Source organism: Quercus lobata, chromosome 9 (assembly GCF_001633185.2).
Source record: "Quercus lobata isolate SW786 chromosome 9, ValleyOak3.0 Primary Assembly, whole genome shotgun sequence".
Taxonomy (NCBI): Eukaryota; Viridiplantae; Streptophyta; class Magnoliopsida; order Fagales; family Fagaceae; genus Quercus; species Quercus lobata.
Window position 1 is genome coordinate 32,454,380 of NC_044912.1, and position 72,089 is coordinate 32,526,468.

The 72,089-nt window shown below is 35.1% G+C and overlaps 4 protein-coding genes across 7 annotated transcripts in view; 1 reads left to right on the forward strand and 3 right to left on the reverse strand.

Annotated features, from left to right (window-relative positions):
- Nucleotides 1–456, reverse strand: part of LOC115959335 (agamous-like MADS-box protein MADS9) — a 3,309-nt gene extending 2,853 nt beyond the window's left edge. The window contains exon 1 of the mRNA XM_031077687.1: nt 154–456. Coding sequence (XP_030933547.1) covers nt 154–341 — 188 coding nt within the window. The 5' untranslated portion in view covers nt 342–456. The remainder of the gene's footprint in view (nt 1–153) is intronic.
- Nucleotides 457–16,312: 15,856 nt separating this feature from the next.
- On the reverse strand, nt 16,313–19,555 carry LOC115959324 (agamous-like MADS-box protein MADS9). Its single transcript, XM_031077679.1, has 7 exons — nt 19,262–19,555; nt 19,042–19,108; nt 18,372–18,433; nt 18,172–18,271; nt 18,012–18,041; nt 17,595–17,639; nt 16,313–16,647 (listed from the first exon to the last, which is right to left on the reverse strand). The coding sequence occupies exons 1-7, from the start codon at nt 19,447–19,449 to the stop codon at nt 16,510–16,512; spliced, it is 630 nt and encodes a 209-aa protein (XP_030933539.1). The 5' UTR covers nt 19,450–19,555; the 3' UTR covers nt 16,313–16,509.
- An 8,836-nt stretch (nt 19,556–28,391) lies between these two features.
- On the reverse strand, nt 28,392–32,328 carry LOC115962270. 2 transcript variants are annotated; one of them, XM_031081175.1, is made up of 6 exons: nt 31,743–32,328; nt 31,589–31,657; nt 31,372–31,476; nt 29,505–29,624; nt 28,925–29,014; nt 28,392–28,832 (listed from the first exon to the last, which is right to left on the reverse strand). In XM_031081175.1, the coding sequence occupies exons 1-6, from the start codon at nt 32,229–32,231 to the stop codon at nt 28,716–28,718; spliced, it is 990 nt and encodes a 329-aa protein (XP_030937035.1). In that variant the 5' UTR covers nt 32,232–32,328; the 3' UTR covers nt 28,392–28,715. The 2 variants fall into 2 exon arrangements, with proteins under 2 accessions (XP_030937035.1, XP_030937036.1); XM_031081176.1 differs by lacking the exon at nt 29,505–29,624.
- A 14,653-nt stretch (nt 32,329–46,981) lies between these two features.
- Nucleotides 46,982–59,267, forward strand: LOC115959784 (ubinuclein-1-like). 3 transcript variants are annotated; one of them, XM_031078361.1, is made up of 13 exons: nt 46,982–47,515; nt 48,615–48,701; nt 48,855–48,947; nt 49,079–49,155; nt 51,222–51,825; nt 53,192–53,282; nt 53,383–53,492; nt 53,634–53,717; nt 54,387–54,512; nt 55,706–55,843; nt 55,929–55,976; nt 56,565–56,666; nt 58,578–59,267. In XM_031078361.1, the coding sequence occupies exons 1-13, from the start codon at nt 47,246–47,248 to the stop codon at nt 59,049–59,051; spliced, it is 2,304 nt and encodes a 767-aa protein (XP_030934221.1). In that variant the 5' UTR covers nt 46,982–47,245; the 3' UTR covers nt 59,052–59,267. The 3 variants fall into 3 exon arrangements, with proteins under 3 accessions (XP_030934221.1, XP_030934222.1, XP_030934220.1); XM_031078360.1 differs by having other exon boundaries at nt 46,984–47,515; nt 53,631–53,717; XM_031078362.1 differs by lacking the exon at nt 55,706–55,843 and having other exon boundaries at nt 46,983–47,515; nt 53,631–53,717.
- Nucleotides 59,268–72,089: the final 12,822 nt, after the last annotated feature.

Sequence of the window (72,089 nt, forward strand, 5' to 3'; positions counted from 1 at the left end):
CTTCACCGTCAAAAATAAAAATTTCCCACATATTAGAAAAAAAAGAGAATCACAGATCAATTACTAGCCAAGAACCCTACTGAGACTATATATAATAATATGTATGAAGAAGAAAAGGTTATTAACAAAGAGAAGTATATATTATATACATACGTAGTTGAAGGGCTACAGTATTCATGCATCTTTCCATTGGTACCAAAGATAACAAGGGAAACTTCAGCATCACATAGAACAGTGATCTCCTTAGCCTTCTTTATGATCCCACTTCTTCTCTTTGAATAGGTCACGTGCCTGTTGTTTGGGTTCTCAATCCTCTTGATCTCAATCTTGCCTCTCCCCATCTCTCACAAACTTTCTTCTCCTACTTTTCTTCTTCTTCTTCTTCTTCTTCTTCTTCTCTTCTTGTTGTTCTTTGTTTGTTGAAATGAAATGGAGGAAAGAGGAAGAGGTAGTGGGATTTAATAAAGAGATAGGAAAGCATTGGAAGAGCAATATTTCTAATTTGGGTAAGAGGGTAAAAGACTTTCTAAGTGGCACAGAAAGGAAGGATTTGTTTATGGGTTGGTGACAAAGCCAAGCCAACTGCTTTTACTGATGTCTAATTTGGCTTTGTAGTTTTTGTTGCAACCTCTTATTAACCATTGGTTTCTTTCTCTATCTTTCCCTCTCTCTCTCTTTGTGACTGATATTAATTTGATGGTTTATTAGGGTTTCACTTGAACTTAAAAACTCTATGACTATGACTGATAATTAGCTTGGTGAACTTTTTATGGGCTTTAATTCAAGCTCAAGTCTGTCAAAATTGAAACTAAGACTAGGACTAGGTTATGTTTGATACGTAAAGTGGGGATGGTGCATGAGTACTAGACACGTTTTAACGTTGTTCTATGAGGCCTTGTAGTTTGAGATGGTCTTGTCTGGGGTTTGAGTGATGGAACCAAATATGGTATAATAATCAGATCAAAACCATCAAATCAAATTCAATGAATTTTTTTTTTCTTTGCAAATAATAATAGTGGGTGTGGTAATTAAAAGAAGGGTCAAAAAGGAAAAGGAAACGATGCGTTCTTTATATGCGAACCCCTACAGCAAAGGAGAGAATATAATTTTCTGAAGTGTCGAGGTCATCGAAGATCGAAATACTGTAGGAAGCGCTGATTGGGTCTTTGATACGGTTTTGACAAGCCATTTGATTGGTGACTCCCCTGAGCAAGGCTTTGACATGTGAAGACTGAAGACAATGGATTTTGTTTATCCAAAAATAAAAAATGAAGACAATGGATTTGAACAATGACTCAAAAAAAATTAAAAATTAAAGGATTTGAACAATGTGTGAAACCCTAGGTAATACTTGTAAATTGATTAAAACAACACCTCTTGTTTTTCCCAATCACACCAATAACCAAAAAAAAATTTATTGTGTAAGATCAAAGTTTACTTCCAAATCATTTTAAAGAAAAAATTATTTGAACTTATTATATGAAGATTCAAATAATTATCTACTTGTATTTTTAGTCACATAACTTATTTAATAAGTCATTACTTTATAACTTTATGATTTGTCATAAATTAGTGTGCTCGAAATACTATAAAATTTACAATAGAAACTTTACAAGTTAATGTATTATCAATCATAAAAGGTGATTTCAATTATATTTATTATTATATTAATTTGCAAGATTTTTTTTTTTTTTGGATAAATAATTACAACATGCTGCTAACCTTGCAGCTCGAACTCTTTCCCCATGGACCCCCAAGCACTTTGTACATGGGGAGGTGCCAATTCAGTTACAAGGCCTTTGACATTAATTTGCAATATTTTTGTAGTAAATAAATATATAGTGGTTTTAACATTTCTTTTGCAATATAGGTTGAAGGAGATTCTTCCAAATCTTTTGATGGAAAACATAGTTCAATCCCTACATAATTATTATCATCATTATTCTTATAGATGTAATAGTAATAGTAATGTCATCATAAGCATATATATAACTTGTATCAAGCCACATCATCACAAGCATATATAAATATATATATATATATATATATATAACTTTGAATACAAGTTAAAGAATCCAACCTAAAGATCAAGGATGGACCCAGGAGGTGCCTAGACCCTCTTGGCCCTTTGAAAAAAAAATGGACAAAGTTTCTCTTCAAACTAGTTTGCAGAGAAACCCTTCAAACTCCCACTAATATATATATATATATATATATATAGAAAATCTAACTATTGAATAATTAAAATAAGCATGGGATTGCTCCGACCCTAAGAGGGTAAGGCAAATAGGCAATTGGGAGGTCACACTTCACAGTGGAATTCCATCAATAAACATACCAAACTAATCATGCCTCATGCCTCATGCCTTGAGATATCTATAAGCTTGGTATTGTGAACCCCATACCTTAAGAATTGAAACCCCTTTTTGTTTAATTCCCTCCAACAAAAGGCTGAAAATTATATAGAGAAATAACTTATATAACTACTCCTGTAGTGCTTCTACAATAACCTCGGTCCATTTTGTAACTTGGATTTAATATTGGTTGAAGTTTTAAATTTGTTACTTTTTGAAACGTTAGGACTTACTTTGATAATTTTAAAACTGTAGGATTTAATTTATTACTTTTTAAAATTTCATGATTGAATTTATTATTTTTGAAACAACATAGTTTAATTTGTTACAAACCACCCCTAATGATGATTATAGTGTTAAATTGTTAATATCTAAAGTGGTATAGCTTCCTGATAATCATTTTTCATTATTTGAGGTAAAAAACCACATATTTCTTACAATTTGTTTGAATTGAGGAATGATAAAATTTAGCTACAAAATTCATTGTAACTTAGGATGCGTTTGTTTTGGTGGTAAATGATTTCAGGAAATAATTTTCCCCCTGACCCGCGTGTTTGGCAGCTACGGAAAATTCTATTTTCCGGAAAATCATTTCCTTTGACCAGAAATTTACTCCTTTGACCTGGAAATGATTTTACATTTTCATTTTCACTTCAAATCATTTTCGGGAGTTAAAGATATATTTTTATCAAATTGGCCTTTAGTTTTGTCTCTATTTAAAATTAGGGTGTAGGGGTATTTTTGAAAAAAAATGTCATTCCCAAATAAGGGAAGCCCCTTAAATAGTAGTATAGATAATATCTATATATCTATACTTACTATCTATAAAAGGATTCTCCTCTTTGGACTTTACTTTTATGTGGTTCAAAAATATCCATAAACTTTAGGTTTAATAGGAAAAAAACTTGAGGACAACTCGGTAAAAATTTATCTCAACTCTACTTAAAATGCCTATAAAATAGGATACTCTCCTACTAATTTAAGCCTTCAAAATAAAATTATCCAAAATTAAAAATATATATATATATATATATTATAACATTAAACCAAAAATAATAATAAAAGCCTCATCCCACGTGCAAAGCTTATGTTATGAGGCTAATAGTTTTTAATTCTTTTATTTTTTTTTATGGTAAAGATAAGAAATTCTTTTATTTTATTATTAAGGTAGACAGTAGACACATGACACATATATATATTATTAGTGGTTAAGCTTTAATATTCTTTTTTTTTTTTTTTTATTAAAAAAGAGCCTTAACATTTGTAAGGACTCAATTTGTAATGATCCCAAAGTCATATTGGGTTCGAACGTTAAAGGCCAAAACAATAAATTTGTAGAACGTGGATGTCAAAGAACTAGATTAACTCCAAAAGAAAAACGATTAACTTAACGTTTATAGATGGATTAACACTAGTATAATGACCAATTTCTCCTTGAAACAAGTTCAGTTCTTTATTTCATAAGGTTTTCTTCTAAGTACTACTCGTTTAGAAGTTCCGATCCTTTATCTCAATGCATTCTTCCATGTTGTATACTGCCATCTTGGTGTCATCTTCACCACACACGTGTAAGTTAGGTTCGGGGGATCCCTTCCTGTCCCATCCAACACCTTTTGGAACCTCCAACTAGCAGCTGTAAGGCTGCCTCATCACTGTTCAGGCATCACCTCCACATTAATGCAGCCAGAAAGTTGGTTGAGAGGTAATTAATCCGGAGGCAGCTGTTGTTAAAGATATTTGTTTACCTTTTCTTTCTTACCTTTGGTCCCATGTCCCACCTTCAGTGGTAATGTAGCTCTGAAGTGTGTTTACAACAATGTGGCGTTCAGGTCGTCCTTAGACTCTTACTGCCGAGAAGGATTTTGTTCTCGGACGAATACTGAACTCACCTCACGTGATATCTACTCTCCTTTCCATTTGGTTACCCTTATAACCTGGTATGTGCCTCCTTAGACAGTTTTACGTCCTCGGATGGGCCACAGGCCCAGTTAACACTATTTTAATACTTTATTGATTAACCGGCCCCCACAATAGCCCCTCAAAATCTTGCTTTTCGACTCCTTGGGAGAAAAGATTGATTTTGATGTCACAAGCCCATACCCTTTTATGTTTTGGGCATGCTCCTGACGCTTCAGCATCCCGAGCGTGGCAGCATTAAATTTTGGCGATGCCCCTGTCTCCCACGTTCAACGGTAAGATGTAAATCGAATGGTAGGGGGTCTATCTCGTTTCGCGAGCGGGAACTTTCCTGCTCATAACTTCTACACGACTATAAAGGAATTCTCAAATCAATTCTCTTTCTTACCTTCAGCGATCACATAATTCTAGAGCTCATACACTGAACCTGTCTTTCTCCTTTTTCGTCGTTTTCCTAGCATCTACAAATACTTAAATCTTGTCCGAGGACCTTTTTTCAAACCTGTAAGTTTTCTCAAAACCTTTACCGCATTCATCTTAAACTTGTTAATTTCTCTACTAAATCCTTTAGGAAAATGGGGAAAAATGAAGGTAAGTTTCGATGTCTAGTTGAGTCCGAGGAAAGTATGAGAAATTTTCATTCTAAGTATAGGATTCTTTCAACGGTGGGTATGAGGTACGCAGCCCAAGGGGAATGGGCCGATGCTAGACAAACAGGGAAAGTGGTTATTCCCATGATTGCCTTCATAGAAGGCGGGATGACCATCCCCAGGGGTAAGATTACTAGGAGCTACCTTAGATTCTTTAGATTATCCCCAACTCAATGTGCCCCAAATATGTTTAGGGTCCTGGGAAGTATAGAGGCTTTGAACGAGAGAATGGACCTAAACTTGACCCATCATGACGTGAATTGGGTGTACAACCTCCATCATTTGAAGGGGCAGGGGTATTATCTCAAGTCGAGATATCTTGAGGTGAGGCTAATTTAGTGCCTTCCCACTTCAAACAAGAACTTAAAGGAGGACTTCCTTATCTTTTCTGGGGAATGGCATGATGGTTTGCCATGCCCCACGGAGGAAGGAACACCAGGTGGGAATGCAGTCATAGATCCCTAATATCCAGTTCATACATTTTTTTTTTCTTCCTTTTTTTTTTTTTTCCTTGTTTTGTTTTGATTCTTAGTATTTTTATCCCTAATGACGTTTTATTTCAATTCAATGGTTTTGCAGATAGACGTTTCATGAAACCCAACCTTAAGTTAGTCAACAAAGCAAGCTTGGATAGGGTATTGAAAGCCGAGATATACGTGAACGAAGCTGATGGCCAACTCCGGGCAGCCCATTTAATCCTCGGCTACACCCCCCTCTCGTTTGCTTTCCAGGCGCTGAAGTGCATGATCAGAGCCCGTGATCCTCGGCTTCACCGTATTAGTGTTGCTTACAGGGGGTTCATCGTTCCAGAAGGTATTCCACTTCCCCAAGATACATCCTGCACTGAGCCCCTTTTTGTGGCCGCCGTCTCAACAGGAGCCTCTTCATCCCAGCCTGTCCTCAGAAAAGAGGAAGTAGAAGAGAAAGAGGAAGAGGAAGAAGAAGAGGAAGAAGTTGTAGAACTCTCTGACTCTTCAGAAGACTTTGGGGTTTTTGATCAACCTATACGCTCCGATGCAGAATGGGGATACAAAGGAAGCCACAAAGAAGTTTAATGGAGTTGATCGAGAATCAGCCTAGGGGGAAGAATGCGCCAGGGAAATCAACGCAATCCCAGATTCCTTCTCTTCCCACCAGATTTCCACCTCCTGCTCCTCATCCACCTTCACATCAACCTCCCTAGCTAGTCAGAGCTGATGCGGCTGAATTAAAAAGGCACAGGGAACAGAAAGGGAAGGACGTGATGGATACTGGCAAGTCCCGTCCGACTCGCGAGGAAGATGCCCAAAGAGCTACAAAGCAACAGAAGACTAGCCATTTTCCTCAGCGAGACCAAAAGAGGTTTGACACTCAATCTCCTGAGCCTCAAGCCTGGCTGCCAGCACCCATGCATGGTGGGGAGCCCCTACGAGATGATGCATTTATTAGGAACTTCAACAGTGGCATTGGGTGTCACATAGCCTCGGCTATAGAAGAGGCCTTGTTACTCCCAAAGGACATGGCCGAAATAAAGAACGCGAGGAAGAATGAACTCATCCTCAATAATAAAAGATACTTGGGCATGGTATAGTGCTAACTCTTTTCTTTTTCTTTTTATGACCATTACTCCTTGATGTGTACTTTTTACTGACTATAGTATTAATCTTTTCCTTGTAGGTTATCCAAAATACTTTTAAGCTAGATGAGATGCTCAATATCTACTACAGTCAGCTGGATGATGAAAAGAAGAAACTGGCGACGGCTGTACAGACTTTAACACAATCTGAGCAAGACTTGGCTGATGCAAGGAAAAAGTTACTTGCTGAGGAGCAAGCTTGCAAGAGCGCTAACTCGGCCTTGGAAGGCTATCAAAAGCAGATCGAGGACCAGGGAAAGCGCTTGTGTGAAGCAAATGCAGAGCTAAAAGCTACTCGAGAGCAGGTTGCAGCCTTCAAGAAGCACTTTGAGAAAACTCAAAAGCTGAGGGAGTGAGCTGAGAAGTCCAGGGAGGAAGCTGAGAGAGTAAAAGCCGAGGACGAACAGGCAACGAATGAGGCTGAGCAGAAAGGCTATGAAATCGGTGTGGCTGAGACGGAGGAGGCGTTAAGAGCAGAGGTGCCAATGGTGTGCCGTATCTACTGTGACCAAACTTGTGATGAAGCCTTTAACCGAGCTGGGGTTGAGGCTTCATCCGAGTTGAGGAAGCCAAAGAACGTGTTTTACCCTGAAGTAATCCGCACTTCAGCTCCTCCATCCATTCAAGCTGAAGACACTCCCTCAACCATTGATCCTAATTAGGTGGTTTTGCCTCCAAGTCTTCCTCCTCCTGGCCAATCAGAACCAGTTAAAGAGAATAATGCCCCTCCAGACTGCAAATGCTTCCGAGGCAGAGGTGGCCTCTCAGGGCTTTCAACAGGATTTGGCCTCTACAGTCATGCCAGTTGGGGGAGCTATTAAGGATAAAGAGGGAGTCACCACCTCGGAGGCAGATAAATCAGCCAGCCAAGCTCCAAAGCTCCAAATCAAGTTGAAAAAATAGGACTTATTTTGTAATTTGATTAGGACTTTTGTAAGGATATTTGTATTCATTTGCTTATTGTTGTTGCCGTTTTATCTTATTTTTATACTTGTTCACTGTGTTATCTTAATCTGAATGGACTCATTTTGGCTATCTTTCGTTTGCAAGAGAAAAAATAACTTATAAACATTAACAATTGGGGATTAAAAATGGATGATAATCATTAATACTATGAGGTCTCAGGGAGACATCTTGGATACATACGTATTGTTTCTAATCAATTGAAACTTTAGGGAATGTTCAAAAGTTGGATAAAGTTGGGTCTACAGTACTTCAATTATACATTAGATGATGTTCATAGGCTTAGTGGGGTTTATATCTCCAATAGGTGATTAAAAATCCTGTGATCTTAGGATGATATTTGAGAATTTGTTATCTTGAAATGCATAAGCCCAAGTGGCCCTAGCACTTTAATATCAAGAGGTTGTATTAGTTTCCAAGGAACCCACTTAGTGACCCAATAGACTTCACAGGGTGTTAATTTCCACTAAGTTTGTGGTCCGAAGACCTGACATAACTTAATTTCTATTTAATACTTCACAAGATGCTATAGGGTATTAATTTCGACTAAGTTTGTGGTTCGAGGACCTGACATAACTTAGTTTCTATTTAATACTTCACCAGATGCAATAGGGTATTAATTTCCACTAAGTTTGCGGTTCGAGGACCTGACATAACTTAGTTTCTGTTTAATACTTCACCAGATGCAATAGGGTATTAATTTCAACTAAGTTTGTGGTCCGAGGTCCTGACATAACTTAGTTTCATTTTAATACTTCAATAGATGTCATAGGGCATTAATTTCCACTAAGTTTATGGTCCGAGGACCTGACATAACTTACTTTCTGTTTAATACTTCAATAGATGTCATTAGGTGTGGAAACACAAGATGCATGATTAGCATAAATTAAAGGAAAAACCCAAACTAGACTATTTTTATTAATAATAATACCTCTTGAGATTATTTACATTCCAAGGGTGAAGTACAGCTTTTTCATCTAGATCTTCCAGATAATAGGCTCCTATTCCGGTTACTGAAGTAATCCGATAAGACCCTTCCCAATTAGGCCCCAATTTTCCCCAAGTTGGATTCTTGGTGGTTCCTAGAACTTTCCTCAGCACCAGATCTCCTACGGCTAACGGTCTCAGATTCACATTAATATCATAGCCTTGCTTGAGTTTATGCTGGTAGTAAGCCAATTGGACCATTGCATTCTCCCTTCGTTCTTCGATCAAATCTAAACTTTTTTCCAACATCCCATCGTTACTGTTCGAGGGAAATGTACTAGTCCTTAACGTTGGGAATCCAGTTTCCAGAGGGATGACGGCCTCGGCTCCATAGGTCATGGAAAAAGGAGTCTCTCCTGTTGATCGTCGAGGCGTTGTTCGATAGGTCGAAAGAATATGTGGCAATTCTCCATCCATTTTCTTTTTGCATCATCCAACCTCTTCTTAAGCCCATTGACTATTACTTTATTAACAGCTTCAGCTTGCCCATTCCCTTGAGGATAGGCCGAAGTGGAATATCTATTCTTTATACCTAAGTCTGAACAGTATTGCCTAAAGGCCTTACTATCAAATTGAAGGCCGTTATCAGAGACAAGAGTGCGCAGAGTTCCAAATCGCGTGACAATATTCCTCCAGATAAATCTCTTAACATCTACGTCTCTAATGTTAGCCAAAGGTTCAGCCTCGACCCATTTAGTGAAGTAATCCGTGCCGACCAGCAGATACTTTTTATTTCCTAAGGCTTTAGGAAAAGGGCCGACAATATCCAGCCCCCATTGAGCAAAAGGCCAAGGGCTGGACAGAGGGTTAAGAATTCTCCAGGTTGATGGATGTTTGGAGCGAACTTTTGACACTGGTCATATTTTCTAACATACTCCTGCGCTTCCTTCTGCATATTTGGCCACCAATATCTTTGAGTAATGGCCCGGTGTGATAGGCACCTTCACCCTGTATGACTTCTACAAATGCCTTTATGTAGCTCTTCTAGAAGTGACTCTGATATCTTGGAATGTACACAAAGTAGGTACGGCCCAAAGAAGCACCGTTTGTATAACTTTTTGTCTTCAGATAACCAAAACCGAGGAGCTTTCCTCCGTATTTTCTCAGCTTCTATTTTCTCTTCGGGCAAGATGTTACTTTTGAGAAATTCCAATATGGGATCCATCCAGTTCGGTGCTAGATTGACTTGATGAACCTGATGTACGTCCTTTTCTGGTGAGGTGGGGGTATACAAATCTTCGACGATTATCACTCGGGGAAAACTCCGTGTTGAAGAGGTGGCAAGAGTTGCCAGGGAGTCGGCATGAGTATTTTCACCTTGGGGGATATGCGACAAGTCGAAAGACTTAAATTTCGTTTGCATAAGCTAACTTGACTCAAATACCCCTGCATTCTTGGATCTCGGGCTTCCAGTTCTCCCTTCACTTGGCCGACTACCAATCTTGAATCCGAGAATAATTCTGCTATCTTTCCACCCATTTTCTAGACCATACTCATTCCCATCAATAAAGTTTCGTATTCTGCTTCGTTGTTAGTAGCCGAGAATCCCAACCTCAAGGACTTCTCAATGATGATCTCTTTAGGGGATATCAAAACTAGCCCCAATCCTGCCCCCCATTGGTTTGCTGCTCCATCCACATATACCCTCCAGGAGGAACCGCCTTGTGTGGATACCAGACCAACCAATTTTTCATCCATGTTATTTTGCTTCATGTTAGCTTCTTCTGGGCACTCAGCGAACTTGGCTACCAGATCGGCAAGGACTTGGCATTTCATAGAGGTGCGAGGCATATACTTGATATTGAAAGCACCTAGGATTGTGCCTCACTTAATAATTCTTCTAGTGTAATCTGCACTTCTAAGTATGGACTTGAAAGGTAGCTGAGTTAAAACAACCACAGTATGGGTCTAAAAGTAATGTGGAAGTTTGCGAGTTGCATGGACCACCGCCAAGATAGCCTTTTCTAATGATAAGTATCTCACCTCGGCTTCATGAAGGGACTTAGTTACGTGATAAACTGGTCTTTGTACGCCACTGTCCTCTTGTATTAAGACAAAACTAACTACATGAGGGGCAACTGCCAGATAGGCAAACAACACCTCATCCACCTTAAGACTAGACATGATAGGTGGCCTGGATAGGTACTCCTTCAACTGCTGAAACGCCGCAGCACACTCCTCGGTCCATTCAAATCATTTCCACTTATGTAGTAGAAGGAAAAAGGGACAACACCTTTCGGCCGATCTGGAGATAAATCGGTTCAAAGTGGCAGTCATTCCAGTCAGTTTCTGTACCTTTTTTGGATTCCGAGGTACTTGTAAATCGTTGATGGCCTTAATCTGATCTGGATTCACTTCAATTCCTCTATGAGTCACCATGTATCCTAAGAACCTTTCGGAGCCTACACCAAAGGAACACTTTGAAGCATTCAGACGTAGCTTATGCTTTCTCAATATTCCGAAGATGTTCATAAGATCTTCCACATGCTCGGACACCACTTTACTCTTCACTACCATGTCATCGATATAGACTTCAATGCTTCTACCCAATTGTGGTTCGAACATTTTAGTCATCATCCATTGGTAGGTAGATCTGGCATTTTTCAAACCAAAGGACATCACTTTGTAGTGATAGTTTCCAATAAGGGTGACAAAAGCAGTCTTCTCTTGATCGTCCAATGCTAGCGGTATTTGGTGATATCCTTGGAAGGCATCCAAAAAACTCATCATAGAATGGCTAACGGTTGCATCCACCAACTGGTCTATCTTCAGCATGGAAAATAGATCCTTAGGACAAGCCTTATTGAGGTCCGTGAAGTCCACACACACTCGCCACTTTCCTGTCTTCTTCTTTATCACCACCGTATTGGCCAACCATTGAGGATAAAAAACTTCTTTGATGGCCCCAGCCTGCTTGAGCTTGGCCACCTCACTTCTGACAGCTTCGGCATGCTCTTTTGATGGTCGCCGAGGTAGCTGTCTTTTGGGAACAACGGAAGGATTCACGTTGAGTGGATGACAAATGAAATTCGGATCTATACTTGGGGCTTCATATGGGCTCCATGCGAACACATCTATATTTGCTCTGAGGAATTCCAGCAATCTCTCATTCTCTTGCAAAGGCAGTTTAGCCCCAACCTGGAAGAATCTTTCCAGATCATCAGCAACAATTACCCTCTCTAAATCTTCACACTTTACCTCGTCGGCTGGTACATCCAAGGGTAATGCTGGGGGTTTTAATTGCTATAATCCATTATCGGCGGTAGCCGAGGTCTTTGCCTCTGGCCGATGTTATATAGCCGCTACAAGACATTGCCGAGCTGCAACCTGGCTTCCTACTATCTCCAGTACTTGGCCTCCAGATAGATACTTCACTTTCTGATGTAGAGTAGATGAGACTGCTCCTAGAATATGAAGCCAAAGTCTGCCCATAATAGTCGTGTATGGAGAGAAAACGTCTAAAACAATGAAGTCCACCTCCACCACATCCATACCGGTTTGAACGGGTAGTTGGATCTGTCCTTTTAAAGCGATCATCCTTCCCTCAAAACTCACCAGAGGGGAACTGTAGGCTGCTAAGTCCTCTGGTTTCAGACCTAACCCCTTATACAAATCTGGGTAAATTATATCAACAACACTATCTTGATCAATTATCACCATTTTTACATCGTACCCACCAATTCTCAGCGTGACCACCAGTGCATCATCATGGTGCTGTATGGTTCCAACCTTGTCCTCATCGGAAAAGCCCAAAATCAAGGGGACGTCCACTCTAGCTCTCTTCGACGCTTGGCAATGATCCTCGGCCGGAGGTCGGAACACCGACAGTACCCTGGAAGGACAAGATCCAGTCCTCTTTGAGGCGACAAAAATAACGTTTATCGTACTAAGGGGGAGTCTTGAAGAAGCGTCCCCATGCATTTCTGAGCCTACCTGGCCTACCCTACCACTGGAATGATGCAAGAGTTGCTTCAATTTCCCCTCTCGGACTAACTGCTCCAAATGTTCCCATAAGTTCCTGCAATCCTCCATCGTATGCCCACGATCCTGATGATAGTGGCAATAAAGGTTCAAGTTGAGTCTCTTAGGCTCTCCTGCCATTTTGTTTGGCCACTTAAAAAATGGCTTATTCATTATCTTCTTTAATACCTGTTGCACCGGCTCCCGAAATACTGCATTAACCGCCTGGGTGTCAGCAAAACTTGATTACCCAACGAAGTCTTTCCGAGGTCGGTTACTATTGTAACGGTCCAACTTGAAATCCCTCCTCTCTTGAGGGATTACCTTAACCTTTCCTTTTCCCTGAAGTTGGTCTTCTTGTACTCTTTTGTACTTATCAATCCTATCCATCAATTGGTGTACACTGGTAACAGGTTTACCAGTTAGAGATTTCCTTAAATCATGCTCGGCTGGAAGGCCAGCCTTGAAAGTACTTATGGCCACATCATCATGCTCTCCCTCTATTTCATTAAACATTTCCTAGTATCTATCTGAATAAGCCTTGAGAGTCTCGCCCTCTCGCATGGACATAGACAGTAAGGATCCCAAAGGCTAAGGAACCCTACTACAAGTGATAAAGAGAGCGCTAAAAGTCCGGGTAAGCTTTTTGAAGGACTCAATAGAGTTGGCCCTTAAACCGTTGAACCATCTCATCGCCACCGGACCTAAACTTGATGGAAAGACCTTGCACATCAAGGCCTCGTCCCTGGAGTAGATAGCCATCTTCTGGCTGAAATAGCTAACGTGTTTTACTGGGTCTGACCGATCATCATATAGGGTGAATGTAGGCTGGTGGAATCACCGAGGAAGGATCGCATCTTCTATATTCCTTGTGAAGGGTGATTTGGAGACTTGGCTTAACGCTTTGTTCATAGCGTTGTTCCCCAAGCCCCTACTAGGCGGGCTTTTGTACCTATGTCGATGGCCATACTCCTCTTCATAGGAGAAAGTCTAACTAGGCGAAGTTCTGGATCTCCGCCTATAACTAGCTCCATCCGTTTCCTCGGATGATGGTTCGGAGCAAGGTGGGGAACGTTCTTGCTGGGCATGGCGCAACTCCCTTTTCAACTCGTCAATCTCACGTTGCAGGTTCCTGTCATTTTTTGCATGGGAAATATGACTCTTCCCATGAGAGCGACTTTTGGTGGTATGAGTTGTGCGCACACTCCCGTCACGGCCTTCTCTCTGTTCGAGACTCCAATCCGGATCACCATGTTGGGAGCCCCTTGACTCTGCTTGGTGTGGGTTGGCATCTACCTGATGTGGTCCTGCTGCGTAGTGATGTGGACCCGTTTCCTCCATCATGAACGTTGCACCGGATTTCTTTTAAATTAGATCAAGCTCTTCCCATAGACGGCGCCAATTGTAAGGACTCAATTTGTAATGATCTCAAAGTCGTATTGGGTTCGAACGTTAAATGACCAAATAATAAATTTGTAAAGCGTGGATGTCAAAGAACTAGATTAACTCCAAAAGAAAAACGATTAACTTAACGTTTATAGATGGATTAACACTAGTATAACAACCAATTTCTCCTTGAAACAAGTTCAGTTCTTTATTTCATAAGGTTTTCTTCTAAGTACTACTCATTTAGAAGTTCCGATCATTTATCTCAATGCATTCTTCCACGTTATATACTGCCCTCTTGGTGTCATCTTCACCACACACGTGTAAGTTGGGTTCGGGGGATCCCTTCCTGTCCCATCCAACACCTTCTGGAACCTCCAACCAGCAGCTGTAGGGCTGTCTCATCATTGTTCAGACATCACCTCCACATTAATGCGGCCAGAGAGTTGGTTGAGAGGTAATTAATGTGGAGGCAGCTGTTGTTAAAGATATTTCTTTACCTTTTCTTTCTTACCCTTGGTCCCATGTCCCACCTTCAGTGGTAATGTAGCTTTGAAGTGTGTTTGCAATAATGTGGCGTTCAGGTCGTCCTCGGACTCTTACTGTCGAGAATGATTTTGTCCTCGGACAAATACTGAACTCACCTCACGTGATATCTACTCTGCTTTCCATTTGGTTACCCTTATAACCTGGTATGGGCCTCCTCGGACAGTTTTACGTTCTCGGATGGGCCACAGGCCCAGTTAACACTATTTTAATACTTTATTGATTAACCGGCCCCCACAACATTCTTCTAAAAGAATTTTCAATAATTATTTTAAAACAATTAATTTTGTTATAAAAGAAATTTTATAAAGTTTGAAAATATACATATAATTAATTAATTAATTAATATACATGTTTCTATTTTACTTACAAAAAGTTTTAATAATAGAAATTGCTTAACCAATTAATCTTGCATCCAGCCAAGCGTAAGGTTCATGTCCTTAGCAATATTTTTCACTGTTCGGAATATCATATATATTGATCTTCCAAGTTCCATTAAAAAAAAAAAAAAAGTAGAAAAAGAAGAAAGAAAAAAATATACCAACTTGACCTTGTTGGGCTTGTAATTGCATTTCAGAGGCTTTTTGTTTGCCGTAATGTTATATTATATCATAATATTAAATTATTTTAATATTTCATTAATGTAATCTTAATACAAAAATATAACATCACATTTTTTAAGAAGGTAATAGCTAATAGGATTAAGATTATATGATATATTTTATAATTTTAAATTATGATAATGTTAGAAAAAATAAAATAAACCAATAAAAAACTTAATGTAATGTACCCTTGATACATCATAGCTCAATAAACAAGGCTGTGATATACCCTTGATATGATTGCATCACACTTTAGGCTAAGTCAGCTAGAGTCTTATAAAAAATGTAGTGATGGGTGTAGACGGTAGAGTTCATGTCACAAACAAAACAAATTAATATGGAAATTAACAATAAAGACAATAATAAAATAAAAGATCAAGAGTAAGGAAAGAGCTCACCGAATCATGCGGTATAGAGAGTTGTCCCTGATTAATTTTGTGCCTCCGAGAGCTTTTAATTACTAACTCGGTGCAATTAGATTTCTTGACACCAACTGTTAGTGTATTACAATAAAAATTAACAAATCTCTATATTCATACATTTATTATTACAAAAGTTATTATGATATATAACACCCCATCAACTCATAATGTTCTTACAAAATATTTATATCTCAATAACCTCATAATCTTTGTAATTTATTTTTCCATTATATTGTGATTAAATTCTTATAATAACTTACATGTATTATATATATTTCTATATAAAGGAGCCTTAACACTCTTGAAAGAAGTACTTAGAGTGACTTTTGGGTGTACGCACACAAAAATGTAAAAATGATAGATGGGTAATACATGTATGGAGTGATTTATTTATTTATTTATTTTTGAAGAGGTGTGGAGTGAGTATTTTTATGTAGATTATTTTGTGGACAACGTACAAAATGTGTTTATTTGGTGGAACTTTGCTCTTTGTTGTAGTAATTTTCATTATGTTTGGCTGGGTTATTATATTTTAGGGGTGACATGCTAGTGATCGAGACATGTGATGTATATAAAGCTCAATTATTACCTAGATAACTGACATATACTGGCATATCAAAAGGGTAAAACTTAGATAGAGTTCAATTTTGATTGACAATATAAAGAGAGGGGGAGAGGAATTTCAATTTTTAAAAAGATCTATGTAAAAATTAACAAAATCAACAGGAAAATGCTTGTTAGCTAAAACTTAACAATTCAATCCGAGAAAAAGAGCAGATGATTATCTAGGTTCTATGATGGCCCATTATAAGGTAAAAACAAGGTCAAACCAACCAAATAGTATATAAAGGTACATATATATATATATATACATATCTAGGGCCTTAGACATAAATAGCCCAATATATGCTAAGGTAACACAAGCTCATCCCCACCATATATATTACACAAAGTAATCGATCAACCCAAAAGCCAAGTTCACACACTTGCAGGTTTTAATACTAGTACATGCTCAAGGAGCATGATATTAGCTAGGTCTATTACAAACCATGGAAAGCAGAAGAGCTAGCAAACTAAAGAGTTTAGATGCCAGCAACAGTAGTACTATTACATTCTCTCTTGTAGATTTGGCTGAATAGGCTGCACACGGAAGGCAAACGGCATTTGAGAGTTGTACTCTCTCACTCTCTGCTGGTACTCATCATTCATGTCCCTGTTTACTTCCATGGCCATCTCCTGTTGGTGCTGTTGTAAAGAGGGAAATGTTAGTAATTACTACTAGTAGACTTTGCCACAATTCTCTCATGACTGTCTTAATTGAGTTAATTAATTTATAATGAATAGAAATTTGACTTTGTTGGACTTGTGTTATTGATTATCAATCAACATGAAAATATAGCTCAAAAATATGAACATAAAAAACGAAACTGACTCTACTGATCTATGGCAATCACTACCTTATGATTGAAATGTATTAAAACCTTTTGGCAAGCTTTATCTAATTTGGATAATTATTGCTTCACATTCTTGGATGTGAAATATCTCACACAATATCCACACTTTTAGACAAGATATCTACATTTTATACATGATATGAAAGAATATAGATATAATGTAAAATAGTGTGAACAATCCTGAATGTGAAACAATCATAGCCCATTTGATTTATATACAATATTTTAAAGTGGTAAAATTGTATTTTTGGTAACCTTATTTTTATTAAGCCTAATAGATCAATGATAATAAGCTCACCTAAATGGATACAATGATGCATGCACATATATTAAAATACAATTTATCACCACAAATTCACAATGCTTGGAGGCACACTCACCAAACTAAATCACAACTTAGCCCTTTCATGAACATAAAAATTGAAATAACCATCTAAGCCTTTATACAATTATGCATACACATATTCAACCAAACGGCGCTACAAACTGAGATACACAGTCACAAATGCCCACAAATGAATCTCTCACAAAACCATATCATTGTGTAAAACTGCTTAAATGCACACAGAAAGTATTGAGCAAATAAATAAGCATACATTCTAACTACAACTACAGATTAACATACAACATGCACACCTGCACACATCATATACTTCATGCACTAATATTCATGTACATTCATTGGTGTCCACAGATTTGCTTATAAGTAAAGATAAATAGAAAGTTGAATGGCATTACCAGAACGAGGGTAAGGTGCTTATTCTCCTCCTCCAACATCTCGGTCTGAGCAATGTCCAGTTAACAAAGTTAATTAAGGTCACGGAAAGAAAAAATTATAATAATAAAACTCATATACTTATATATAGGAACATTGAAAAGTTCTTTTGCATTGCTCTACATTTTTTTTTTTAAAATGAAGAAGTAAAGCATAACTTAGTTCATCAATCTACCAAATTATCAAAAAAGTTCAAATCTTTAGACTTTGATATACTTCCTTACTCTTTCAAACGAAAAAAAAAAAGGTTCTTTTGCATTGCTTTAACAATTTTTAAAGATAAAATATAGGCCAATATAGTTATGATATTCATATTACATTACTCATGAGTAATAAAAGAAATCAATCAAGCAAGGCACTATGGTTCTGTCTACACGTACATTTTTTGTAGCAATATCCAAGTACTCCATCTGCAAAAAACAAAAAACGGCAAGTTAAATCTTCTCTTGGATGCCTATTAAGATCTTCAATCACATATATATAATTAATATTTGGATCCTATTTAGCAAAAAAATAAAATAATAATATTTGGATACTAACCTGCTTTCCTCGGATACTTGAGAGCCCATTATCAAGGGCTTCCTCTAAGAGAATAAGCTCTTTTGGGCCCAGAGATGTGATATCCTCTCCCTTCAAGTGCCTGCAACATATACTTCCATCTACATGAGAGAGAGAGAGAGAGAGAGAGAGAGAGAGAGAGAGAGAGAAGCAAAGAAACCAAATATCCAATTAATATATACCTGAGCTCAACCTGCATATTGTCGTTCTCTTTCTTGATTCTATCAATTTCATTGCTGAGGTTCTGAGTTTATCATAGTTGGAAACCCTAACAGTTAGTTTATCTCAAAAAAAAAAAAAAAAAAAATTAAATATACAAATCCATGATGGGTCAGACTTTAATCAGCAGATCTGTTAGTTAAACTAAATTTCTAATTGCAGATCTGTTAGTAGAGGTTGTGTATTTACCGTTTACTATGCTTTTAGTCAAGAAACTATCAGACAAAGACATAGATCTTGTCAAAGGTAAGACATTTATTATATTTATTTGCTTATAACTATCAACCATTCAGTTGTTTCAATTTTTGCAAGGAAAAGGAAGGGAGGGAATAATGTTTTGTTACCAGATCTGTTCATAGATGTTACAATTCATGTAGTTTTAGTTTTCTTTCTCTATGAAAAAAACAATAGAATATTTTGAAAGCTAGGAGAGAGAAAAAGAGGGACTATATACATCCCATTTGTAGATCTGTTCATAGAATTCATAGTTCATGTTTCTTAACATATTTTTAGCTAAAAAAAATCATGTCACAAAGCAAGAACTACCAGATGCTTTTACAGTAAAAATTTGACAGAAAAAGTTGAACAATATCAAGCACAAAAAGAGAGAGTATTCATTATTTGAAAACCCACCTCATGTTTAGCATCCCACAACCTCTTACCAGACTTGCTGTGGTACTTGTCCATGATGTCAATCAACCTTCACCGTCAAAAATAAAAATTTCCCACATATTAGAAAAAAAAGAGAATCACAGATCAATTACTAGCCAAGAACCCTACTGAGACTATATATAATAATATGTATGAAGAAGAAAAGGTTATTAACAAAGAGAAGTATATATTATATACATACGTAGTTGAAGGGCTACAGTATTCATGCATCTTTCCATTGGTACCAAAGATAACAAGGGAAACTTCAGCATCACATAGAACAGTGATCTCCTTAGCCTTCTTTATGATCCCACTTCTTCTCTTTGAATAGGTCACGTGCCTGTTGTTTGGGTTCTCAATCCTCTTGATCTCAATCTTGCCTCTCCCCATCTCTCACAAACTTTCTTCTCCTACTTTTCTTCTTCTTCTTCTTCTTCTTCTTCTTCTTCTTCTCTTCTTGTTGTTCTTTGTTTGTTGAAATGAAATGGAGGAAAGAGGAAGAGGTAGTGGGATTTAATAAAGAGATAGGAAAGCATTGGAAGAGCAATATTTCTAATTTGGGTAAGAGGGTAAAAGACTTTCTAAGTGGCACAGAAAGGAAGGATTTGTTTATGGGTTGGTGACAAAGCCAAGCCAACTGCTTTTACTGATGTCTAATTTGGCTTTGTAGTTTTTGTTGCAACCTCTTATTAACCATTGGTTTCTTTCTCTATCTTTCCCTCTCTCTCTCTTTGTGACTGATATTAATTTGATGGTTTATTAGGGTTTCACTTGAACTTAAAAACTCTATGACTATGACTGATAATTAGCTTGGTGAACTTTTTATGGGCTTTAATTCAAGCTCAAGTCTGTCAAAATTGAAACTAAGACTAGGACTAGGTTATGTTTGATACGTAAAGTGGGGATGGTGCATGAGTACTAGACACGTTTTAACGTTGTTCTATGAGGCCTTGTAGTTTGAGATGGTCTTGTCTGGGGTTTGAGTGATGGAACCAAATATGGTATAATAATCAGATCAAAACCATCAAATCAAATTCAATGAATTTTTTTTTTCTTTGCAAATAATAATAGTGGGTGTGGTAATTAAAAGAAGGGTCAAAAAGGAAAAGGAAACGATGCGTTCTTTATATGCGAACCCCTACAGCAAAGGAGAGAATATGATTTTGTGAAGTGTCAAGGTCATCGAAGATCGAAATACTGTAGGAAGCGCTGATTGGGTCTTTGATACGGTTTTGACAAGCCATTTGATTGGTGACTCCCCTGAGCAAGGCTTTTACATGTGAAGACTGAAGACAATGGATTTGGTTTATCCAAAAATAAAAAAAGAAGACAATGGATTTGAACAATGACTCAAAAAAAATTAAAAAATAAAGGATTTGAACAATGTGTGAAACCCTAGGTAATACTTGTAAATTGATTAAAACAACACCTCTTGTTTTTCCCAATCACCCCAATAACCAAAAAAAATTTTATTGTGTATGATCAAAGTTTATTTCCAAATCATTTTAAAGAAAAAATTATTCGAACTTATTATATGAAGATTCAAATGATTATCTACTTGTATTTTTAGTCACATAACTTATTTAATAAGTTATTACTTTATAACTTTATGATTTGTCATAAATTAGTGTGCTCGAAATACTATAAAATTTACAATAGAAACTTTACAAATTAATGTATCATCAATCATAAAAGGTGATTTCAATTATATTTATTATCATATTAATTTGCAAGATTTTTGTAGTAAATAAATATATAGTGGTTTTAGCATTTCTTTTGCCATATAGGTTGACGGAGATTCTTCCAAATTATCTTTTGATGGAAAACATAGTTCAATCCCTACATAATTATTATCATCATTATTCTTATAGATGTAATAGTAATAGTAATGTCATCATAAGCATATATATAACTTGTATCAAGCCACATCATCACAAGCATATATATATATATATATAACTTTGAATACAAGTTAAAGAATCCAACCTAAAGATCAAGGATGGACTCAGGAGGTGCCTAGACCCTCTTGGCCCTTTGAAAAAAAAAATGGACAAAGTTTCTCTTTAAACTAGTTTGGAGAGAAACCCTTCAAACTCCCACTAATATATATATATATATATATAGAAAATCTAACTATTGAATAATTAAAATAAGCATGGGATTGCTCCGACCCTAAGAGGGTAAGGCAAATAGGCAATTGGGAGGTCACACTTCACAGTTGAATTCCATCAATAAACATACCAAACTAATCATGCCTCATGCCTCATGCCTTGAGATATCTATAAGCTTGGTATTGTGAACCCCATACCTTAAGAATTGAAACCCCTTTTTGTTTAATTCCCTCCAACAAAAGGCTGAAAATTATATAGAGAAATAACTTATATAACTACTCCTGTATTGCTTCTACAATAACCTCGGTCCATTTTGTAACTTGGATTTAATATTGGTTGAAGTTTTAAATTTGTTACTTTTTGAAACGTTAGGACTTACTTTGATACTTTTAAAACTGTAGGATTTAATTTATTACTTTTTAAAATTTCATGATTGAATTTATTATTTTTGAAACAACATGGTTTAATTTGTTACAAACCCCTAATGATGATTATAGTGTTAAATTGTTAATATCTAAAGTGGTATAGCTTCCTGATAATCATTTTTCATTGTTTGAGGTAAAAAACCACATATTTCTTACAATTTGTTTGAATTGAGGAAGGATAAAATTTAGCTACAAAATTCATTGTAACTTAATACTACAACCTTACTTAGTATCTTTTTATTGGAGGTGAATTTTGACAAATCTACTATTAGATTACATTTTCTTTTTACATCCTCCGTGCTTGCAAAAATTTAAAAAAATTAAAGATCAATAACTTTGTTATCAATAAATTGCTTAAATTACAAATTTTTTTCATTTAAAATTATGCATAAAATATAAACTTATAGATCATATAGTAAATAATATATAATTGACAAAAAATTTGACATATGTATTAAGTGCCTAAATTAAGAACATGCAATTCAATAGTTAAATTTTCAAAATATGTATTAATATTCATTCTTTAAAAAGTTGTTGTAATCTTAGACTACAACCAAATTTGTAGATAAATTTTATCAATTAAAAAAAGCAATGGAAAAAAGTGAAACATGTTAACTAGGGAAGTAAGGGAAAGTAGTGACAAAATAATGTTGAACGAAGTGGAAGAAATTGAAGAGAAGTGAGAGAAGTACAAAACTAAACGAGGAGGAAGTTAAAAAAAAAAAAAAAACAAAAACAAAAACAAAAACAAAAAAACAAAAAAAAGTATTGTTATAACTTATTCTGTTCCATAAATTCCTCCAATTTACATTGATAAAATAAATGTAGAGTGTATCTGCCAAACCGACATATGATAATTATAGGGCTGCGTACTTGAACAAGCTAGGTTGCCACTTCTTTGTCAGTTCTGTTAACTTCTCCAAAGAGACCGGAGAATCTAGGAAGGCCCTATACTTTTTATGTTGAATCTCAACTTTGCCTTTGCTTGTGGTTTACTCAGCACAATGTGGCATGATGGTTTACTGATTTACCCTAGCTAGAGAGTTTCACATGCAACTTGCTAAAGCCCTTTAATTTCCAATAATTGCACATAATCAAGCTATTTCCATTCAAAGGCAAGGTGAATATATTTTGAGAAAGAAAAAAAAAAAAAAAAACCAAAAATAAAAGCAGTATAAAAAATCACCTTCCAAATATCTATCAATATATTCACAACTCTTTCGATTCAAGGCAATTTAATCTTGATTTATTCATTTCGATTTTCTTTCTTATTGGCAAGAAACACATGCACAAGGCGGATCTTGAACCCTAAACTACTAATCCTCCAATCTGTTCCTACTAGAGAAAGAACTTCGAGCTCATTGGCCTAATCTCTTGCTAAATTTTAATTTCAATTTTTGGTGTACAGTTCTATAACTTTACGATTTCGATTCAGTTACCATTGATCATGACACACGATTATACAGCAAGAAAGATGAAAAAAATAAAATAAAAAGATTACAACTAAAACTTTTTGTTTAAATGAATATATATATATATATATATATAGTTATAAAATTGTAAGAGCATTAGTATCAGACTATGCAAAATAGAAAGAAAAAAAAAAGGCTCAATTTTACACATTCAAGTCTCAAATTATTCATATCAGTTAAATTAAAGATGTATAAATTTGCAAAATTACTACAATAATCGTATAAATTTACACTAAAATTATTTATTCTGAATTTAGTTTTTTATTCTTTATTTACATATTTTGAAGATAAAAGAAAGAAAGTGAAAGATGGTTATTCTGTATGAAGAAATAAAAATAATTAAAAAAATTAATGAAATAAAATTTAGAATAGATAATTTGATGTGGGTTTTTTTTTTTTTTTTTTTTTTTGAGAATTTGACATGGGTATTTTGAAAAATTGTTAGGTTAAAAAAATAGAATCTTATGCTAAAATAAATATGAAATTTTAATGCAACATTAATTAATCACACACCCATACTTTAACTTATAATCGCTGACTCATGGATCAAATCATCTACTTTATCACACATTTTAAGGTGACAAACAAATTTAGGTTATAAAACTTCTTGATAAGACCTCCCTAAACAGTCATTAGCGTGTGTTCTTCTGACTTTTGAGAAGAACATCAAAAAATCAGAATGGAAAAGTGTGTTTTCCCAAACACAAACGTGTATCTTAATTTTCAGGATTGTGGAAGTGCGTATTTCATGGTTTGATTTTCTGTTTCAACCCAATAGGAAAGGAAGGCTGCACAGAGCACCGTAAAGAAAAGTGACAAGCTGTCTAATCAAACATGTTGAGTCCGCAATGCTTAAAAATTCAAATTTTGCACTATATTTAATAGAAAATTCAAGATACTACAGATAAAATAAATTTCAAAAAAAAAAATTTCTAGAATATTAGATTGACAATAACTTTTATATCAAAAAAGTAATTTATTTTAAAAAATTAATAGCTAAATTATTTGATAAAAAGTTGAGACGAATGGTTAAAAACTCAAAAACAAAACTTTGTTTGACAATTCCCAAATGTACATTGAAATTCATTACACACTTAATTGGTATTTTTTGGATGGACAATTTGAAAAAAGAGTTTTAGTTTAAGTAGATATAAGGTACTACAAAAGATGTTATTATAACTTAACTATCGCTTTAACCTTGCTACACATTTAATAAAACTAAGCATCATTTTATAGTTTATACTATGTATGCCTCTCTACTTACCTATGAATTGCAAATATGCAAAAAGAAAGTTATTCAAAGTGTGTGTGTATATATATATATATATATATTTTTGTTTATTTATTGGTTGATTTGGTCCACTTTGTTGGGGTTAAGAGAGACAGATTAAATTACACACAATATAACTTTTTATGAATGTCATACCTCTAAATAACTTTCTATTAGATTTATACTTTAAAATGTTCACCGTTTTTAGGTCAATAGATTTTAAGGTACTATTTGATCATGAGTAGAAGTTTGATTAGAGATGGTCTTAAGGTTCGTGGTGTTTGTCTTGGGCATGCTACCTAACTTTATACCGAAGGTTAGAGGGTTCAATAATACCTCAACAAATTTATAGCTCTTTATCATTAGACCAAGACATCAATCAGTTTTTGGTGTAGGCGGGGATTGAATCTCAGATCTCTTATACAACCATTAGAGACTTTACCAATTGAGCTAACTGGAACCCACAATACCTAAACAAATTAAGAGGGCTTAAACCAATGTGATGGCGTACGCGTAATTTGAAGATGACTAAGTTAACAGTGATTAAGTGCATGATCTAAAATAAGGCAAATTGAGGCTAAACTAATCCATTCAAAGCTAACCCGTGGTAATAAACTACTTAATAACACACAGAAAAGTAAATTAGATGTATGATTAACTGAATAGGATTAACTATAGAGAATTAAAGCATTGGAAGTTGACTTGCATTAATGTGACAGTAAAACTACAATCGAGGCTAAATCTACATTAAAAGGAGAAATTAAAAGGATAAACAAACAAAATTAAGGTATGATTGTAGTGAAGATGCCTTTCTTTTGAACTATCAAGTATCAACTTTATTTATATTATTGAAGGTTTGATGGTTATTAATAGTTATTGTAGGTCATGTTCATTCTTGCCTTAATCTTTTAGGACACCTATTCCCATACATTGTCGCTCATTCATTTAAATTTATGATCTTTGATTTTTGGAACAATTATCTAAGTGGATTCTAACACCCTTCATTTAAATTCATGATTTCTTATAACTGTTTGATCAACCAATATTTGGCTGCCACGTAATACACATATGTCTAAAATATGACTTTGTTAAGCTAAGTTGTACCCTTCGCAGGATACATCATCATCAGTATGAATTTATCATATTTGAACTTTGGTGGTACAAGACATAATTCTCAAGAAAATTGCATTATAACAAATTAAATAGAAGAAACAATGATAAATCTAGGAATCAACATTTAAGTTGCTTGAAATCAATTACAAAACAGGAAAAAACAAAAAACAAAAAAACAAAAAACCTAGGAATTAACGGTTAGGGTTGTTTGAAATTATTATCATACTATTGGAGACAATTCAAGTGAAATTTTATTAATCAAACATCCCATCACGATACTTTCGAGCCAAGCAAGGAATTGAAGGACATACTTTCTAGCCAAGCAAGGAGAATAAATAAATTTCTAGACTGTCTAAATCAATTACATAAAATCAATAAAATTTAGGTTAAATAACTAATTTGGTCCTATAATTATTGAGGAGTCCAATTTGGTGTGCGTTTGACAAGCCTAAACAAGGCTAGTTTTTTTGGACTTTTTGAGCTTTCTTTTGGTGAGTCCCACACCCAAAAAAATTTCCTATCATTTTCTACAATTTTCAATAAATAAGTAATTTGCAAAGCTTATCCAAACGCACTTATAGTTCCTCAATTATTAATTCTGTCAAATTAGTCTCCCAACTTTCAAAATAAAGTCAATGTTATCATTGAGTTTAATAGTTGAAATTAACTTGAATTTGACATGTTAGCACTTTCCGTAATAACCTTTTAATGTATGCTTCATTGGTCATATTCATGAATTTTGTTAAAATTTAAATGAAAAGATGAGATCTAAAGGTAAAATTGATTTTATTTTGAAAGTTAAAAGGATGACACAATTAATAATCTAATGATTAAACTGAACTCTTTTTTTTTTTTTAAATCTAAATAATTGTAACATTAACATCAAAGAGAATCCAAAATTACAGTTTAGGAGGAAGAAGCCCCCTCTCCAATGAGATAGTTATGAGGCCCACCCTCATGTGAGTGTGGGGATGCATGTATCCGAAACACCTTGTTGTTTTTCCTCTCCGACAGAAGGATTAAGCACAAAACGTGAAATGTTGGAGATGGAGTGTCTTCCTTACAAATTACAAGAAGTTGCCCATTTGGCTACTTCATGGGCAAGAGTGTTCCCTGCTCTCTTTACACGGGTAACCTTCCAAAGAGCAAGAAAGTGTAAAAGAAGTAAAAATATTTGCAGTAATGACAGCTATAGACGAGTGGGGCAACACAGTAGAGCAGTTAATGGGTTCAATTACATTACGAGCATCCCTTTCTAGAATAATTGCCGAAAACCCTTACTCTTTTGCCATTTTAATGGCTAATAATGCTGCTTGTGCTTCAACCCATAAAGCACAAAGAATCCTCCACATCCATTACTCAGTCCATGCGGAATTCAATTCCATTATCTGTTCACACAGCAGTTAGGAATACTTAGAATATCCAAGGAATTTCTCATGGACTTGACTTGAGTTCAGTGTCTCGTTGTAATGGTGACAAATAGCCAAAATTGGAGAGGTGTCATTTCAACGCACTAAAACTTTGAATACAATCTCTTTCCTTCTCACAGTTGCATCAAAGTTTATATTTTATTATACTTTCAAGAAAGTATTTGATATCAAATGATACCACGTCAACCGTATCAAAATTCAATAAACAAGATACATATGCGCAAAAAATAACTATTCACTAACACCCTTTAGACCTTGAGAGCAATGGCGAAATGTTGATATACTTATTTTGCACACATATCTCTCAATTATTAGATTTTGATACGGTTGACGTGGTATCACTTTATACTAAATATTTTTTCCTACTTCCTTGATGAGATTTCTGCTCTTTCTTGCCAACCGCGCCATCTTTAGTGAGTTGTAGACACTATTGATATCTCTTAGCCACCAAAATAGGATCAATTATGTGTGGATCCAATTGCAAACCATTATGAACCACCCAGAGCATATCACAAATATTTTCACAGTAGAGCAAAAATTATGTTCATCTTCCCTAGAGATCTTAAGGCTGTTGAATTAAGCCAATCCAACTACTCATGGAGTTTAATCCAAACTCATGGAAATTGATTGGCCAATCAGACAAAGACCACACTATTTGAGCCACATGACAAGAAATGAAAAGGTGCTCCACAGTTTCCAAGTCCCCATAACTAGCAAACAAGTAATATCTTCAATCTCAAATATGTTCCTAAGCATCTCAAGAGCTGGGATTGCATTCCATGCAATTTTCCAGAGGAAAATTTTAAGTTCATGGATTAAATTGAACTTTATATCATAGTTGAACAATCAAATATTAATAATTTAACTAGAATTAAATAAGATCCATTAATCAACCGAATCTAACTGGCACAGGGTCTTTGGTGTTTAACAATAAGCCTGCATATGGTGTCTGCATAAAGCTTTTGGATATGTGATGCTAAGCCTGACTTTCAGAATTCAGCTCAGCTGGGCTCCACTATCAATCCAGTGCACAGAAAAGTAGAGATCTAGTGATTAATGCCAGAGGGATGATTGAGATATCAGTTTTTTAAACTAAATTTCTGAAGCTCATTTGTCAAAAGTCTTATAACTCAGTAATGTAGAGACAAATATTTTTCGCAAATCCCCTCTACCTGTTGTTGTAACCCTATCGACTTATAAAGAAAAAAATAAATCTAAAACCCAAATAGACTAATTTGGGTATTAGTTTTGGTAGATTGCCATTAGGATTTTATTCATTGGTAGAGACTAGAGAACATAGTTCTTCTACAAGAGCTCTCCTAGGGTAACGTAGGGACAGATTTTTAGCAACGGCTGTCATCCCTTCTCAATGAAATATCCTTTTCTTTTATAAAAGTAAATTGTCCGAGCGATTGAAACAACATTGGCCAGCATAGGAGAGTAGGTATTAACCACAAAAATAAGTCTAGCTAAGCACCTCAGGCATGGCAAAGCAAAATAGAGGCAACATGGAAATCTAAGGGAGAGACTGGTGTTCCAGATTGATTTAGAATTACATAATGATGGTATGAATACACCTCAAATTATATTGAAATACAAGGTAAAGAAACTACCAGATACAAAAAAGGAAGTTGGTGAAGTGCCCAGAACTCATTGAATCCAACGAACTTCAATCTAATCAGCAGCAATTCCTTGCAGAAGGGGTCATCTATGCCGATATTGCTAACATATGCTGAAGTTTAAATGTCAATATATTTACAAGCGCTTACCTCCAAACAATCTCTATGTGGCTCTCATTAATCCTCATGAAGCAATCTTGAAAATCTGCAGAGTGACTAGAACCAATTTGAAACGCTGAAGTCCCGTAGCTTGCTAAGATGTTTCTCCATGTCTTCCCTGGTCTTGTCCCACTCTTGTCTCTCTATCACAGTGGAAGGATTATCTCTCTCGCTCTGGAAGCATTATAAGGGAACAATGTATCAGGACATGCTGACATGCAAAAGAAATAGACTTACAGAGAGTGATAAAGATCAGGGATAGTCACCAGAGGAATTATTTTGAAGGAGCTCCCTTTATCTCGTATTACAAGCAAGTCACTCTTTCTATCTCTATTTCTTCCTCCTGGAACTGTGACCTACAGAAGGTAATATCAACCTTTTCAAAATAAAATAAATAAATCTAATAAGTCACAACATGGTAGAACTATAAAAAGATTGACAGGCAGAGAAAAAAGGATTCCTCATGTACTTGCTAAAACTAAAACCTATGGTACAAAGAATCACATAATGAAAAGGGATTCGGTCATGATGGTCAAGTCAAACATCTCTATCACTAGAAATCTTCACTTCCTTTTCAGGGATCCCTTTTTTAGGGGAGTGGGGGACCTAAAAATTTTCACCAATAACCTTAAGCATCACCACTTTCAATTTGGAAACATGGTCCTACAACTAAACTGCTTAAACAAAGTGATTCATCAAAATCAAAAGGTAGCCAAAACAAAAAGAAAAGAAAAAAATCAAAACTCCAGAGGTAAAGAAGCAAATAGCCATTCCACGTCCACAAGAAGCATAAGAAGAATAGTCATTGCAGTTTTAAAACTAATATTCACAAACAAATATCCTCACCAAAACTTTAGCTCTGGTAATTGATTTTGTTTGGGAATCAATAACATAAATCTCCTCAAAATCAAGCACGAACTCTGGGTCATCCAACCTCCGGTTCCTATAGTGCTTTGTCAAGAAAACCTGGAACAGAAATGCAGCCCGGTGATGCTGTTGCTAACAGTAAAGAATCAGGAAAAGAAGAACTTCATCCTTTCAGTTCTTAATATTATTTAATTAGCATCTTAAGAGAAACCAACTACAATATTGAAGGCATTGTTCAAATGACCATGTTATCCTATCACGTCATGCTATCAAATAGACATCCTGAAATTTATTGGGGCAGCTAAAGGGCCAGGCCACACTAATATTTTCAATGTTCTTGAAGTATTTGAACTTTGGGATTTATCGAACATATTGCATGTCTGTCCAAACAAAAGACGGTGATTTCAGCAGCCAATGGATCTGCCAAAATTGTTCCCATGCAAATAGGAATTTTAGTTCGGACATTTCCTTATAGCTTATACCTAAAAGAAAACAAAAAAATAATTGAAAAGATATGTGCCCAATGTTTCTTCACCAATATGAAAGGTAGGTTTGCCAATGCTATGATAGAGGCTAAAGTTTTCTACTTTCTTATTAAAGAATATAAAACTGTTCCCTATTCTTTTTAGTCTTTATAGTAGAGATCAATTGTAAACCATATGTAATGTCAATGATTTTGCATCCTTGTGAAACATGTTCAGGTACTTATAGTTTTAAATACTTCTCTCCTTTTACAATAAAAAATTCCTCTTCTCCCATGTACCAGTCCCCTCCTCCACCCCATCTTTTCCCTCTCTGTTGCTTTACTATTTTTATCATCAAGTATGTTGTGAGAAGACCTGCAGTCTCTTGTTTCTCAATCTTTTCTGATTGTATTACAAATAAATGGAAGGACCAACTCTAACAAATAAATTTAAGAGTTCCTTTACTTCAAAAAATTTGTAAAAAGGGAGGGGGAGGAGGAGGTTGAAAAATACAATCAAGGGTTAATTATAAGCCTTCTTCCTATCAAATTTCTGATTCATTTCAATCTCCAGGAGAAAAGAATAATAGGGTGCCTGTCCCTTCCCAATACTCTATCTCCCATCTAAAGGGGCAACATAAAACTTGGCTACAGATGTTCATGCTGCCAACCTTACACAGTGGGCATAAGTGCAGCAAGCCCTCTGAGATTAACACTGAAACACAATCAAATCCTCTGAGATTAACACCAAAACACAATCAAATTAGTAAGTGTGTGTGTGTGTGTGTGTGTGTGTGTCTACATATATATATATATATATATATATATATATTCAAAAAGCTTCTTATGATCACACTGGGAACATCATGAAGCTAGTTCACTCAGCAAGACTACCTACTAACCAATTTGTCACACAGATTAAACACAAATAGCCATTCGCAGAAGTAGCTATGCCACATACATGCCAAACTATAGTATTGTCCACGATCACAAAGAAAGCCTACAAACAATGCCCCAACTTTTCTAGAAGAAAAAGGCAAAAGTGAAGAATATGGCAACCCACTACATTATTGAACATAAGTGAGAAAAATAAACACTGGCTACTATCTCAAATAATCTGTTAAACATGAACCTCCGGCTTGCACACCAAATGTCCAAAACGAAAATAAAAAAGCCCCATCTTGTATTGGAAAGTTGAACTCTTCTCTAACTCTAATGCCATGATCTACGAAATTCCTTAATGTCTCTTAATAATGATCTAGGATTTAGGTACCATAAATTGAAATATATCAGTAGTTCAGTAATTATGTAAATGGAAAAATCAATTTAACACTAACTAGATGACACAAAACACATAATAGAGCAATAATAGTTTACTCATACCTTAAAGATCTCCCTCTCGGTTTTATATAATGGATCTCGAGGCGCATCAATGGGCGGTTCTGTGACATTGTAGCATCCATAATCACTCATTGCACAGCGAATGTACTATAAAATTTTGACATAAAGAGGAAGAAAAAAGAAAACCCATTATTAAAAAGACACTAAAATTGAATGTGTCTATGTCATTTGCTTCACCCAAAAAAAAAAAAAGGTTTACCTTTTGAGGCATTGGAGCAAGCACTTTGGGAATGGCATAAACATCAGTATCAGGAGGAGTAACATACATCTACAAAACCCAAGAACCAAAATCAAAATAACACTACAAAAATAACCAAAACAAAAGCACAAGTATTAGAAAAAAAAAAATGAACCTCTCTGAAATCATAGACATCGTTATCTGGGTCAGGGGGTTTTCTGATAAAGAAATCGCAGTGAAGCAAGGAAATCTTATGGAACTCGTCCTCGTTGATTCTATAATCGACGACCATCTCGGAGTCCCAACCTTGTGTAGACACAAAAGTCTTGCTTTGTACCATGTCGATGTCTTCGTCGGCGGTAGCAGAGAGCGAGGTGGATTCGGAGTGGTACTCGATGTCGAAGTCTTTCTTGTTGTCGACTTCCTCGAGCTCGTCCTCGTCCATGTCGTAGTCGTCGGGGTCGGCTCCGTCGCCGTCGCCGTCGTCAGCGCGGGTGAGGAATGGGTTGTTGCGTCGGAGAGGGGTGGGAGTGGGAATGGTGCGTTTGAGAAGGAGGAGTGGTGGTGGGGAGTGGAAGAGGAGTGAGGAGTGTGGGGTGGTGAATGTGGGGAGCTTGTATGGTGGTGAGAAGAGGCAGGTGGTGGTGGTGATGGGGAGAGACATGGGTTTTGGATTAGGAGGTTTTGTAATGGTGGAGTGAGTGAGAATGAGCAGAGTGGAAGGAGATAGGGAAGAGTTGATTAGATTTTTTTTTTTTGAAAATGATATTATACTAGTTAATTTAAAATCATTTGTTTTGGAGGGAGGGAATAGCTGCATGTCTGAGTTAAAGATTAAAAATTAAAATTATTTTATTATTTAATTTATTTTTTGTATTATTTATAGACCTCACGGTATTTTTTGATATTATTTATGGTTTTACTGTACTATTTCAATTAACTTTTATATTTATCTATAATACTTTCAACAATAATTTGTCTGTTTCAGTAAAATAAGTGGTATCTAAACATACTTTAAGTAGACAATAATTTTTAAGAATATTACAAGTTTTATAACATGAAGCTTACAAATTGGTATGTTGATAATAATAAAAATAAACATTCATTAATTAAAAAGTTAAAGGCTTGAAGGCTACCAATCACATTCATTAACATACTAATTTATAAAATTTATGCACTAAAAGTTGTCGTGCCTTGCATTTTCTATGAGTCAAATGACAAATGGGTATGGTTAAGACTAAATCTAGACACATGTTTAAAATTTCCTCTTTCTTGCATTAAAGCATTAGATGGATGTTTTGCCTATAAGAAATTTTTATTTTTTTTATTTTTTTGAGAAACAGCCTATGAGAAATTAGTTATTGGTTTTGGAGTAAAATTTAAATACAATGTCTTATGTGCAATACATTATACTCTTCAATAAAATTGAAACACATAATTGTATTGAATTTGATTATTCATGTAAAAAATAAAAAAAAATTGATTGTATCTCATTGGCCAATACAACCATGTATTTGAGTTTAATTGGGAAGCCTAATGAGTGTACCGAACTTAAAGAATCATATATGAGTTTTAATTAGAGTTTGGAATAGCCTTCCATAGTAGTTTCGTAATCTTTTTTGTGAGTAATGAGTGTACTGAGATTTTAGTAGAGAAAGAGAGAGTGAGAGTGAGAGTGCCATTTCCTTTATTAATATTATTATTTTTTGTAACTTAGAACTCAAGTCTCCAAGACTTGATTTACCACTTGGAAACTTAAGTTTCAACTTTGGTTATGAAGCAAAAAAATTTTGAAACATGTCACATAACAAAAAAGTTTGGGAATTAAGGCCACAGGGCAAGAAAAAAAATGAATAGCCATATATCTCTTATAAAGTAATTGCTTTGCTAATCAATGCATGTAAACATTATGCGTAAATCAACAATAAGTAAGGGGATAAGTGGGTCTTCTTAGTGGAGTCCTCGAATTCATTTGAAGTCATTGGTAGGTTTTCCATTATGTAGGATGGAATAGGATAGTGGTAACACATTGGAGACCTTCCACAATTGCCCATTGTACAATGCTTTAAGTTGAGTCCCATACTTTTAATCATCTCTAAAGAACAAAAGCACTTTTTCTTCCATGGTCCAATCACACACATTAGTAGTCAAATTTTGAAAGATGCTTATACCTAAAGGATGCCTAATTAATGTTTCCTCCTACTAGCTTTATTTTTCTCTAACGACTTAAGGATTTGGATATGTCAATCATAACCCTAACTTGCATAAAACTTTCAACACCCATCTCTTCGTCAAACTTGCCAACCAAACAATTGTCCTAAGAATTTCATAACCTTTTTGGTCATATACCTAACCAGAAATTCATGAATTTTGACCTATAAATAGGAGTGTGAGAGAACTTGACCTCTGTAGGTCAAATATTCCACCTATTGCTTTAGTGGAGTTTGCTCGATTAAAGGTTTTGTCTCCCATTTTTTGACAATCTAAGCCAGTAGTACATCTCAATTATATCATATATATTCTCCATGGTTAGATTTAAAACACCTAATGTGAACATATAAACAAAATAAGCCAAAAGGAATAAGCAATGTACAAGAGAAAGAAACAAAAAAAGAGAGAAGAAATTGGGATAAAACAAGCCCTATTGATATATAGAGACAACAAGAGGGGACTGCAACCTTTCACTAGGACAAGTACAGGGTTTATCTAATGTCTCGGGTTTGATGTTGCCACTCGCCACACCCTAAAAACTAAGAGAGACTTTTTGTAGTCGTACATATCATTATGTACGTGTGCAAGTTATATACACAACTCTAGTAGAAAGTGTGAATTTATTATGTGCAAACACTTAAAAGAACCTATAAATAAATAAATTAAATGCCAACTATCTATATAGTCTATCATATATATAAAATAAAGAAATTTGACTTTTGGTTAATCTCATAATATATGTTTACTTTTATGTTTTGGTTTATATTGGTTTTGTTAGCAAAACAAAGTAAAAAAGTTTATACTTTACAAATAGCCAGTGAGATATTATCTAAATATTAATGATAGAGTATAATTATAACTAAATTATATTATATTTTTAATATTTAATAAAATTTGGATAGGTGCAGTGACTAGTTAATCATTTAAGTACATAATCAAAACTTAAAGAGTGTTGGTGCAACAATAATAATAATGGAAATAATACACAAAAAGAAACTGAATAGTACTTCTGAATATTATTAATATAAAGAAAGGAAATACACAACACTATTTGGACTGAGGCGCGGCACTCGCTCTCTTTAAGGAGATTCAAGCCCTTGGTTGGCTAACTCTTGTAACCGGTGCAGACCTTCTCTGACTTGTCTCCCCCAAGATACAACAGCCCAACAAGTGTCGTATGGCTAGAACAACCTCTGCACAAAGTGTTCAAGCCCAAACCTCCACTCTTCACCTCCCCCTTGCGCACGTATCTAGCCCAATATCTAAGACAATTCATGTTAGCCCATTAATCACCACAATTAAAAAGAATAAAAAAGTCTCTCTCCTTTTCAATGTGGGATTAAACATTTTCACAACTCTTCATCTTCCATACTCACTCCACATCTTTACATTTATTTTATAACATTTACTCATTTTAATTATTTAATATTAAAATGTTCCAACAATCCCCCACTCATTTTAATATTAAATTTTAGTTAAAGAGAGATTACCAGGCAAAGATGGGTCACTATGCATCATGAAGGTGTGCTCTGCATTGAACCTTCACTTAGTAAAACAGCGATCTCAACTCCAGAGTCGTAGTGGTCTCCGACTTGAACTAGAACTGCTTTAGGGAAATTAAACATCACTGCTTACACATAACAACCCAGGTGTTGACATGAGCTTTTATAGCTAGCACTTTACGGCCATGTGCTGATCCCAGTTTCATGAGTGTATTTGAGATTAAGTCCAAATCTCATAGGGAGCGGCCCCACCCCCACACTCACATAGGTGAAATTTGTCAAGGGTGCTCCTGCAATTCTGACACCCCACTCATACGAGCTACAAATTTCATTAAGAGTTTTTTACTCAACCTTTCCACATTACAGGATAAATGCACTTACATCATAGGGATGAACAATTAAAAAATTATTTACAGAATAAATAATTTAAAAAAAATAAATAGTGCATTTCTTACGACCATCATATGATTCGTTTTTCCCATTGAACCCAATTCTCAGGATCTCTGGTCCTTGGGTTGGGTATCCTCATACATGGCTCATGATTCTATGGACTTTAGTCCCATCCCCCTCGATGTATTCTAGACTCTATCTTTTGCCAAGGCCTTGGTAAATGGATCTGCAAGATTATCATTAGATTTTATATAATCCACAGTCATGATGCCACTCCTCAAATAAGATCGCACGGTACTGTGCTTTCTTCTTATAGGTCTGGATTTACCATTGTAGTAACGGTTTTTAACTCTACCAATTGCGGCAGTGCTATCACAATGAATTAATATAGGTGGAATTGGCTTTTCCCAAAGTGGAATTTCATATAACAAATCTCTAAGCCAATTTGCCTCTTCACTAGCTGAAGCTAATGCTATTAATTCAGCTTCCATTGTTGAATTAGCAATTATCGTTTGCTTTTTAGATTTCCAACAAATAGCACCACTACCTAAAGTAAAAATATAACTAGTGGTAGAGAGAGAATCACCTGACAAAGTATTCCAATCGGCATCACTAAAAGCTTCAATCACAGTAGGGTACTTTTTATAAAATAAGCCATAGTTTTTGGTACCAATTAAATATCTCATAACTCGCTCAATAGCTAGCCAATGATCTTTACTAGGTTTGCTAGTAAATCTGCTAAGCACTCCTACTGCATATGCAATGTCAGGTCTAGTATAATCAGTAGCATAACGCAAACTACCAATGATACTAGCATAATCCTTTTGATTAAAAATCTCATCATCATTATTCACAGGAAATAAATGAACACTAGAATCAAAAGGAGTAGCTACACTTTTGTGATCATGAAAATTATATTTTCTCAATATTTTCTCAACGTAATGTGATTAATCAAGATATATTCCATCACATGTTTTTGTAATTTTCATGCCCAAAATAAAATTAGCCTCACCAAGATTTTTCATATCAAAATGGCTTTTAAGCATATTTTTTATTTCATTTATAACATGCATATTTGAGCCAAAAATTAACATATCATCCACATAGAGGCTAATAATAACCAGTGGCGGCGCCACGTACAGGTCAGGGTGTTCCTGGAAAAAAAAAAAAAATTATATTTAATCTATGCTAGGAACACCCTCATCCCAAAATTAGGAACACCCTGAATAAAAAAATTAGGAATACCCTCAAATTAAATAATTAAAAAAAAATTATCTATCCTACTTTCAAGCCAAAAAAAAAAAAAAAAAACCCAAAAAAAAATTTTGAACTAAAATCTGAAAAAAAAAAAAAAAAAAAATTGTTAACAGAACCAAGCCCACTGCCCACGGCCAAGCCCACGGCAAACCCGGAAAGCCCAACATAATACGGAGGTAGCAAAACCCATGAATTCTCACCCAAAAAAAAAAAAAAAAAAAACAGAGCAAATCAGAAATCAAACCACGGTCACGTCGTTGGCAGAGATCAAGACAGACAGTCTATACTCTATACAAGGCAAAAACAAATCAAACCCCATTACCCAACACTGCAATACAGAGGCGTTTGTCAAAAAAAAAAAAGAAACCAAATACAGAGCAAAAGAGAAACAAAATACAGAGCAAAAAAGAAACCCCAAACCCAGAGCAAACCAAACCCACGGTGGCGCCGCCACTGCTCGCAGGCGCAGCTCGCTCCGTGACCTCCGCCGCTCCTCGTCTAGTCGTCGTCGCTCGTCTCCCGCCGTCGTCGCTCGTCGCTGGCCCGTCGTCGCTTGCCCGTCGTCGCAGATCAGAACGGTCTCACCGTCTCAGCTGTTCCGCCGTCGTCGCTTGCCCGTCGCCAGTCGGCCTCAAGGTATTTCGCCCCCTTTTTCTCTCTGACTCTCTCTCTCTCACACTGAAATGAAAACCATGAAATGATGAAATGCAAAAGTCTGATGCCTCTCTCTCTTTTTATTTAGTCTTTAAGTCATTAACTCTCTCTCTCTCTTTTGAAATTTGAACTGGAATAATCTGATTGGCTGGCTGTGCCGAATCTTTACTCTTTCTTTTTTCTTTTTTTTTTTTGGGAACCAATCTTTACTTTTAACTTTATTTTGTTTTTTTGTCTGTTTTTTTGGCTTTATCTTATAGCTTTATTCGTTGCTTTTGTCTGTTGGGCAGTGACTCAGTGTGTTGCTGATTAGTAATATGTATTGTGATTGTGAAATTTTCTGATTGGCAGGTTGTGATTGGGGGATGATTTGTGCTTGTCTGTTGAGTGGGGTAGGGATAAATGGGCTGATGGGCAGTGGGCACATGGGGCCGGATAGTAAATGATAATTAAAGCAGTGTAATGTGTTGCACATTACACTGCTTTTATTATGCTACACATGAGATGTATAATGTTTAGTTCTTTTAGTGTAATGTGCACAAAGAACTAAACAATATAACAAATTAAAGTAATATAATTAATAACAAATAAATTAAAGTAATATAGTTTATTGTTACGCTAAATAATAATAATTAAAATAGTATAATTAATCAATGCATTATAAAAGACAAATAAATTAAATTATGTTAGGCTAAATAAAAATTAATAATTTTATAATTAATGAAACAATAATGTAACAAATTATAGTTTATAAAAAACAAACAAATTAATAAAACAACTAAACAACAATAATTAATAATTTTATTAATATTTCAAATAAACTTATAGTTTTTTGTTTATTCTTTTGCTAGAATTATGGACAAATATTTGATAAGAAAACCACGTACCCAAGATTCAGCTCCTGCACAAGATTCTTCTTCATCTTCTAAGCGAATTCGTGTTGACTTTAACTTAGAGAATCTTCCTTCAGATCCTGGGCTACGAGAAAAAATATCATCTTATCATCCTAATGATCGTGATGAAATAAGAAGATATTATTTAACAAAAGGCCCTTGTCAACCTGTTTTACACAGTGATGATTACCCTATATCTTTTTTTTCTGGAAAGCCTCGTCGATTTTTATCCAAATGGTATAAAGATAGATGCTGGTTGGAATATAGTATAGACAAAGATGCAGTATTCTGTTTTTATTGCTATCTATTTGGACAAGATGTTGGTAAGCAAGGGGGAGGTGACACTTTTGTAACGAAGGGATTCAAACTTTGGAATCAGAAAGATAAGTTAAATTCCCATGTTGGAGGAGTTAATAGTGCTCATTACCAAGCTGTCCAGAAGGGTAATGATTTGTTGAACGAAAAGCAACACATTCAAAGTGTTTTTGTTAAGCAATCAAATCAAGATAAAATTGACTATCGGATTCAATTAAATGCAATAGTTGATTGCATAAGATTCCTTTTATGCCGGGGATTAGCTTTTCGTGGTCACGATGAATCTCAAGGTTCAAGTGATAAAGGAAATTTCCTTGAGCTTGTACAATTTTTGGGGGATCACAATGAATCTATTAATGAAGTGTTGCAAAAAGCTTCGAAAAATTGCAAGCTTACCCACCCTGACATTCAAAAAGATATTGTGAATGCAATTGCACGTGAAACATCCAAAGCCATCATCAAGGATCTTGACAATGGGTTCTTTTCAATATTAGTTGATGAGTCACGTGATATCTCAGTGAAAGAACAAATGGCTCTCGTTCTTCGTTATGTGAACAAAGAAGGAATTATTATAGAGCGATTCCTTGGTATTGTACATGTAGCAAGTACTACCGCTTTGTCACTCAAGCATGCTATTGAATGTTTACTTTGTGAACATAATTTGAGTTTATCTACGTGGGCAAGGTTATGACGGGGCTAGTAATATGCAAGGTGATATCAATGGTCAAAACTTTAATTATGAAAGAGAACAAGTCAGCATTTTATGTCCATTGTTTTGCTCATCAACTTCAATTGACACTTGTTGCTGTTGCTAAAAATCACATTAACATTGCTGAATTTTTTTATGTGGTTAGTAATTTAGTAACTGTTGTTGGAGGCTCTTGTAAGAGACGAGATGCTCTTCGAGATACACAATTTGCCAAAATTAAAGAAGATTTAGAGAATGGTGTACGTAGAAGTGGGCAAGGTTTGAATCAAGAGACAAATCTTAAACGTCCTGGTGATACACGTTGGGGATCATATTATGGGACCATTCTCAGTTTGATTTTGATGTTCTCTGTTATTGTTGATGTACTAGAGATTATTGAAGAAGATGGCCTCTCCGACCAAAAAGTTGAAGCTCGATCTATTATGAGGTCAATTCTTTCTTTTGAATTTGTCTTTGCTCTACACTTGATGAAAAATATTTTAGGGATCACAAATGAGTTGTCAATAGCATTACAAAAAAAAAATCAAGATATAGTAAATGCTATGGATCTTGTTAAAGTGTCTAAGCAACGGTTGCAAGTGATGAGAGATGATGGATGGACATCTTTATTGGCTGAAGTATCTTTATTTTGTACCTCACATGATATTCCTATCTTGGACATGGAAGCGATATTTGTAGTTAGTGGGAGGCCGCGGCGCAACACCCAACAAAATACAAATTTACATCATTATCGTGTTGAGTTATTCTACACAGTCATAGATATGCAACTTCAAAAGCTTAACAACCGTTTTTCTGAGGCGAATACTGATTTGCTACTTTGTATGGCTTGCTTGAATCCAAGTAATTCATTTGTGGCTTTCGATAAGGAAAAGTTGATACGTCTAGCTAAGTTCTATCCTTCTGATTTTCTTGGGACAGATATTTTAGCACTTGACTCTCAACTACAGAATTATATTTTTGATATGCGTAGCAATGACTTCTTTTTAGAGCTTCAAGGAGTTAGTGAACTTGCTGAAAAGTTAGTGAGCACAAGAAAACACGAGACTTATCCATTAGTCTATTTGCTAGTGAAGCTAGCTTTGACCCTTCCAGTTGCTACTGCAACAGTAGAAAGAAGTTTTTCAGCAATGAAATATGTAAAGAATGAACTGTGCAATCGAATGGGAGATCAATGGATGAATGATTGCTTGATTGTGTATATTGAAAAAGATGTAGCTTGTAGCATTGATAATGAGACTATTATGCAACGATTTCAAAATATGAAAACTCGTAGAAAGCAATTGTAAATTCTATGTATTTGTGTATTTTTTGATTGTTGTTATTGTCAATATATAAAATTTTCTTTTTATTATATTGTGTAATTTATGCTTATTGAGGAACACCCTGAAAAAATTTCCTGGAGTCGCCACTGATAATAACATGTAAATTATTCCATGATTTAGAATAAATACATTTATCACATTCATTTGATTTATAACCATTCTCAATCATGCAGGAATCAAACTTTTCATGCCACTGCTTAGGTGCTTGTTTTAAGCCATATAGGGATTTGGTTAGCTTACATACCTTGCTTTCTTGTCCAGGCTCAACAAAGCCTTCAGGTTGGTCCATATAAATCTCTTCCTCTAGGTCCCCATTTAGAAAAGCAGTTTTTACATCCATTTGATGAATTTTCAAATAAAAAATTGCAGCAATGGCAATTAACAATCTAATAGATGTAATTCTTGTTACCGGAGAAAATGTATCAAAGAAATCAAGACCAGCTTTTTGTTTAAAGCCTTTTGCAACAAGTCTAGCTTTAAACTTATCTATTGACCCATCCGGTTTCAACTTTTTTCTAAGGACCCATTTACAACCTATGGTCTTACAACCAGGTGGAAGATCTACTAATTTCCAAGTTCTATTAGAAATTAGAGATTCCATCTCATCATTTACAGCCTCTTTCCAAAATATAGCATCAGGTGATGTTAAAGCCTCTTTTAAATTTTGGGGATTTTCCTCAATGTTAAAAACATAATAATCAGGACCAAAATCCTTTTCAACTCTAGCTCTTTTACTCCTTCTAGGTTCCATTTCAAAATTTTCTTGATTTTGTAAATGTGAAGTAAAAGAACTAGGTTGTGACAAAGTATTTTCTTCACCCCCACTATTTTTCAATTTAAAAGGAAATTTTTCTTCATGAAAAATTGCATCACCAGATTCAAAAATTATTTTGTTTTCAAGATCAAAAAATCTATAGGCTGCACTATTAATCGCATAACCAAGAAAAGCACAGGTAGTAGCTCTTATACCTAATTTAGGCATTTTAGGGTCAGTAAGCCTTACATAAGCAAGACAACCCCATACTCTCAAATATCACAAATTTGGCTTATGTCCTTTCCACATCTCAAAAGGTGTGGTGTGTGACTTTTTATGTGGCACCCTATTCAAAACATGACATGCAGTTAAAATAGCTTCACCCAAAAAATGTAAAGGTGCACCAGATTCAATTAACATGGCATTTGTTAACTCAATTAAAGTTCTATTTTTTCTTTCAGCCACACCATTAGAAGCAGGTGAATATGGTGCAGTAGTTTCATGGATAATTCCCAAAGACTGAGCAAATGAGTTGAATGCACTTGATTCATACTCACGGCCTCTATCACTTCTTATTTTTTTTATTTTTCTACCGAATTGATTTTCAACTTCTTTTAAAAAATCTTGAAATTTTTCAAAAGCATCACTTTTATTTTTCAACAAATAAATAGTTGTATATTTTGAGAAATCATCAATAAAAGTGATAATATATCTATTTCCTCCACGAGTTAAAATTCCCTCAAATTCACATAAATCGGAATGAATTAACTCAAGCAATTCGGTATTTCTTACAACATTTTTATGAGGCCTTTTTGTAATCTTAGCTTGACTACAAGTTTCATATTTTTCAAAATCTTTTGACAGTCTTGGAATTAATCCTAAACTACTCATGATTCCCACATATCTACTATTTATATGACACAAACGAGCATGCCAAAAATTAATAGAAGAAAGCATATAAACTGAACTGGTAGATGCTTTATTATTCTCAATATTCAATTTAAACATTCCATCACAAGCATAACCCTTGCCCACAAATAATCCCTTTTTTGTGATTACATAATTATCAGATTCCATAGTTTGCTTGAAGCCAGCCTTATTAAGCAAAAAACTTGACATCAAATTCTTCCTCATGGACGGAGTGTAAAGTACATCTTTCAATGTTAGCACACGTCCAGAAGTGAATTTCAATTCAACCTCACCACTCCCAAGAACCTTGGTTTTACTAGAGTCACCAAGCATAACAGTTTTTTCTTCTTCAAAAGGAGTGTACAATTTGAACCAATTCTTGTCATAGCAGACGTGCCTATTAGCACCGGAATCTGCCCACCACCCTTCAACATATTGCACCATATTGATGTCTGTAATCATAGCCACTAAAGGCTCTTCGGTTACGTTAGCCTGTGGGACAGATTCACGTTTCCGAAATTTGCAAAATCGAGCAATATGCCCACTCTTGCCACAGACAAAACAGGATCTATTAAATTGATCTTGTGAAGGGGGTCCTTGGTTCTTATTGTAATTTTTATTTGGGTTTCCCCTTCCTTGAGGTCTATTATTATTTTTAAAGGCTCTTTTTTTAGGCTTCAATTAAACATTTCTAGGAAAATGATTTTTGGGCATATTATTATTAGATGAAATAAGGTTTACCTTTGTGGTGGAATTACCATTGCTCTCTTGTGTCATGAGTGCATCTTGTCCTCTAGCCTCCTCCTTCACACGGATGCGTGTGATCAAAGTCTCAAAGGATGTCTCCTTTTGTTTGTGCCGCAAAGTCTTTTGGAACTCCCTTCAAGATTGTGGTAGTTTATCAATTATGCCAGCTACCACCAAATTGTCTCCAATTTTTATGCATTCGGATCTCAATTCTGCCACAATCATTTGAAAGTCTTGTGCTTGATCCACCACCGATTTTCCATCCACCATTTGGTAACGGAAAAATCTACTAGCAGCATACTTCTTTGCACCTGCCTCCTCGGTATCATACTTGCTTTGTAAAGCTTTCCAAATTTTCTTAGCAGAATTGTAAGTTGTATCATAATAATCATAGAAATGATCGGCAAGACAATTCAATAGATAAGAGCGACAATTATATTCATCCTTTGTATACTTATCTATTTTTTCTTGATGGAGAATATATTCTTCCTCACTCATCTCATCGGTAGGAACTTTTGACGGATTCTTGTCAGTGAGGATGTAGGAGACTTTGAGAAGACTCAAGTAGAAGAGGACCTTTCCTTTCCACCTCTTGAAATGGGCTCCCTTAAAGCGAAAGGGCTTGTTGAGATCTCCAACAGGCTCATTTGGTTTCTCTTGTGTAGGCTCCATGTGTTTGAATCTCCTTAAAATTGTTGGTGCAACAATAATAATAATGGAAATAATACACAAAGAGAAACTGAATAGTACTTCTGAATATTATTAATATAAAGAAAGGAAATACACAACACTATTTGGACTGAGGCGCGACACTCACTCTCTTTAAGGAGATTCAAGCCCTTAGTTGGCTAACTCTTGTAACCGGTGCAGACCTTCTCTGACTTGTCTCCCCCAAGATACAACAGCCCAACAAGTGTCGTATGGCTAGAACAATTGTCAGTAATCTCTCTATTTTTTTAGTGTGTATTGTAAGTTGCAGTAACCTGGATTGGGTCCGAATGAGTCTATTTATAGGCTCAATGGGCCTTACGAAATTACTACCCAATTTATTCTGATTAATTAGGTCCAATTATTCGGCTCTTCATTGTCCATAATAAAAATGGAGTATTAATTCGGGCCATTTACTCACCAACGGCTCTTCATCCAAGGGGCTGATTCATTTCCATTTTTGATACCTCCACTCTTCACCTCCCCCTTGCGCACGTATCTAGCCCAATATCTGAGACAATTCATGTTAGCCCATTAATCACCACAATTAAAAAGAATAAAAAAGTCTCTCTCCTTTTCAATGTGAGATTAAACATTTTCACAACTTTTCATCTTCCATATTCACTCCACATCTTTACATTTATTTTATAACATTTACTCATTTTAATTATTTAATATTAAAATGTTCCAACAAAGAACAATTATTAAGAGTAGTCGTCATAGGTTGAAACTCTCTAAAAAAAAAAGTTTATGTTGGTCGTCAACTCATGACACACACACACACACATATATATCTAGTTGAAAGAAAAATGTGGAATCTTGAGAGCAAGTCACTTTCTACTGCAACAAGTTAAACCCTTGCACTAGATGGCTCCTCCAAGTCCAATACTAATGCATCTCGCATGACTTAAACCCAAACGCTAAAGGCGAGATGAATGAGGTGTTAACCACTAAACTCCCACCTTGAGGTCTATAGAAATATTAGACTTGCAAGGACATGAACAAAAATCATTAAAATAAAAGAGTCCATAATAATTAAATTTGGATAGGTGCAGTGAAAATCCCCTAGTCAATCACTTAAGTCCATAATCAAAACTTAAATGTATTAAAAAAGTTTATATCGGTCGTCAACTCATGACAATCACCCTCATTTGTTTTGATATAAATTATAGAACTAGTTGTGTACTGTGTGCAAATATTATATACATATTGGTTGAAAGAAAAAATATGGAATCTTGGGGGTAAGTCACTTTCCACCCTTTGCGCTAGATGGCTCCTCCAACCTCAATACTAATGCATCCTGCATGGCTTAAACCCAAACACTAAAGGCAAGATGAACAAGGTGCTTAACCACTAAACTCCCACTTTGAGGTCAATACAAATATTAGACTTGCAATGACATGAACAAAAATCATAAAAATAAAAGAGTCTATACTGCTAATTTAAAATTCCTACCGACACATGTTGGATGGTAAAAATCTTATATTAAGAAGTGATGTGATAATTTATTAGAAATTAATGGCTTAATCTAAAAAAGGTGATTAGTGGACTATTTTATAAACATTTTTTTTTTAATGTCCTCGGCTCTTTGCACTATCGCAGTACTCTGTTGGCGTATGTTTTTTTTTTTTTTTTTTTTTTTGAGAAGGCTTTGTTGGCGTATGTTGAAAGCATACATTTGAAGTAAGTTCAAAATATGTGCAGATTCTAGAGCATGACTCTGCTATATAATGCAAATGCTAACATCAAGTGTTGTTTTATAGCCATTCAATAATTCAATGCTGTCTTTGAAATGTAAAATAAAGACAAAATGAATTTGGTAACGAATCTTATTCATTTTTATTTTGGGCCCAAATATATAGCTTTTATTCTTAAAGGACTACATTGGCCCCTTCAAATTAAATCCCGTATGAGTAGCTAATAAAAGCCACAAATCAGGGCGGCAATGGTTTGTCTTAAAAAGGCTAAGAGCCAAATTCTAGATATTTCCCCCTTTCTGCTCTGAGTGTACGAAATTGTTTCTTTTAATAATATATTTTAAAAGTAAAAATAAATTTATAACTGTTTAAGAAAGCAAAATTAGATCAATTTCTATTAATTTAACTGATAAAGTTTTTTATTTTCAAATAAGAAATCCGACTAAATTACAATTAAATTTATATTATTTGAATTAATTAGATAAAATGATTTTTCTTTATGAATTTATAAAATTAGATTCATTGGCCTTATATTGTTAAAAATTATATATAATTTTATATAGAATTTTTAATTCAAACTTAAAATTATACCCTTTAGTTGGGGGTTGAATTGTCAACTTTTGTTCACAGTCCTTAAATTGTTAACATTTCTATCACCTTAGTTATTTTGTCAATTACATTAAGTCCAATAAAACTATGTCATATCACATCACATGTGTAATAATGTAAATAAATGCTATCCTATCAATTTTATAAATCACAAACTTAGGTGCAATATTTTAGATACCGTTCCTTATATTCTTCTCTTAAGATTTAGTTATGTGGCTACTTAATGAAAAAATATACTTTCATTCCATAAGAAAAAATTTACATAGTAAAATTTTAAAAGGAGAACGTAAGGAATAATATTTAAATATTGTACCTAAATCTTGTCTTTTTATAAACAACAATGAAGGTCTATTAAAAAAGTTGGATTTTTTAAACACGCCTAACAAAATAGTTTTCTAACAGTAGTTTTTAATTAACTCAACTAGTAAAATATTTTATCATTAAATAAGAGATTTAAAGTTTATCTTCGATTACAAAAAAAAAAAAAAAAAATTAATATTTTGGTCGTGTAATAAAGTACTGCCATTAAAAAAAAAAAAAAAAAAAGACCCCTAATCCCTAATTCTTATATTTTTTTAGCCCCAACTCCTCTAGTCAGACTTGGGCTTTGGACCCAGCCCATGACAAGAAATAATTTCGTGCCATCGCCGTCCCAGTTCCCTCCCTCTCACTTTCTCGGGAAAGAAACAGCAAGAAAATTTGTAGTATTTTTTTTTTTTTTTGAAATACTACTCAAATATAAAAGAAAGAAAAAACAAAGAAGCCCCCAGAATTAATTAGTAATTAAAAACCTTGCCTGCAGTTAAATAAAAAAATAAAATAAAAAATAATCCCTCCGCAGTAAAATACAATATTGTATCCCGCGCAATCTCTCAAACCCAATTTTTTTTTTTCCCCTTTCTTTCTTAGTTTCTAGGGCTCAAAAACCCTTTTCTGCCCTATTGCCTATTGCCATGTTCTCCAACCTTCGATCCCAATAATCTTCTACAATTCTCTCGGCCATGGAGGAAGAGAAGAAGAAGGCTTCTGCTTCTGCTTCTGCTTCTGCTTCTGTTGGTGGTGGCGAATCTTCGGCGTCGAGGGCTTCGTCGTCGTTCGTGAAGGCCGGTGACCGGCAAATGTTCACGGTGGAGCTCCGACCCGGCGAGACCACCATAGTCTCCTGGAAGAAGCTCCTGAAAGACGCTAACAAGGTCAATGGATCCGCCTCCACCTCCGCTCCTGAACCTCCCGCCAACGCTCACCCCGCCCTCGAGTCCCGCCTCGCTCCGGTCAGTCTCTCTCTCTCTCTCTCTACAAAAACATTGTGTGATACATAGCGTTGATTGTAAATTTTATCAATTTGATTACTTTCTGTGTATGTGAATTGGGGGAGCTTTTTGTACTGGTTACATGTGAAAGGATTTGGGTTCGAAACCATTGTTTCGAAGAAATTTGTGGATTTTTTTTTTTTTTTTTTGAATTTAAATTGGGTTTGTGGTTGTTTGTGGATGGAGTAGGTTAGGGGATAGAATGAAAATGCTTGATTAGGAAAGGTAAGAGTTGACCATTGTGTTTTTCTTTTCATTCATTCGACTGAACTCAACTCGGGTTAACTCAACTAAACCTTAATCCGAACTTTGATTGGGTTGGTGTCGTGTCCTTCTTCGAGTAATGAATGCCAGTTAAATAGTATCTATTGAGGAATTAGTATCGGCAATTTTATGGTATTGTTTGCACTGCTGTATATGGTTCCATGGAAGAATTTACGCGTGTGTATTATTATGTCTCACAGAAAGTTCAATTCTTGATATTGTGTGGTCATGTGAGCCTTTGCATGTTTGGATTCTTGTTCTTAACCCTTAAGTATTGCACGTGAATTGTGCTAACAGTATTCTCGGCTCTATGGTTTGTGAGAGGATTTTGGATATTTCTAGGATACTATTGTAGTTTTAACTTATAGCTCAAATGGTGTATGCAATTGGAATGAATAATTCTATACATATTTTTATATAATATCATAAATGCTCTCCTATGATAATTAATTTTCATATGTCTAATTTGTATATGGTATGTTGTCATAGTTATGTTTTGCTTGGAAATACTTGGATTCATGTCAAGATGGCTGTATGCATATGTAGGACGATATAGTCTTGTATCTAGGTCTTTGCGCTATGTGTTAGTGTTAAAGAGTGTGACCTTATCTCCATTTACATCAGTAGACAACATATAGGATCTTGGTTATGACAAGCATTTTTGTTCTTGTGATAATATATTTTTTGTTAGATTTCAGTCATCTGCTTTTCTGCTCAATTTCCATGTGCCATTCGTTGCACATGGAGTTGTGGTTTCTTTATGCACTATAAATTCTTACTTGCACTTCATCTTTAGGGACAACCGACTGAAAATGAAGTGACTGATGAACCTGGTCCGCATCGTTTTAGTGCTGTTATTGAGAAGATCGAACGTCTCTACATGGTATGTATCCCCCCCCCCAATCTTTTGGTTTTGTTTAGTGAGAATTTGTTGCAGAATCATTGATTCTGAGATATGTTTCTTTTATTTAATTTGCAAGAGAGTATGAGAATATTTGGAATGCATTATGCTAATATGACAATGAATAATTCTTAGGGTAAGGATAGTAGTGATGATGAAGATCAACGTGATCTTCCTGATGATGATCAGTATGATACAGAAGACTCTTTCATAGATGATGCTGAGCTGGTAAGTACAATTTTCATTTTGCATATCCACATTGAACATTGTGGAGCTCTAAGTGGCAGTGTTCTTCTCATTCTATGGGTGTCTTAAGGTGTATACTGCTTTTGTAATGTTCCTCTTTACCTTTACTGCAGGATGAATATTTCGAAGTTGATAACTCAGCAATAAAACATGATGGTTTTTTTGTTAATAGGGGGAAGTTAGAACGCATGTGAGTTTTTTTTGAACCTTTACTTGATTCTATTCCTGTCATTTGAATTGCATTCGTTAGCTGTATACTATTCTTTTTCCTGCTTCTTTATGTTAGTCTGGTCAAAGAGGTGACATTGCCAGAACCTAATTTTCTTTTTGATGGCCATTGGTATGTAGCCTTAAGTTTAAGTCCACAATTTATTCCCTGAAAATTCTGGCTTTAGTCATATTTGAGTTCTGCCCTCTTTTAATGGAATGAATCATTTATTAAAAAATTGGAAATATTATCATATTACAAAACATTTGGATTTGACCAATCCTTTTCGATGGTTTCAAAATAGTGAAATGGTAGCAAGTACTGCAAGGAATTTCACAATTTTTTATTTTTTTATTTTTAAAATGTTAATTTTACATACCTGCAGTTATTTGTAACGCATATAAAAGGTGGAGGTATACAAGATTTGATGTAGTTTCATGATTACTATTTCTAATATTTCAAGTTGACCTTTGGGGATTTACTCTTTCAAGTTGTTTTCATTGTCATAAAAATCTTGTTTGTTATGATCATGACAAAACTGTTGTTAGTGGTTTGTTTTTATTCCATTGATTTGAAATATCTTAACATTTGAACATGAAAAAGTTTCTCTTCAGGTTCATTTATTATCACGAGTTTACTTATGTGTTAGTATGTTAGTGGTGGAAGAGTGTTGCCTTGCCTAAGCCTTAGAATGTTACAGTTTGTAGCCATGAAGGGGCACTCAGTTGGGGATGCTTTTCATGAACATAACTACCAATATGAAGAGAGTATTAGACCTATTGGTTCATTGAGACTTACAGGAAGTCTTTATTGGTCATCTCTATCTCCTTTTTCTTGTGTGTGTGGATATCTGCATGCTTTTGTGTATACACTTAGACTCATATGTTAATCTAACTAACAAATGTGTGTATCTGTATCTTATCTTTGGTTTTGTCTCTTCAGCAAGGTTTTGTCACTGACATTAAAATAAGGATATGGTTTAATTGTGCCCTTTTGTCTTCCTTACGCTCAGTTTGTTACCTGATTATAAATTTGCTTAGAAAAGGTTTTCCTTCACATAATACATATAAACACAGGAGTGGGGGTTTAGCTCTCAGGTACTGAAAGAGGTAGAGTGCAAGGATGAGGCAGACCAGATTCACCACTGAATTATTAGTTTTATTCTGATTTGTTGGTAATTTTTTGTATGATCAATTGTGGTCAACTGTCAATGTCTGTTCGGGCTGAATGCTAATATTTTTAAGATGCTCTAGATCCTAGCTGTGTGGTAGTAATGGTATAGAGATGGCTTGCTACTTTACCCCCCTCCAAATAAGTGACAATGGATGTCAATAAATCACCATTATGGGAACATATTAAAGGAATCATTAAGATGGGCCCATCCATGTACATACAAGCAATACATGCCAGTTGCAATAAATCAAAAGCCTTAACCATGGGGGTTCTGGAAAGTCGAAAGGGTTGATTTAATCTTTATGCACCCTGCACAACTCTACACTTGAAGCTTTCTCTAAAAATACAACCAACACCTTGCCAAGAGCCTTGTAGTTTAAGTGGCACCTCTTGGTGTTTCCAATTGAGACATCCAAGGTTCAAATTCTCCCTCCCCCAATTATTGAATTATCAATAAAAAAAAAAAAAAAAAAAACAGCCAACACCTTATTCATCAAACATTCTCCTATATCTCCTTCCAAACCCATCAAATGAGAGCCTGTGGAACTCCTTATCAGGCATCAGTATTTCAACTGGCAGAAAACCTTTATTAGTCACCTACTATGTTATCATCATTCATCTTTTATGGTTCTTTTATTAGTAAGTGTTGGTGAACTCATTATTTTTAATTACTTTGATCTATCCCCTGGAGTTATTTGCTAGTTATGTTAAGAATGTTTTTATCTTAATGTTTTTTCTAGAACAATCTATGCCAAGATTCTAGTTGAAAATTTAGTGCATCAGGTTTTTGAATAAGTTAAATTAAAGTATGTTTTGATCTGTTGAGTTTGGCATTTTTTTTTAATCTTTTCACTGATTTTTCGCCCTTTTACTAGAAACGAACCTGCTGTATTACCTAATCAGCAACCAAAGAAAAGGCGCAGAAGAGATTTGGAAAAGGGTCATGTTGAAAATGATGATCATCATGCACCATCTAAACATGTAAAGAAGGGCAAGTCGGCAGCCACAAAGATAGCAGCAATGTTTATGAAGGACTCTACTAGTCCCTCACAAAATTTGGCTGTAACAAGTGAACAGTTTCAAGATGTGAAATTTCAGAATCAATTAAGTGCTCCTGGAATTCCTTCCAAAAAGAAATCTGTTGATACTAAAACGGCATTTGATCCTTCCTTAAAAGCATCTAATGGCGATGCTTCTGTATCCCTAGCAGAAGTCAGGGATATTGATAAGCAGAAGGCTGGAGCTGTTCATTCTAAGAACCTTGGTGACAAATTGAAAGATGCAAGTGGACCCTTTGACACTTCACACCAAAAATACATGGACAAAAGTGCTTATGCACAATCTAAATCTCTATCTGGAAAACCCTTGAACAATGTTGATCAGTTGGAATCATCAATTAGGCCAAAAGAAAAGAATGGCATTCGTGAACTGTCTGATAATAATTTCTCAGAGGACAAGTATGCAACCGTGCAAACAACAGTAAGTTATTCATTTATTTATTTACTTACAGTTATAAAAAAAATTTACTTCATCAAAAAATTATTTATTTACTTATCTATTCAAATTAAATAACCACTATATTTCTTCATTCATGAGTTGATCATTTGTCTGCCGTGAACTACATGATGTGGGCACCTGGTGCCAAAGCCAAATTAGCCAATTCCTAAAAATTTACCTATAAGGAAACATTTATACACCATGTATGTGTGTGTGTTAATATTAAACACATTAATATTTGATCTTGCTTGAGCTATATCCATTTCAAGATACAAGGTAGAGGAAGCAATAACCATCTAATTAGGGCAAATGAGTAAAAGCATATTTCAGTGTTTGCTTTTATTAAATTCTGGACTTGATGAAGGGTTTATGTAGACATAAATGTATTAGTGTTTGATAGCGAGGCCTTTGAGATATATATATCTTTTTGAATGCGATGCAATAACTTTATCTTAATCCTGATGTTGACATGTACTTATCCAAAAAAAAAAAAAAAAAAAATCTTGATGTTTACATGTGCAAATTCTCACATTATTAATCTACTTGATGTTTTTGCTGATTTGTGTGCTTTCTCAAAATCCGACATTTGTATTTTATTTTTTGTTATTATAATTCTGTTTTTAAGTCAGGTCAGTCAATGTAGTTTGGAAGCAATTTATTTTTACTTAAATCTGAAGCATTATGAAGACAGGTTTTCCAGACTAGTGCAGCCATTTGTCAAAAGAAAAAACTGATCTATGTTATTTATATCAACCTCTTTAATTTTCTGTGAGCTGTATTTACTTGTCAAAAAATTATTTCACTAGGTTTTAGAGAGAGTTACCACGTCTGAAGAAATTTGACACATAAAATGTATAATAATGCCTTAATTTTTGTAGAAGTTCAGAATTTGTGCCTGACAATGTAAAGACACTGCCAGATGCAGCTGTAAAAGTTACCCTTCTACCCTGTATTTCCTTTGTGCATTCTTAAAATTTTAGTTTGTTGCAGCTGTTGTTTTTTATTTAGTTGAGTTTGAGGAAAAATGGAAGATGCTACTAGCTGATGAGCTATAGCCTAACTAGCACTTCCTTCTCCAATAATAATGTGATGGAGGGTGAGGTTGTGGGTCCAAGACCCTTTGGGTGTGTGTGTAACTTATCAATAATACAAAAAGAAGCAGATGCTACTACCATGTTTTGGCTAAAGGGGACCTTTCTCACTAAGTGCCTCATTTCTCTCTCTCTCTCTCTCTCTTTATTTTCTTGAGATAGCTGCATTATCTTCTTATTACAGAAGTGATGGTAATTGTTTTTCCTTGTATATCATGTTTGTTTTAGTTTTGATGTTGTTTCATAAATTCATGCAGAAGGTAACACACAGAAAGGATGGTTCTAATGTTAGGCCAAAAAGCTCACTCGAAAAGGCCATTAGGGAGTTAGAGAAGATGGTTGCTGAATGTAAGGCTATAAATTTCTTGTGACAATTCTATTTTTTATACATGTTAATTTGCTGAGTTTCTTGCCAATAATCAATTGCTTTTTGTGTAACATATTACAGCAAGGCCACCAGCTGTGGATAATCAAGAGGCAGATAATTCATCCCAGGGAGTTAAAAGGAGATTACCTAGAGAAATAAAGCTGAAGCTTGCTAAAGTTGCTAGATTAGCGGTATTAGAGAAGAGCTAACATCACTTTGTGTTGTTTTGAAAATTTATATCATGACCTCAATGTATATGCGTTTGTTTATATTACACAAAGCTTTTGAGGAAGTTCTATGTAAGCCTTTTGTTTATTTTTTGGATGCAGCAAGCAAGCCAAGGGAGAATATCAAAGGAGTTACTTAACCGTCTAATGAGTATTCTTGGTCATCTAATTCAGCTCAGAACATTGAAGGTATCACCTTCTGTTTATTGTTGCTTTATTATTATTGTTTGCCAGGTAAAAACTCGCACCCAAGGGGATATGAACCTCCACCCTCATCCACCACTCCATAATTATGGGGAGTGGAAGTGCCATTTGGCCCAAAGGCCATTGGCAGGGTCATCATCTTCTATGAAAACAATGTGACTTTCTGGTACTTGTTTCTCCATATTCCAGTTGCTGCCTCAATTTTCCTTTAATTTACTTAGGGCAGGGGTGGATGAATATTGTGCTTATTAATGCCGTGGTCAGAGCTACGAGCTTTTGAATTTTGATATATAGTTGAGGCCTTCGATGCCTTCATGGCAGCTACTGGAATTTTGAATTTTACTTCATGGAAATTTACAAGCTCTTTACTTTAGCATGATAAGAATGTGATAAACTTCATGGAATTTTTATCAATGTGGTTAATAATAAAGTTTCTTTTTGTCACTATTGTTTCTATGATGGATAAATAAAATTGGGTAATAGTTGTACATTCTTGTGAAAACTTAGTCATCATATTGTTTTTAACTAGTGTTCTCTTTTGCATTTATTTCATTTTTGGTGTTAATTAATTTGAGGTAATTAATTAATTTATTTTAAACTTAATATACAACGATTAAATGATGGCAAGAACTTATCCATTGTATTTTGCTACAGAGAAACTTGAAAGTCATGATTAGTATGGGTCTTTCAGCAAAACAGGAGAAAGATGATAGGTTTCAACTGATAAAGAGGGAAGTAGTTGAGATGATTAAGACACAGCCACCCTCTTTGGAGTTGAAGGTACGTTTTTTGTTTTTTTTGTTTTGGTGGTAATGTTACTCCCTCTGTATCTCTCTCTCTTTGTGAATGTGCCTAGGAGTCTTGACCTGTGTTGTGTTTCAGTGCTATTTTTTTCATTCTCTTTTAGCTGGATAAAAGTGAAACTTAATAAATGATAGTGGACTGAGCTTCTTTGATGGGACACAACCGGACGGTTTGGTAAGATTTACAAGAGACAGGAATCTGAATTCTAAAGCATGAATTTTAATTTGGGACTACGATGATTCTACAAGCCCTACCTGGGATTTATCTAGCTAGTTTGATTGCTTGTTGATAATTGCTTTGGGCTTTTCAGGTTGACTTCAAGTGGTTAACCATCTTGAAAAAATCTATCTTCCTTTTTCTTTGTAACCAATGAAATTTATTATTTTTGACTCTTAAGTTAAATCTTTAAGTGTTTTATTTGATTTAAAACTTGGGTATTTTATGGTTTCCAGCTAAAGCATTTTGTAGCCAACCTTTGAAATAATGAAAGTTTTTGGAATTTTTCTACGGCCGTTGTCTGAGTGCTTGAAGCATTCAAACCTTAGCTGTGAATCCAGTTCTTTTTCCCTCTTGTTCCCCTTCTTCCTTTTCTATTTTCTGATTAGAATCAGTCAAATAACCTAATACTTTCAACCTTCAGGCCCTCCACCAAAAACCCCCCATTTAATTTCTTAGCCCTAACCCTAGTTCAAGATACAACCCTATCAGCCAATTTGTTCTACATCATTCTTATTTATTTTTAAATTTCACTTGATTAACAATGCTTCTTATATTACTACCAGAGTCAGCATTGTGGTCCCCTTTTTCTTTTTGCTCTATGTAGGATCATTTCTTCCAGTAAATTAAAGCTACTTGTGTCTTTCACGTTCAGAATGTTATGTTCTGGCCTTACTCTTGTCTTTTAGGAGTGCCAAGCACTGTTTAACCATGTGGCTGCAGTCAAACTCTTTGTTTCTCCTGACCAAACCATCTTAAAATAGAAAAATACTTATGTTCATTTATCACTATTGAAATCAGATTTATTTTATTTTTCACAGAAAACTGATTGTCTATTATAACAGCAATGCTTAATAACTTTTTTTCTTGTGATGCTTGGTACTGTGTCTCAGTCGCAATAGTTTCTAGTGAATTTACTGGAATTAATGTGAAATGCATGATATGTTTCCCAGGCATTTGGGCAGCAAGCAGGAGCATCGGATGATTTTCAAGAACTTTGTTCTGAAGAAAAAGGAGTCCTTAAAAAAAAATTTATTATGGATGTTGCTATGGAGGACAAGATTTGTGATCTTTATGACCTTTTTGTTGATGTATAGATTCTTGCTTTCTCTGAAAATTTTGTTTCTTCATGGTGGAGGAAATTTTCTTATTTTATCTTATTCTCAATGGGTCTAGGGGCTGGATGAAGATGCGGGTCCACAAATTAGAAAGTTATATGCTGAGGTAATTCAAGTTTTATGTGTTTGTTTAGGGTCCGTTTGGTTAGGCGTTATGGGAGCTAAAAGTGCTTTTTAAAAACCCAAAACTCTTTCAAATTTGCAACAGCTTATCCAAACACACCATTAGTTTCTTTGTCAGCATTTCCATCTTACTGCTTCTGCCATTTTAGATATTAAAGATTTAATGAAGCTGCATGAGATGGCCATAAAAGCATTGAAATCGGCTTCTCTAGTAGTTTCTCATGAGTTTGTTTAGGTTTTGTGTTTCAGTTTTGGTTGATTTTCTCAAAATATGTTTATTGCGTGAGATGGGGCAAGTGACTTCTATTTCTCTCCTCATACATGTTGAGTCTTGTATTCTGAGGTTTATGTTGACTGACAATTTTTTTGACATGCTTTCTGATTATTCTCTCTGGATTTATTTCTTTAAAGAGCCTTTCTATCACCAAATTTTTTTGAAGCTCTCTTGCTGGTTATGGTTTCTGTTCATTTAAACATGATATATTTATTAATTTATTATCGTTATGATTGTCCAAACATTCCTCAGTAATTTCCTTGCTTTTCTGACGTAAAAATCCTGTCTGTGGTTCAGCTTGCGCAATTGTGGCCAAATGGTTTCATGGACAACCATGGGATAAAACGAGCAATTTGTAGGGCAAAAGAGAGAAGGAGGGCATTGTACACCAAACATAAGGTATGTGTTAGGCATTTTGTCTTGGGTGTTGGTAAGGCTTCTTGTGCTTCTAAGCTTTTAGAGCATCCACAGCAGTGGAGCTATTTTTTTAGCTATTTGGCATCATAAAAAGCTACTTTATCTATTTTACCTACTTATTTTACAAAACATCCAGCAGCAGTGGATCTATTTTAGCTTTCAACACAATAAAATAATATATCTACTACAATAAAATAATACATCCCACTACCAAAAAAACACCACAAATTGATCAATGGCACAATCCACAACCACTGTCAACCACCCACAACCACCCAACAACAACTAGCAAGCCAAGAACAACCACCCACAACCACTGCCAAAAATCCAAATTAGCCAAAAACCACCACACAAATCACCACCAAAAAATTCAAATTCAAGCCAACTTGGCCAAATTGAAGTGATTTTGATATTTTTTTATAGTAATAAAGTTTACTTTTAATAATGATTTCCTTCATTTTGCAACATTTTCTCACCAACCAAATGCCTCAACAAAAAAAAAAAAAAAAAAGACTAGTTAAAAGAAGAGTAATGAAATCAAGCTCTAATATACACACAGATCGGGAGAGAAATATATGATCTAAACAAATCCATCTGATTCCACAATGACCAGGCTATCATGGAAAACAAATCCATCTGATTTTTATTTCAGCTTACCACTCCCACCAGGTCTGTGAAAGAGCTACTTGGAGTTACAAAGTGTTTAACCCAGTCAAAATCTGAATCCCGTACAGTTCTAATCAGTAATCACGCTACACTCCCACAAAGCATGAATTGTGGACTCTGATGCTTTTGAACAAAAATGACTTAATAAGAGCATCCACACACACAGAGAGAAGCCGCCATTTTTTCACACAACAGAGATGGGTCTTGGCGATGAGGGAGAGAAAAAAAAAAATGAGAAGGAAAAAGAAAGAAAGAAAAGAAGAAGGAGAGAGAGAAAAAGAAAGGAAAGATAAAATATTTTTTTAATGAGAGAAGAGAGAGAGTTTAATAAATTTTTTTATTTTTTTTAAGCTACTTGCTACAGTATAGCTGTGCACTGTAGCAAGTAGCTAAAAATTTTTAGCTATGACACCATTGCTGTAGCATGTATTTTAAGTATTAGTGGTGCTAAAAATAGCAATATAGGTATTTAGCACCACTATTGTTAGTGCTCTTAATTCCTATCTATACCATTCAATTTGTTGTATACGTAAGGGTTATGTGGTGTTGAATTGAATTCTTTCTTTTAAGTAAATGGCATTAGTAAAAACCTGGAAAATTGAACCTGTTTTATAATTGTAATCAATAAAAAAGATCTCCTACACTTTATGGTATGCTCATTGGCTTTGGGCTGTGACCTCACGTTATATACTTAGACATGTCTCTATACATGTATGCATGAAAATCATAGTGCTGTTTATTCATGGTAAGAATGTACCGTACCAATTCTGCATGAGATCTCTTATACCTACCCCCCAGTAGTTGTGGGACTGCTTTGAAGTTAATATAGTTTGGCTTAATGTAACTTGAGTATGAAGTCATCATAAGTTTGTATGATTTGAAATATTGAAAAAACAAGAGAAATTTTTTTCTTAATTACCCCTTATTTTGTTACCCCTGGCCTCCTCTTCGCTCTCTTAGGAGAGTAGAGTAGAGATGGCTGAAAATAGGCTAATTTTGGGCCAACTCTACTCTACTTCCCTGACTTCCCCCTCAATCCAAATGGACCATTAGTGGCAATGTTGGCTATAATATCTATACTTTTTAAGGAGACTTTAACTGGTGAGTGGTGAAAACATTTGTCATAAACTGATGGTAATAATATGGTACTTGTTACCCTGAAGGTGTTTTTCAAGTTGATTCATATCTGTTTTTATTTATTTATTTTTATCTTTAATGTTTGTGTAGGAACAGGAGAAAATCAAGAGGAAGAAGATGTTGGTACCTAAAATAGAGGAGACTGTTCGAGTTGAGACTAATTCAATAGCACAGCCGCAGCCTATGCGTGAGCGCTTATCTACTGAAACTGGCAGTCATGGGTTAACTTCAGCAAACAGGCCTCTCCCTTGTACAACTGCAGCAGTCAGGGCGCACAGTCCCTCTACGAATGGTCCTCTTAACCTGGACAAGATAAAACAAGAAAAGTTGAAGGGAACATCAAGCAATTCGCTGGATGATGCAAGGGTGTCTGATGGTGGAGTGACAAAGAAGAAGGTAAAGAGGAAGCCGGAAATCGAGTTGCATGAAACTAATTTCCGTCCAGATAAGTTACCTTCCCAACAGGGAGAAGAAAAACACAAGCCCCTCAAGCAGGCTGCAGCTCTTCCCCCAAAATCAAACATTCAGTCAACTGCGCTTCCAAGTGTTGAACAGTCCAGCTGACATGATATAGCTCAATTAGGAAGTTTACCTCGTTAAATCTTTTGCATAACACAAGTATTTGTATTTCAATCTTCTTTTCTTTTTGGTGGGCTTCATTCATTCTGACCAACTGATTGTTACCATTTTTGTAATTATATGTTCTTTAATGGTGCCTTCTGGATTAAAGATTTATTTCAATAGAGATAACAGCAGCAAGCTATGCTTTTCTTGTGCAAAGGTGTTCTTTATTGTTTTTTTACCTTTTTTTTTTCTCGAATCTTGGTTGTATGGATTATTCCACATGCGACCTAGTGCTCTAATAGAAACCAAATGTTTGAACTCAAAATGAGTACAAGAGGAGAAGGATGAAATATGCACTTTGTGGGAAAATAAGAATAATTGGAATTGCATGTTACAAATAAGAGTTACAAATTAAGCCACAAAGGAAGCCATATAATGTACTAGTATAAAAACATCGTAAAAATGCCCTGTTGGCTACTTGTTTTGTGAGGAGGAACATTTGATCTGGCCATGGGGAAAAATGTCAAGAAATACATCATGGAAATCTATCAGCCTGAGAGGTAGTAGGGTGACCCTGTGAGGCTGGGGCAAAGCAGTGCATTTCACAAGCTTGTTTAGGTTGCTGGGAAATTTCCTCTAATTGATACCCCGAATTTAATACACCAGCCTTCCCTAAACTCTATAATTGGGTCTTGGTTCATGATTTTCTCTCATTCTTTGTCAACTCTCGTTAAGTAGAAACAAAATTTGAGAATAACATGGTAAAAATACATTTCTAAAACATTGCCTATAAAATAGAACTACGCTTTTGTTGGTTTTGAAATTGAGTATTAAAAGTTTTTTATTTTAAGAAGACCATAACTCCACGTTCACACTTTTTTTTTTTTTTTTTTTAAACAGTTATCTATTTCATTTAAAAAAAAAAAAAAAAAAACCCACGTTAAAAGTAAAAGCAATGGGATCTAACCATTTTTTTGGGCAGCTACCTCAAATTTTATGATTATTTTGCCTTAAGAGTTTCAAGACTTTTGAATTTTGTTTGTTCATATCTTTTATTTATTTATTTTTTTGGGTTTGCTTCTTTCTATTTTACAATATTGATGCAATAAGAATTCATCTTCAAGTCTTTTTAGGCTTTCTTTTCTGGGGATTTTTTTTTCCTCAGTTTTTTTAGTACATTTTTTCAATTTACTTATTTGTGTATTCACTTTGTATATATGTGATTACTTTACAATTTGAAAATTATTAATCTTTAAAAGAAAAAAATAGAAGAGTCTCTGAGCATGCGCTTGAGCGCGTGCTCAGATGCTAGTTACTATAACAAAATTGTCCAACAATTATAGCATTGAGTCTGTTGAGGCTTAATTCTTCAGTGTGTGTGCGTATATATATATATATATATATATATATAATAGAAGCAATTAGAAATTGTTGATGCTCATTTTGGAAAAGCCCAATAGCAGGAAGAAGCCCAACAATTTGGGTAGAAAAGGGTTAGTAAATTGAGAGAAAAACCATTAAGCCCAAATGGCAAGAATGATGGATCAAAGGCCCATAAAATGATAAATGGGCCTCAAAGGAAGCAAGCGGGTCTAAAGGAGCCTAGAGAAAGAAGTAGTAAACCCATGGGCATTATGAAAGCAAGAATGGGCCAAGGTAGGCCCAAAGTGATGAAGTAAGTAAGTAAAGGGTTGATAGAAAGATCATGAACCCCAAAGGTAAAGGATATGGTAATTGGGCCGGGGAAACCCAAAAGAGTTAGTAGAAGCCTATGGGAATGCAAAGTTGGAATGGCCCAAGGATGCCCAAGGAAAGAAAGTGGGCTGAGGATGCTCAAGGAGGAAGAAATGGGCCAAGGAAGCTCGTAAGTAAGGGAATGGGTCAAGAAAGCCCAAGTAGCATGAATGCGGACCCAGTGACAATGCTGGGTCATTGTAATCAAGCGAAAGAAGAGCATACATCAGGCCTAAAAGAGCCCCAGCAAGCACGGATCAAATAACACCACAACGGGAATAACATGATGACATGGTAGGAATACTAGCAAGCCAACAGAAGGAGCAAAGAGTGGGCTAAAGAGAGAAAAGCCCACAATCAAGCAAGGTCAAGCCCTCAAAGGAAGCAAGCCATAAAAAATGAAGGATCAGGAAACCAATTCATACCACAAGAAGTCAAGAAGGAGCATCAGAACACACAGACGAGCCTCTAGGCCATGGCAAACGCATAAGTAGCAGATAAGCTTTGGACACACACGGAAGGGGAGTACGCACAAGGCTCAGACACTACCAACTTGTAACCAGCCAATACAGGAGTGGTAGGCCATGGGTCAGAGGTAAGAGAGCGTATGGCCTGGCAGTGGGGAGAAGGGGGGAGCCTATTTTGGGGTTTCCACTCAAACTCTTTTGGAGGAAATGTCCTGTTGGGATGACATACCACTCAAAAGAGGGAATGATGAGTTGGAACCACTAGGTGTAAGTCATGAGGGATAGTAAGAGAGAATACCCACGCTGTTGCGGATATGAATGCCATGATGAACAAACAAACAAAATAGATTTTTTTGTCTGATAATGGGGAATGGCACGTTCAGCACAGGTAAGTAGTAGTGACTGGGCAGTTTACAAACCAGTGGGTGGTTTGGAAGGACACCCACACCCAGACAAAGGTGGTTAAGGAGTAAAATGGTAAAAATTGGTTGCGACAGACAGTATATAAGGAACCTTCACCGTGCATAGTAGGGGGGATCAACACAGCAACAATCATAATGAGAGATTCACAACAACAGCAACAATCATAATGAGAGATTCACAACAACAACAACAATCATAACGAGAGATTCACAACAACAACAACAATCACCACTATAACACATGAGTAAGAACTACAAAGAAAAGAGTGGGAAAAGCAGAGTAACAAAATGGAGAAGAAAGAAAGAGAAAGTTAAGAAGAAAAACAGAGAGAGAATAAAATGACAAGTATGCACCAATACTCTAACCCCTTCTCTTCCTCTAAAAGCCTATCCTCTGTTAAGGATTAAGGATTTTTTGGTTATAAGCCATTTAAGCCCGTTCTCTCAAAGTGGGTAATTTCTACAATAGGATCTTACTGAGAGGTTATTCACATTGAGGGAGTGGTTCCCTCCTTGGTCTTAGTCCCGTACTGCAACTAAGTACGGCATACTAGCCATTCCTTCCTTGCTTTTATTAATTAAGTACCAGTATTATTTCTCTTTTGCCTTTGCCATTTCATTTATAATGTATTTCTTGGTGTTGTGTTGTTCTCTTTCTTTATTTTGATTGAGAATCCTTTACTTATTCTGTCTAATAGCAAATATATTTCTTTTATTGTTGTCATATTGTATTTGTCTGTCATAACTTTTTTGTAACAGTCTCACTTGCCATGGGCATGTGACCAAAGTTTCGACAAAGGGGTTTTAGTTTGCACACAAGCCGGTCTAAGGTGAGTTGCAATTGAACTGGTCCTGACTCTCCTACCTAGAACCTTTGGGCCGTAGTGTGGCAAGAGGCAGCCCAGCCCACAATCTCAGAAAGGCCCACCATAGAAATCAATGAAATTTAGTATACCTTTCCTATCTTAGAATTACTCTCAAATCTCTCTGACACTTTCTCACATTTTCCCTCTCTTGCTTGCCTTAATTTCTGTTTGTGTTTCTTCAAATTGTCCCTGTTTTCACAATTTAGCACCATGAGAGAAATTTATTATTAAAAGTTATATATATTTTTTCAAAAATTAATTTAACATAGACACTGGGCGTCACTTTAATGTAACACAATATCCATTTCTATCTAACCAATTAAATTTCATGCGGCACATTGCTAACTTTTTTTTTTGATAAGTCATGAAGAGCAATAATATTAAAGAGACAATTACAAACTGTTACTCAAAAGTGTACAACCACTTTCTTTCAGGTCAAATTCATACATCTCAGAAATATCTTCAAGTCCAAAAGGGAGGTCTTAAAAAAAAAAAGGACCAAGTACATGCTGAACAGCTGAGAATGTCTAGAGCCCCCAGCAAAATCATAAATTTACGTTCTGAAAATACCATCAATAATCAGATTGACCTGTGCACGTGCCTTCAACCATGTGATTATTGTTCAAAACTATACAAACTTTTAATGATAGGTCAAACCCCCATCCCAGGTGGACATATATGATTTAAAATTAGCCTCATAAGCATTTTGACACAATTGAAAGACAGTGCACTGGTGTTTGTAAGAGATGCTATGTGATGTCGGCAATATAGAAGAGTTTAGCATACATCGACTCCAAAATGCCATGATTGGTAAATTTGCCTTGAGTGGATCCTTGGTTCCCAACAAGGAGCAGTGGATGTTAAGAGCCGGTTTCATGGGTCATACATAAGGGTCATCAAACAGCCCATGACCCATGGGCTAGCCCAGTAGCCCGCTAGCCCACCAGGCTAATAGGCAGCCCAGCCCGGTAATATTGAAGCCCGTGGGCAGTCCAGTAGCACAATGAAACAGCCCATGGGTTGGTTTCTTTACCCATGGGCGCCTGGTGGGCTGGGCTAACCGTTAGCCCAGCCCAGTAGCTCGACCCGTTAGCCTGACTCATTGCCCAAAATTTATAACAAAATAATTTGGGGGTTGGGTGGGTGATGGATTGAACTTTAGACATTATAAAAACTTTAAGACCACACACCTAACCACTAAATACTTGAAATGATTGTGATACAATATGCATAATAAATATATATTTTGGTATTAGTCTAGTAGCTTTGATTTTTAAAATAAAGTTACTAAGATGATTGTTGCTCTAACTCTGTGCCTCTGGAAAGAAAGTCATTCTTTCCTTTGATAAATTCCAATTCTTTCCTTACAAGTTACAATTATAGAAGAAATTCCATAAAAAAAAAGGCTTACCATTGGTTGGAAGAAATTCTTTCCTTAATGAGTTGATATTTGATCCTTCATATATTTCCTTTAAGAATTGATATTTTATTCTTCAAATATTTCCTTTCAGAGTTGATATTTAATTCAATGTACTTATTTATTCTTATCAATAAAAGTTAATTAATCTTATTTTAGTACCTTTTTAAGAGGTATGTCTTAGTATTTTTTTTAATAGAATCTTTTTAGTAGATTTAATTGTTCAATTTGATAGTTTGTAATAATATATAATTATAATTTTTTTGGTTAAATTTTTATAACCTCATTGAAGACCTGTTAAAAATGTCCATTGGTAGTCCATTAAACCCACCTCACTAGCCTAGCCCACTAAAGTCCAAATGGGCATTACCCATGGGTAGGGCCATGGGCTAGGGTTTTTCCATCTAGCCCGGCCCAACCCAACCCATTGACTAGTCAACAACCCGTTAAACCCAGCCCATTAGACCCATGGACCAAGTAAAAACGAGTCGGTCTGGCCCGACCCAGCCCATTGACGAGGCCTACTCATACAAGGGAGAGGTCAAGATAACATAAGTTCCATCCCAAAAGAAGTCTGGCAGTTCATGAAACAGTTCGACCATAGCAAATAGAAGCAATATAAGGATTCTTTGCCCATTTCTCCTTTGCTAACTTAGAAGTATAAATATACACAAGGTTCTCTTTAATTAAGTCCATATTTACTTCAAATTAAAAAAAAAAAAAAATCATATTTACTTTGGCATAAGACTACAAAATATCAGCCTGTGTGGTAGCTAGTTTGACCCTCATTGTCATTGACCAGAATTATTCACACGCACCATAATCTTGCTTTCACATTGGCCAAAAATGCTTTGGCAGTACTTGTGGAATTTACATGTCACAAGTGTAATCACTTTTCAGATTAGAAGGGCGCTTAATGCGTGCACATGTTTTGTTAGATAATTATAAATAAATAAAAAATTTAAAAAAAAAAAAAAAAGGGGAGAAAGCAGATAATAAATGATGCAAGTGTTACATAGGTCTGTGATACAATCATACAATTGAAAAAAGAAAGAAAGAAGTGATACAATCGATCATACAAAGTTGTTCACAAATCACAATGTACAGCAGTACAGGTGAACGCAAGACATGAGCTACTCACAAACTAAACAGTGTGTGAAACATATATAGGTCCCTCAATCTTGAATAATGGGTAATGAGTAATGACTAGCAGTAGCACTGAGTTGCGCATCCTTTTTGTGGTATTTTTTGCTGGCTTCATAGTTGTTACACTTACTGATTTTTATGTCATTATTAGCTAAGTTGAACCATATTTGTTTCATTAGAAGATACACCCTGCATTGGGTATATGTTTCTTTCTCTCACAATTAGTGGGTCCTAATCTTCAGTGGAGTGAGACCCACCAACTGTGAGAGAGAGAAAACATATACCTGATGCCCTCTTCTACAATGAGTTAAAATGTACTACTTTCGAACAAAACTGCAATTAAAAGCAAACAAATGTGGCTGATCCGTAAGTTTAGTCAATTATTCATGTTCGTTTGTTTTTGCTTCTAACAACCAAAGAATACTTATCAGTTATAGGACTGCTATGAAGAAGAATTCACTAAAAAAAAAAGGTGAGACCGTAAAGAAATTATTTCTTAGATAACAATACTTTTTTTTTTTTTTTTTACTTAATGATTTTTTTTTTTTTTTTTTTAAGAAAGTAGGAAGAATACATGTCAAATTGTGATTAATGATGTATATAGTCAAATACAAAAAAGTATGACAATTTATATTTTTGGCAATGTACAGAATACCACATTATTTAAAATTTTATATAACATTACATTGGATACTCATTTAGATTTAACTTTTTATTTGCATAGTGAAATATATCCTTTTTTTTAATGACAAATATCTTAAAACTGTAAAACATTTTGATTTGACATGAAAAATGCTAGAAACTCAATTTCACCATTTTCTTTTCATCACAACTGACATTAAAATTATAATTAGAACAATATTAGTTTTGTCCATATAAATATAGATGGATAATTACCAATTTGTTTTTAACACCAAACATAATATGTATATAATTATAAAAAAGAACATATATAATAGAGGTAGTAGAAGAAAAGAAAGAAGCCAAAAGAAGAGAAGTGCAGGCAACACATGTATCATCTGTCCATCAAACTCAAAAGCAAATCCATCTATCCAATCAATGCATGTTTGATGGTATCTATATTCTATAGTGCTTTCAAAAGTTCTCCTAATCTTATTGTTATTTGACATTTTAAAACAAACTTCTTCAACAAGGAGAAAAAGAGAGAAGAGAAAAAGTCCTTGACAATATCTTTTTGCCCAGTTATTAGTAGGAGCAGAAGTGATACTATTCTTCTCAATTTATCTCTCTTACGGTCTTACCAATGTGACAGAGTATGCCTTCCCTTCCCTCGTATACCCTTTGAGACAGAAAGCACCGTAGAGTTCTCAAGAGCGACAGCACAATGCATGGAGAGAAATACATACATACATACATATATATATATATATATAAAAGTCTGTCTCAATTGCTGCCACACGCTCACACAAACAGCTTTCAGTTTCAGCTTCACCAACCCCCATAAAAAAAAAATGCACACTTTAACTTTTTACCATGCCCAGTCTCACTCACTGCATGATATTAATAAGACCCCGGCCCCCACTAAAACTATGCTCCTCCTGCGCTTTGGTTGTTTTTCTTGCATTTGTGCATTTGGGTCAAAGGGAGTGGTGAAAGGAAAAAAAAAATGTGCGTGATTGAGTTTTGCTTTGATCCAAATGTGGTGGTTCTGCGCGGGAAGAGGAAATTGAGAAGCTTGTTTTGGAGGGTTAGAGCTGAAGTTAGGAGACAAGTGAAGAGCCACCGGGCCAAGGAGCAGAAGAGGTTCAGCTTCAACTATGACCCCTTTAGTTATGCTCTCAACTTTGATAATGGCAATTTCGGGTTTTTCTGTTAATCATCAATGTCTACTAGAAATTAGTACTACTAGATGAAGGAACTAGCAGTAGCAAAATGAAATTTAAGAAGAAGAAAAAGGGATTTTGCTCTTCTTCTTCCTTTTTTTTTTTATTTATTTTTTTTTTTTTACTTTCTTCATTTTGGTTCCCCTTCTGTTGAGATCTTAGACAATGTATGCAACTAGAGCTCAACTTTGAAGTGGGAAGAATTTCATAGGTTTTTCTTTCTTTTTCAAACTAGCATGGTATCGAAATCTGTATTTCTATCCTTTGTACAAGGTGAGCTTCTAATAATCCTTAAAACTTCAGAGTTAATACTCTCAAGTCTCAATCTTTTCAAGTCTAAAGCAAAAAATTAACCATATGAAGAGTAAAGCTTTTTACTTGTTGGTTGAATTTGCACTTTCAAAAAGAAGAAGCAACATTTGTGATCGTTTTGCTCTTGTATGATGCTCCATGATTTTTAGTTTTTTCTTCCATATATTGTGATCTTTCCATCATTGTTCAATACGCATTTCATGGAAGATGTTATTTTCTCTGCTAATTATAGTCAAGGAAGACAAGGTTCAGAACTGGGTCCATAATTTTGTGGTGCTATTATTTCATAATTGCTTGAATTTTAGTGTTTCTCCATTTTCTGTTTGATTTTGTTGTCTTTCACTCTTTCTGTTGCTTAGGGCCGGAAATGAACTAATGATTATGGGGCTCCATAAAAAACTTATTTATATTTATTTATTTATAAATAAGATAAGTTTGAGCCTTAGTTTTAGACTCGTTAAACAAACTGGCCGAGCCTAAGCAAAAAATATTTGTTCACGAACAAGCTCGTGAGCTATTAGGTTTAATACAAAATAATCCAATCATAGGCTCGTTTAAAGTTTATATGTGTTAGCTAAATATACTCATTACACATATCTTAGTAATGATATGGCAAACATAGGATCACTACCTATTACCTTAATTTTTTATTTCCCTCTAAATTGACCAAGAAACACTTTAGACTATAACTACATTTAAAAATAAATAAATAAATTAAATGGGTCATATATGATCATTCCTAATCAATCATCTAAAGTAAAGTTATGAAATATGTTAGTATTTTCTCATTCATAATAGTCACAAACAAGTATTTTTCTAGTTCTTCACCATCTAACGTGAATGTAAAAATTGTATTTTGAACAATTGCTAAAACTGTAGACAAGGAATAGCAAATGAATGAATTTAATTATGTAAAATTTTAATTTGAATAATAGCTAATCATAAGTAGGACTAGATGCATGATAAAATTTAATTTGATAATTTAATTTTTTTAGATCTTAAGCTTAAAAACTTGACCTAAGCTTGATATTAAGCTTGAGTCAAGCCAAGCTTAAACTTTTTGGCTTTCCCACAATCTCAAGCTCAAACAATATTTTTAAACTTGTTGCAAGCTCAAGCCAAGTTTGAGTTTTTGACTTTTCTTGACAAGTCAAACTTGTATATGCACTACTCAATAAAACTCTGCTCGTTTACTGCCCTAAATTGCTGCTTTTTTTTTTTTTCAAGAATGGCAGTGTGATGTTGGTCCAGTCCAAACTGACTAACCTTTATATATGCTTGTGGGAATAATTTCAAGCAATCTCATAATAAAAAAAATAACGCATAAAACAATATGGAAAAATTCATTATGATAAAATAGTTTGCAACTTTCTTCTCAAGATTACGTTCAATGCTTAGACATTTATACAACATAATTTTATTTTTTTTTAATTTTAAGAATTCCACCGTAACTTTTACAGTTTTCTCACCATACTAATTGCATTTTTAATTTTTTTAAATTATGCATTTTTAGTAGTTTCATAGTCTCATGGGTTAGGCCCTACGCCCCAACATTCTGCCAAAAAAAATAAAATTTTGACCAGATTTTAGCAATTAATTTTTTTATTTTTGACCCAAATAGTTGAACACTGTTTAGCTTCCCTTCCTAGTGCCTGTGGCCGAAAGAACACCTTGAAACTGAAACCTCTGTCCACACCATATTCAAGACTCTGCCACAAGATTTTCTGGCAGATCCTATAATCGAACTATTTTAAGGCACTGTTTGGCCCGCCTCTCCCGCCCGTCTCTTTATTGAGCCCAGCCCAAAGACCCTTTTTCTTTTTGTTGACATTTTTCAATAAAATATGTAACCTTGAAAACGCAAACAAAGAATTCATTTTCTTTTATTTGGCCGAATATATAAAGGCCAAAATAGTTTCTCAATGATTTTGGATTGAGCATCACTCGTAACTCAAATTTTATAACTCATATATAATTTCCATAATTTATTTCTCTAACTTTATTTGTTCACTCACTTTAAAAATAACTTAATTTGTTTTATATCTCTTTTCTATAACTCCAATTTTTGCATAAAGTGGTGGGATCTATTTACTGTACTAGCTAAAACATACGGGCAAAATAGCCAATTACCATCAATTCTTGAAATATTTTGCCCAGAAACACTGTTTCAGAAAAATATAGTGATCTATCACTTTTTGTGGTACTCAAGCTTGGCGAGCTCGAATACCATATTTTTTTAATCCACCGTGGCACCATGACATGGAAAGCTTAATTAAAAAAATAAGCTTGGTGCCCGAGCTCGTGAAGCTCGAGTACTGTTCTAGCCCATTTCTACCGAGTTGTCTCCCTGTTACCCACACTTAAACCATTTGTTACCCATAAACCAAACCATCTGTTACCCACACTTAAACTTTCTTAATCTGCCTCTCAATCTCGCTATCTCCCTCTCAATCTCAGCTATCACTTTCTCAATCTCCCTCTCAATCTCGCTATCACTTTTTGAATCTCCCTCTCAATCTCGCTATCATCTTCCACACGCTTTCAATCTCCCTCTCAGTCTTGCGCTCGCTCTCATTCTCAGTCTCCCTCTCGCTCTCGGTCTCCCTCTCAGTCTCGGTCTCCCTCTCAGTCTCGCGCTCGCTCTCACTCTTACTGTCGGTCTGCATCTTCAGTTTGGATTCACAAGGTATGTCTCCTTATCTCAATATTTGTTTGAGCATTGGGTATTTGTGGGTCTTTGTGGGTATATGTGGGTCTTTGTGGGTATTTGTAGAGGAGATGCTGTAAATGTTATTATCTAGTTACAGAACCATTCTCTGGAGCCAGATTGGAGCATTGGGTATTTGTGGGTATTTGTGGGTATATGTGGGTCTTTGTGGGTATTTGTAGAGGAGATGCTGTGAAGGTTTGTGAAGGTTTTGGTGGGATTTTTTGTGAAGGTTTTGGTGTTTGTTGCTGTGGAAATCTTTTGTTGTTTGTTGTTTGTTTCTGTTTCTGTTTTGTTGTGGGTATTTGGATTTTTTCCCACTTCATCAGAAATGCATGGCGCCACCAACAGTATAACACTATTTCATTCCCATAGTATAACACTCAAATCAGTGATAGCCATATAATCCATGGAAATGATCCTGTTAGAGATTATTATTCTTTTCTAGGTAACACGATTTTTATAACCAAATGATACTTTTTTCATACCTAGATATTATATCACTCAAATAAGTGATAGTCATGTAATCCATGGAGATGATCTTGTCCTTTTAATTTCTTCATTAATCTAAAGGTGATGTTATGATTCTAAAATTATCTTTCATTACTTGATGGAATGAAATTATTTTAAATTACATAGCACCATACACCTTTAGATATATGAAAAACTAAAGTTTCACAAGGGAAGGAATCAAATGTAGAGTATCCTGATCTTGATTTTGAATTAAAGTCATCTGATTAAACATTAGCTATCGTAGAGTTAGATTGCATATGGGAAAATAGTATTGATCACTTTATTATACTGAATTCCTTTCTTATTTCAAATTAGATGCTAACCTATCTTCAATTAATAGTTATTAGTATTTAGACACTGATATTTTTTTTAATCATTTACTAATTACACACAAATGGAATAATTATGGACCCTTGTTTTCTAGATTTTCAGCTTTTCTTTTCTAATACTAAAAATATTCTATTTGTTATCTCTAAGAGAGAGCAACATAGTTAGAAAAAAAAATATTATAGTTTTTAACAAACTGAAAAATAACTAAAACTTCAAAACTTTGATGACATCAAGCAATGCTTTTGAAGGAAATAAGTTGGACTAGTCCAACTGACACCATGCAAGTCCTTAAATAATTAAAGCCTTTGAGGATTAGTACAATAATGTTGGCTTTTGTCTCCAATATTTTTTTCAGCATACTGGGTTAATGCAAATGTGAATATGCAAGTTTATTTGAATATTTTAGATTTATTAAAAAGAGAATTTATGCAATTTGTATTGTGAAGAATGTTATTGCACCACACAATCGCGTACTTAATTTTATTTTGTAATTCATTTTATTCAAGTCAATAAGCCATTAAAACTCTATATTTGAGAAGAAAATTGAACTACCCATGATGCGCTTACATTTTTGGCATTTTTTGGGTGTGATTGGTATTTAAATAAGTTTGTGGGTTTCCTATATTGAAAACTTATCCTCAAAGTTATTTAGGCATTTTCTTTATGATAGTACAATGTAATACAAAGACATCTTAATGTTTAATCCCAGAATTGTTTCAATCTATAATTTGATTACCGTGTGCAGTAAGGGTGAAGGACTGCATTAGGAAAAATGAGTGTTTGATTCAAGTTAGGGGCACTAGGAGTAGGGGGGCATGTCAAACCGAATGAAAACTTGTTATTCAGGTTGTGGGAAAGACATGATGGCCTATGTTTGACATTGGAAAACACCTTAACTTGAGTTGAATAATGGGAGTATTGTTCTAGTCTATTCCCATTAAACTCTAAGAACCCCTGTTACTGTTACCCACAGTTTAAACTCTCATCCTTCACTTTCTGAGTCTCCCTCTCACTTTCTCAAGTTTAATTCAAATTTTTTTATTGAAATCAGTGAAGGCTGCATTAGATATATATTATTGCCATTTTCAGTTAAATATGTTTATAATTAAAAATAAATAAATAAGACTGTCTTGCTGTTGTCACCAAATGCCAGATATGGACCCACATGGAGCAGGACCCTCTATACGGACTTTGTTGACGAGGCAGGATGAGCATCGTTCAAGTTTGCTTTGGGATGCTCATTTGGAAGGCGAGGTATGCACTTGTTCAGTATATGTAGT

Excerpts from the sequence above, each read along its gene's own strand:
- LOC115959324 (XM_031077679.1), bottom strand. The coding sequence starts at position 19,449 with ATGGGGAGAGGCAAGATTGAGATCAAGAGGATTGAGAACCCAAACAAC. Across the intron at positions 19,109-19,261 it reads TACTGTAGCCCTTCAACTAC|GTTGATTGACATCATGGACA; the intron begins GTATGTATATAA and ends TTGACGGTGAAG. Across the intron at positions 18,042-18,171 it reads CAAGTATCCGAGGAAAGCAG|ATGGAGTACTTGGATATTGC; the intron begins GTTAGTATCCAA and ends TGTTTTTTGCAG.
- LOC115962270 (XM_031081175.1), bottom strand. The coding sequence starts at position 32,231 with ATGTCTCTCCCCATCACCACCACCACCTGCCTCTTCTCACCACCATAC. Across the intron at positions 31,477-31,588 it reads TTGCTCCAATGCCTCAAAAG|TACATTCGCTGTGCAATGAG; the intron begins GTAAACCTTTTT and ends AAAATTTTATAG. Across the intron at positions 28,833-28,924 it reads CCTTCAAAATAATTCCTCTG|AGCGAGAGAGATAATCCTTC; the intron begins GTGACTATCCCT and ends TAATGCTTCCAG.
- LOC115959784 (XM_031078360.1), top strand. The coding sequence starts at position 47,246 with ATGGAGGAAGAGAAGAAGAAGGCTTCTGCTTCTGCTTCTGCTTCTGCT. Across the intron at positions 48,702-48,854 it reads AGATCGAACGTCTCTACATG|GGTAAGGATAGTAGTGATGA; the intron begins GTATGTATCCCC and ends AATAATTCTTAG. Across the intron at positions 55,977-56,564 it reads TTAGAAAGTTATATGCTGAG|CTTGCGCAATTGTGGCCAAA; the intron begins GTAATTCAAGTT and ends TCTGTGGTTCAG.